The sequence below is a fragment of the Pyxicephalus adspersus genome, chromosome 2 (assembly GCF_032062135.1).
Source record: "Pyxicephalus adspersus chromosome 2, UCB_Pads_2.0, whole genome shotgun sequence".
In the NCBI taxonomy this organism is placed as follows: Eukaryota; Metazoa; Chordata; class Amphibia; order Anura; family Pyxicephalidae; genus Pyxicephalus; species Pyxicephalus adspersus.
Genome location: NC_092859.1, coordinates 71,563,706 through 71,635,794, shown reverse-complemented (window position 1 = coordinate 71,635,794; position 72,089 = coordinate 71,563,706). Strand labels below are relative to the sequence as shown.

General features: G+C 36.7%; 2 protein-coding genes across 3 annotated transcripts; both read right to left on the bottom strand.

Annotated features, from left to right (window-relative positions):
* Positions 1–342: 342 nt before the first annotated feature.
* On the bottom strand, positions 343–6,479 carry LOC140322428 (sulfate transporter-like). The gene is made up of 3 exons (XM_072398993.1): positions 6,420–6,479; positions 4,212–4,805; positions 343–1,938 (listed from the first exon to the last, which is right to left on the bottom strand). The coding sequence occupies exons 1-3, from the start codon at positions 6,477–6,479 to the stop codon at positions 343–345; spliced, it is 2,250 nt and encodes a 749-aa protein (XP_072255094.1).
* Positions 6,480–18,923: 12,444 nt separating this feature from the next.
* On the bottom strand, positions 18,924–47,445 carry SLC26A2 (solute carrier family 26 member 2). 2 transcript variants are annotated; one of them, XM_072400980.1, is made up of 3 exons: positions 47,375–47,445; positions 31,026–31,641; positions 18,924–24,463 (listed from the first exon to the last, which is right to left on the bottom strand). In XM_072400980.1, the coding sequence occupies exons 2-3, from the start codon at positions 31,626–31,628 to the stop codon at positions 22,940–22,942; spliced, it is 2,127 nt and encodes a 708-aa protein (XP_072257081.1). In that variant the 5' UTR covers positions 31,629–31,641; positions 47,375–47,445; the 3' UTR covers positions 18,924–22,939. The 2 variants fall into 2 exon arrangements, with proteins under 2 accessions (XP_072257081.1, XP_072257082.1); XM_072400981.1 differs by lacking the exon at positions 47,375–47,445 and adding an exon at positions 47,042–47,186.
* Positions 47,446–72,089: the final 24,644 nt, after the last annotated feature.

The following is a 72,089-nucleotide window of genomic DNA, read 5'->3' as shown; positions in this document are numbered from 1 at the left end:
AAAAATAATTCTGATTGCCTGTCATGGGTTGCTATACTCACACATTTATATGTATATGTTTTCCTATGGATTTATCAAAATATGTGACTTTAACATCTGATGCTATGCTGCACTTACCACAATTTAAAGGATGACAGTGTAGTATATAAAAATACACATTAACGGGTGAATGAAAATAGGGAATACTTGCCACTGCTGCAAAAATAAAATGTTTAGAACTCATAAAATGAGCACAATTTAACTAATTTTGCATTTTTTTCTAAAAAAAATACATAGAAATAGGAAAAATGTAAAATATACAGATAGAATATGTATAATAATTGCTATGTATAAGTGATCTTTTTAGGTCCTGAGGTCATCACTTATAGCTTGATCTGGAGCAAATGAAAAGGCAGCATCCCTCAACTGTATTTCTTTCTGTTTTTCCTTGAATTTCCTCTCTGCATATGTTACTGCATCATGTACACTGTGGAAGGCAAGCATCTCCAAATCACCACTTGTGTTGCTGAAATACCCTCCATCATGGAGAGAACGGCGCACTGATGGATTGCAGTTAACAAGAAACACACGTACACCTATCTCCTCGTAGTCATTGCGGACTTCTTTCAGAAGGGCAAGTCCTACACTGTCTATAAACTGCATGGCACCACAATCAATAATAAGAGAGTGGATGTCAAGCTGTGGTACAGAAGTTTTGGTTTTTGGCTTTCTCTCAGTTTTAAGTAAGTTAAACCTTGCAATGAACCTATTGGTTGGCTGTGCTGAAGCTGCTTCTTCCTCTTTCTTTCCCTTCCTTTGTAATGCAGCCACTAAAGAGGGATTAATATTGGTTTTGGTATAAAGAGAATTTCTAAAGTAAGTTTTGTTGGCATAGTAGAGAGAGGCATCAAAGCGGAATATTTTAACATAAGGTATGATGTTCAGTTCTTTGTATGTAAACTGATCTTCATAAATCTCTGTCCCACTGACCTTACCTAGGAGTGTGGCCCTTGGTCTCTGAGTACGGAGGATCACACAAAGCATGGAAAAGCAAACAGCCACCAACAATCCAATCTCAGTTGAAATCAAGGAAGAAGATAACATGCTGACCCACCAGACCACTGTGTCAATTTTACTAATGCGCCACATTTTTGGAGTGTCAGCAAATTTTCTCAGTGCTCCTCTAAGGCTGGTTATGGTTATGACACCTAAAATGCAATTTTGCAATGAATAGAACAGAGGGGCAATGGCAAGCAGTACAAGCAATACCACTGCTGAGCTGATTATGCCAGTAAGCTGGGTGTTGGCACCAGTAGACTCTCTTAGAAGACTTTTAGCAAGAGCTGCACTGCTTGAAAAGCAAGAAAAGAAAGATGGGATTAGATTACACATGCCTATAGCTATCATCTCCTGATTGGTGCTGATTGTGTAACCGTGCTTTTTGGCAAATATTTCAGCAAGTGATACTGTCATTGCAAATCCAATAATTGCAATCGGCACTGCATCAGCAGCTATGCTGGGAATCAAGCTCATGTTTGGGGCTTTTGGAACACTGAAACCAGTGGGAATGGTGCCACAGATTGAAGATTTATATTTTGTATTAAAGCTAAAGTAATGGGAAACCAGTGTAGCCACAATAATTACTAATAATTCTATTGGAAAGGGAACCTTCATCTTACTCTTAAAACGCTCATTGATTTCTTTGATAGGAACAATAGCAATTATTGCAAGGATGCTAGTAACTAAATCACATATATTAGTACTTTTTAAATTTGAAAAGATGTCAACCCATGTAAGAACCAAAGCCCCGGCACCATCACGACGTGGGATCTTTAACCCAAGGAGATATTTCATCTGTGAGGTCAGAATGGTCAGTGATGATCCAGTGACAAATCCACTCAGCAGTGGCTCTGACAAATACATGGAGATGAACCCAAGCTGAAAGATTCCCATGAGGATCTGGAAAAATAAGCATAGATACGATTAAAGCTGATTAAAATAAACCTGCTGGTAATTTTTTTTTTTTTCATTTATGAAGGTGAACCTTAGCTCTAGTACAAATGATGCCAGTTAACATGAAGGCCATGGTAGCATTTACACCCCTTAAATGCTACCATGCTGCATGCGATAGAGTTGAGTTATAAAATAATTTAAGTATGGCCTATTGTTCTCCTTGCTACATTGAAAAGCCATCTCTTTATGGAGATGGATCTTCCACACAAAAATGAAGTACTGAAAGACTAAAAAACTTTTAGCTAGTCATTTGTACTCTGCCTGCCTTTTTGGTGGGCAAAGCCTCCACAGTTTGGGTCTTCTTACCTTCAATTTATTCTATATGTGCAACCATTTAATATACTATATTCCTTCTTACCTTCCATCCTAATCTGCATGCACACTTTACGTTGTCATTGTTTAGTAAATATCTTAGTTACAAACATGTTTTTCCTATGTAAAATAAAATTACTAAAATTGTACACAACTATTACAATTACATAAATAGAATTCCAGTGCATACATTTCCTTAAATAGGTAAATCTGTAGTATGATTCTCTGCATTACTAATTTATCGTCCACTGGCATGCAGTGTTCGGGCGCTCTCTTAATATGACAACCCCAGGAGACTAGGTCAATATTTGCATACCTTCCATATTTTGAAGATATGGAAGTGGAACACTTTATAGCTCAGAGGCAAATGACACACCCTTGCTTCCTGGTTAATTTAAAAAGTGCTTGTTTTCAAAACTACATTTTCATTATATTGGCTTTTCAAAATAACAAATAGAATATTTTAGAGGTTGGATAAAAGGTTTAGTGTAAAACAACACTTTTTAATAGGTGTATAATACATTTTAAATTGAGGTGCGTACATCCGCCCAAAAAGAAGGATAACTCCGGAGAAGAGAGGGACAAAGAAAATTTCATCTGAAAGAAGACAGTTTCTCAAAATAAGGAACCACTGGAAGGTAGATATATATTTGATCAGCTGAAGTTTTTTATAGCATGGGTAGCAAGAATAGCATGATAGTAAGAATCTCTATTGTATATATTGCTGACCCCTGTCTGTTCAGATTTCCGCCCAATTCTCTTTGTCATTAGAACATGAAGTAAGCAGAATTTCTCCTAAATTTACAGACAGTAAAATAAATACTTTTTAGGAGAGGAAAAGCTGAAGAACCACAGTCAGGTTTTGTTGTTGTGTTTATATCTTGTTGTTGGGGGGTGCAAACAGCCATACAAACCTGTGAGAATCTGTTGGGTGCCCAACAGGTGGATCGGGATCTACCGGTAGGCAACATGAGTAGATTGCTGAGCCCTGCCTTTAAAAATAAACCCTACCGCGCACAGGAGTATTTAAGTCTAACTTTTAATTGTTGGTAGATCATTTTTACTTGGTCATTTTAAAAGTAGCTCGCAAGCCAAAAAAGTGTAGGCACCTATGCTGTACAACATTTCATAGACCTGGGTAGGCATTGCAAGAGAGGCACTGCACATCCAGATAAGCATAAATGCCAACACCAGGTAAGTTGCAAGTAACAAACTTGTACTCTCATACAATAAAGTTTCTGTTACTTGCAACTTACCCATGTATGTGTTGGTATCTGTTATATAGATGGAAATATAAGATTATGGAAGGTACAAGTGCTGGTAGCTGTGGCTGGTAGAAGGATGCCAGTGAAGAACAGTCCATGTTAAATCCAAAATGTACATGAAAACAGAGAACAGAGATTGCAAACTGTTTTTTTGATTATAACAACATAAAAAAAAACCAACACATTTCAGGGGTTGAAAGGGCCCCTATTTATCTGGGTGTGGAACTGCCATTATGGATTTAGGTGATCTCAAGTTTGATTGGGTTAAAAATTATAAACAACATCTCAGCTAATCTAGCTAGTTAAAAAAAAAAACACCTAAAGGTCCAGTAAAAAGGCTGGATCAACTTGGATTCTTTGTACAAATAGTAGAAATTAAACAAAAAAAGAATAAAAAAGAAAATACCTTATAACTGCTCAACTATGAGGGAGGGGTTACAATTTGTCACAAGCACAAAATATACTGAATGCAGTCCACAGGAAATATGTGTGTTTAACATGTGTATAATGTTTTTTGGTGTTTTAATTGCTACAGTTTTGTAATATATATAGTGTAACTGGGGACTGTTTTAGCTGTTTAATTGTCAAATGTGCTACAGAGTTCATAGTGGTATATTTGTTTGAGTTGGCATGCTGACTTACCTGGTATATACCAACAATGAAGGTCAAAGAAGTTGCCACAGTAATGGCATAGCAGCTTTTATCACATATGGTTCCATTGATCAGTGTTGAGTTGACTACTGCTGTTGTGGCTCCATCTGTTATGTAACCTGCTGCTTTTAATTGTTTGTTTACTGACTCACCAACCATAAGGCAAAGCACACCATATGTACCAACACAATTGTGGCGCGATGTTGCAGTTAAAAAATAGATGATACAGCAAAAGAAGTTGGTATACAGTCCATATATGGGGTCTTGATTGGCTAACAAAGAGTAAGCAATTGACTGTGGAATTGTGACAATACCGACTATAAGGCCAGATGTGATATCGCCAGGCAGGAACTTTCGGATCTTGTAACGTGGAAGCCACATAAGAACTGGAAAGAGGGTTAAAAAGAAGTTGGAAACCACTTTTGGGCCATCTCGACAGATTTCTTTGGCTTTCTCTGTGATAAGCTCCTTGGTACTGAGTTCTGGTTGGACATGTTCTTCAAGCTTTACATGCATATACTGAAATGATTTGGAATCGTGATTTTCAAGCTGTTCATTTGTCCGAAAATCCTCAGAGTCTTCAACCTGAGAAACAAAAGCATGACAGTGATATATGTTTTTAAGAATGAAAAAATGCAATAGGCCTAAATACAAATACAATGAATATATTCTGTACAAAGAAAAAGGCAAGCCATATACAGGCTGCTTTAAATTGAAATTGGCTTATGAGCCTATAGGGGTCAAACACATCTTGTTTGCCATGCAGCTGAGCTTTGATGAATCTGTGCAGCTTTGCCAGTGGAAATGTTGCTGTGCACCCAGCTTAAAGCACATCTGTTAAAAGACAAACTCCACAAACTTACCTTACACAATAAAACTAGGCACCACTAGGTTTCAGTCAGTAAAAATAACTTTATAAGCTAATGCTCCAGGACATCCAATGAATCCCCAAATGTAGGATACCATACATGTCCCCAAACATCCCAACGATGCATATTTGGGCCTTCATATATTACACTGTACAAGTGCATTTGCTTGCCCTGAGTAGTATGCAAGGGATAGAGCCTGGTGAAAGTGGAGTGGCAGGCAACCAGGAAACCCCCAGGATGTACATTTCTGACATGGTTAAAAAATACTCCCCCTGCCGCTCTCTCCGCTCCTCCAATGACCTACTAATGACTTCCTCACTCATAACCTCATCACACGCACGGTTACAAGACTTCTCTAGAGCTGCTCCAACTCTCTGGAATGGTTTTCCTCGTCCTATTCGGCTTGCTCCTACTTTCTGCTCATTTAAAAGAGCGCTCAAAACCCATTTTGTTAAACTTGCCTACCCGTCTTCTTCTGTCAATTGAAACCACCACTACTTCCCACCACTACATATCTCCCATCCTATCGTGTGTGAAATTCCCTCACCTACTAGATTGTAAGCTCTTCGGGGCAGGGTCCTCTCCTCCTGTATCACTGTCTGTATTAGTCGGTCATTTGCAATCCCTATTTATTGTACAGCGCTGCGTAATATGTTGGTGCTATATAAATCCTGTTTATTAATAATAATAATAATAATAATAATAATAATGGACAGAACCAAAGGAGGATACAGCTGCCTGAGATGATGCTAAAGGTCTCGAAAGGCAAGTCTAGGTGACAAGGCCAATAGTCATACACAGAAAGCAAAGATCACAGTTGATAATCCAAGGAGGTCAGAAAGTTCATGGTAGGGAAGGAACAAGCCAGAGACCATGCATGGAAGGTCAGCCAGCCATTCAGTAAATCCAAGGGAGTTGGAGAATTTGTTGTTGGGAGGCCAGACAGAGGCAAATCCACGCAGGGAATGATCAAATATATCAACTTCCCTAATGGAAAATGTGACCATATTTGAGGGCATTTTTTTACAGGCACTGGCCAATCAGGGGATGGAAAGCACAGGGTCAAGTGGGGTCAGGACAATTAAGTTGTAGACCACTGAACATTATCCAGGGTGGGCACAGGTGTAGAAGCACACACCCTCCTAGCCAAGCAGACTAGAGTATGGAAGGGCCACCATACAGAGCAGTGAGTAAGTGCTGGGAGCAGCCACTGTCATATTACCTTTTATACCTATTAAAAGAGAAGTAGGGCTAGACTTTAAAAACATGCAACGAGGCAGGTCCCTTATTGCAGAAGAAAAAGGCAGCTCTTTATTGTAAATAAACTTACCTGCCTGATCACAATTTCTTTAATTCTTCTTTTATTCCAGATTTCCTGAACTTCAACCATCTTTACTGGCAGTATGATGTAATTCCTACATATATGCATGGGAGTTCATTCAGTTCCAGAATCCTGTATGCAACCTAAACTCCAGCTCCATTGCACTGAAAAAGTAAGGCTTCTGAATATGGAAAGCATGGCATGTGACCTTCATCATGTAATAGTCCGCAGGCCTCAGAACCTAATCATCAGGCTCAAACACTGTTACTTGACAAGTAGTGGATAGTGACAACTTTCACCCAAATAAGCTCCAACACTATGACACTAAAGCTTATGCAGGGTGAATACTGCAATGAGAAGTCAATAGGGAAGGTGGATTGGTGAATATACCTTTTGAAGTCTATATTTGTTTTTTACAAAATGCCTTTTAAACCTAAAAAATTTTAAACCCTTGAACAGTTATATGAGAGGTAGATACGTTTTACATATATATACACCTAACATTTCTGCACCTTCCTATTATTAGCACAAGAGGAGTAACCTGTTTCCCTTTAGCAATAAGGTGATGTTTAAAGGAAAAGTCCAAAATAGTTTGATTTTTTGGCCACTTTCAGTATCCTAATTCTGAAAGCATATTTACTGATATCCACATAGCAAAGATCCATCATACATGCCAGGCTTCTTGTGAAGAATACAATCCTATATACATGGCATGGTGATATTTCTAGCGAGAGCCCTTTTTATGTTACAAAATGTAAAAAAAAGATAAATATTGTAGTCTGATGATTTTACAGTGGATTAGCCAAAATTCTTGGTATGATCCTAGTCTGATCACAATCTAGAAACACTATTGCGCTCATCTCTATTTGCATTTGGTAAAAGGCATTGTAAATATGCCACAAACCTGAGAGAGTTGGGCATCCATGTCTAATGATGGCTTTATATGTTCCTAATTATCATTATAACAGAAATGAATGGGAGCAATCCTGTGTGTGCTAGCATGTCAGCACATCAGATATCAGGCTGCATCTTGCATGGTGTTTGTTCCAGTCCTATACTCATGCATTTATAGTTTTAAAAGAGATTTTACTATTATAAAGTTATAGTTATAAAGATTAAGCATTTATAGGTACCTTGACATTCTTACAGCAACCTCAAATATCCAGCTGTTACAATAGAATTTAGACCAAGATAAAGGTGTCAGAGCTTACTGCTCCATGTATTTCCACTGGCCCATTCGCTGATAGGGATATGAAGAATGCAAGCAGGGGAAGACAAGCTTTGTCACTACCAGAAAGTGCTGATTTAGAGCATCCTTGGATTCTGCTGTAACAGAAGGTCTTGGAGACTGCTATATGCATATGCGGGCATCTTTACATGTCTGCACTGCATACATGCAGCTTTTTTATTTATTTAAACTTTTCAGTAGGTTTCTTTCTCACACAATATTAAATTATTTATTCATTGTACGCAGTTCTTCTGTTTTTTATATACGAATCAGTGCTCACGTGGGAATCCTGATAGTTTAGTCCAGTAAAATACACCCTTGTTCTGCAACTTTCTTCTGTTGTCACAACACTTAACTACTTATTGCTTTGTCCTTAAATATTTCATTATAGGGACAGTTTAAGGTACACCTTGCATGATGTTTTTACACAACATTTTTCAATAAACTAAAACAATGTTTAAGTGTTCTGGATAAAAAAACTTGATCGTCTCAGTATTATTCCACTTTAAATCAATGAATTCATATATTTTTTCAAGCAAGGCTTTACGTTTAAGAAAAACTGACTCCAGATATATCAAGTCAAAATGATGCATAAATAATATTTGCAATAGAAACAAAAGCTACAGGACTTTTTTTATTTACATAAACTTTTGAAAGGCGGGATAGTGCAAATTACTTTTTGGTTCTGTACCATAACTACAAAATATATGTAAAAGCGGAAGTACCATTAAAAATCTGTCTCTCAATTCCTAATTGCTCATAAAGTTATCCTATATGCCTTTGTCACAAAGTAATGTGATCTTTGTGAAAAACACAGGCTATCAGTGGTAGGAAAACCATGGCCAGGCTGTCATAACTGGTCCAAAAGAAGAGATACATCCAAAATAAAGCATCTTGGTTTTGCTGTCACTTTAACTGTCACTGACAGTTTTCCTAATTTGTTTAAACTGCATCTTGATTATTTCCAGCGACAACAGAACAAACAAACACTGTACACACAGCGCTGTTCAGTTCTATGGAGAGGGGAAGAAAGAGGACAAGTGGGAGTCATCCCGCTGTGTTCTCCCCCATGAGATATGACAGCGGTCATCCACTCTTCATTGTTTAGTGATCTGCCACGACATCAGGAGACAGCTGTACATATACTAAATTGTTGTCTGAAACCATCACAATCCTTCCTCTTTGGCAACAATCATCAAGCATGTGTACATAGTTTTACAAAGTGAATAGAGACGTATCTTCTCCTCCTGGTACATTAGGGAAACATTTATATCATAGCGAAAGTATTGAAACTATTTACTTCTTTCTAAAAAGATTTTTTCATTTTTAGAAGTAATAATGGTGTGGCAAATTTTGACTAAAGTCAAGTCTGCCCACAAATCATTTGGATCATTTTTCTTGTAATCCCTCAGTTATATTTGTTTATAAAAACTCCTAATACCTACCTGAATACACACAGTCACAGTTACACAGGTATGTAGGTAAGAAAAAGACACAAGGCAATTGAGTTTAACCCCAATGGAAATAAATAAACATACTAGAAAACCCACAAATCCTACATGTAAATGCACAGTTAATTCAAAGGAATACTAGTTCAATTTATTCCTAGTTCAATTTATTCCAATGGGGAAAAAAAACCCTGACTACCTGATTATTTTAATTAGACCCTTTTAAGTAATTTTTTCTGCACTTCAGAGTACAAGAGTCCTTCTTAGGATGGCCACATCAATAGCAAGGCCTCCACAAGCCTGAAAGACATTAGTGACCTAATGAAGAGGGGTAGTATTAGGAATGGTTAGTGTAAGTAACCAGACTGCAGAGATGGATCACTAGCTGTCACTACCTAAAGAGGCGCTGTGAAACACTGGACTAAAAAAAAAAAAATGGTGGTAGCAGAAAAGTTGGTGTTGGTGGAGGGGCTTCAGATCTTGCCCATAGATGGACTTTAATAACAAGACTGTTAGCTATTTCAATTGATTATTTAGGCTGAACCTCAAGCATTTATGCAATTTAACTTAATCTGACATTTTAAAATCATATGTTTCATGGAAGCCTCTGTTACTATTTGAAAACTTGTGTTGAAGTGGCAAGGAAGCATTATATATAGAGGCAGCTGCATTTTCCTAAAACACATTCAGTTTTCCTGTCCCATTCTTTCAGTGTATTTCTATCAGATAATAGAACATCATCTAGTGTTAGAGTTTGAATATTTATGTGGATTTTGTCTACAGAATACAAAGTACAATGTTATGTGGGTGGGATGTTAAACTGTGGGTGCTTCCAAGGGACAAAGTCTATGATGTAAATATAAAAGTTCATTAGGGCAGGGTTTTCATGTATTTTATGTATCCTTCATGTATTTATGTTTCTATAAGTATGTGTTATAGCATGGATGTGTCTTCATTTTACAGTAATGTGCAATAAGCAAACAATAATAATAATAATTATAATAACAGACCTGTTCCATAATGGATCTCTTATTCCAGCCTTGTCTTCAGACAATGAAATGTCATCAGCACACTCTATCTGCGACAGATTTATAGCATCAATTGGCAATGTTACAGGTGAAATCACCAATCAGGCTGCTCCATGTGTAAAACAAAAACAAGACCGCAGGTTCAGGTTTTAGAGTGTTCAGAACGTTTGTATTTAAGAAACAATGAATTCTTTTCAAATAAACATGATGAAATTCCTAGTAAAGCGTCCAAATAAAACATGAATTTGTGATTTACTTGTGAGATACTTTAAATGCTTAGAATAACCAGGTTAAACAAGAATATTGCGGTCTTTACTGTAAAATACTGGTCTGTACTGGATAAGTCAGGTAAAGGTCTTTTTTTTACTTTTCTTTAAAATAGTATAATGAGTTAAATCATACCTGTCTTTCTCTATGTACTGAAATCTTTATAGAGATCTGATTCATCTATAATATTAGATTAAAGTCTGACGGTATTTACTAAACTATCTTTATTTTCCATTTATGACATTTTTAAATCAATTTTTTTATTATTATATTTTATTAATATATTTTTTTTATTGGCTGTTAGTTAGGCGCAGCACACAGGGTTTGCACATTGCATCAGCATCAGACAGAAAGGACACACAACAGCACGCTATACACCAGCAGCTCACAGAGAGAGCACATAGCTAGGGCACACAACATCCAACATAACAGCAGCACACAGCAAGAGCACAAACAAGTGGAACATAGCTGCTGCTTACAGCAATGTACAACAACAGGACACAAAACAACAGCAGAAACACTCAGCATAGACATACAGCATTAGCACACAGTAAGGGTCACCTACTATGCTAATAACAACCCCAGACCTCATTAACCTGACATAACTTTAAAGGGGGGCATGCCATGTATATTCAGCCTTAAAGGGGATACATAAGCATGTAAGCAGGGCTTTGTTAATCCTAATAATATGCTTTAAAACATTTATGGTGCTAGACAAAAATTGTGCTTTGCTGCTCCCTACAACAATTGAAATCTTTGATCTGACTACATTGCACTCCATAAACTACCAAACTATCTTTCATGATCAAATGTAAGAGTGAGACAGGTAGTACTTTGAACCAATGGGCACTCTTGGTATATGGGAACAAATAATAAATGTTCCTTCAGTGTTGTTTTTAATAATCATGTATTAAAATACAAAAAGGAACCAATACACATAAACAATTAGCACTCAGATTCTTTAGTTCTACAAGACACTAACGATGAAGAGAGTACATTTTATGCATTAGTAGAATTTAGTATAGAGGTTCATTTTTTACTAGAATTAAAACTTTGTTAACACGTAGAACTTTATATGAGTGATTATCATTTGGGACACACACAACAATAAAGCTTGGGAAAGCTTTTAGGCCTTTCCTTCAGTATTCAAAAATAGTTTTGATACCTGTCTTTTTTTTTAATTTCTGACATTACTGTTCAGCCTTGCACCCACCTCATAGACTGAACGTATTGAGAAATATTTCATTTTATGAGGGCACAGGTATTAATTACAAAGCACAAAACAACAATAAAATAATTGGCTGGAGTTAGGATTTAACATGTAATCTAGAAGAAATCAAAATGCTGTTTTAGTATAATTACTATGTATCTATAAACAATGACTGTTGACAAAACAAACAATTTAAAAATAAATCTGTCTGATTTTTGCACTGCATTGCTATTAATAGCTCTGCTTTATCATGCTATAATGTAATTTAAGGCATGCTAAGCAATGCTAGGATTTTAAAAAAAAATGCAATGCAGGCAAATTTTGCATTTTTACATGTGCTGTTGCAGTGTGGTGAATAACACACACAGATTTATCCACAGTTTTTAACAATTACATTAGGGTAAAGCCAATGATCCATGCCAACAATCCATTAGGGTAAAGTAAAATGAAATTCTACATTTGCCAACAATGGCTGAAAGTAACTGAAAAGTCCTAATCTGTAAAAAACTTTGTACCCCTGTCATTGTTACTTGAACTTATCTTAATGTGAACCTGTGTCCATAATATGCATATTAAAGTATTTATAAATTCTGAGCAAGCAATAAAAACATAGTAACACTCATTCACCTCGGCATCTATAAGCATTGGGTAGAAATGAGCCTTTAGAATTTACTGAAATCTTTTTTCTATAAAAATGTTATGTAATGTAAATGACTAGCTGATTATAAAGACTTCGCTGTGGTTGTTTAAAGACTGAGAAGGAATAACTTTTAAAATACCAAGTGAGGTCAGGGATGACTCATTAAATGTAAAAGCTATTTTACTCCTTGTTAAAGATCTGTAAACAATGTTAGCATAACAAATATATTACAATGCAATTTATGAAAACTGCAAGTCATCACTGCATGTGTTGTACTGTAGTATAAAAAATTTAATATATGTAGCCAAAAAAAGCTAACACAGTAAAGCCCTATCTGCCCTGAAGAATGATGTATAATATGGTACGGTGGACTACAAACACTAAAGGCTGCCAGTTTTTGAACTAACACATTTCCAGAACTGAAAAAAGGAGTGAAAACGCAGAAGACTTAGGAGCTTAAGTTACTTTTGGCTTATAATTGTTGAAAAAATACTTATTGTATATAATCAAGTATAATGCAATTCAAATATAAACAAAAATGGAGCCATCACAGCTAATGTTTAAAGTAGTATTTAAAAGAAATGGAAATAAAATTATCACGAATAAATACATTCATGGTGTGTTGTTTTTTTTTAACATGTATTTTAAAGGGGAAAGTCTGTAAACCCCCCCCCCCCCCCCACACGCAAGTTTGTAATGCTTCTAACTATTAGTACAGTGTGGATAATGTGTATATCCTGCCTATTCTCAATATTGTTTTATTGCATGCTCTATTTTAAGGTTTGTTATATACTAATAAATATTATCATTGAATTTGTATAAAATCATTTTCCTGTGCCTATAAAAGAAGCCTGCTTTTCTTTCCTCTTTCTGTTCCTATGGTATAGTCCAACTATTGGATGTTAAAGGCTTTGGCACCTTAGCAATTTGATTTGGGGTATTACCTATGTGTACAGGTGGCACGGCTAGCTATACTCTATTAATAATATATATGCGTATGTATATATATATATTTATATATGTATTTGGTACTGATGGGTCATTTGCACTTAAATGATCTTTTGTGCACTACTTTTGAAATGTAAAGTGTAACAAATGCATATCTCATGACTCTGATGGAAAGAGTTTGTTATACACTTTACAAAAGTACACAGTGCCATCCACTGGAGTGACCCAAATATAAACAAATATTATTTTTCCAATGACATGTTGAGGGGGGGATCAGTTTATATTTCAGTATATGCAGTATCTGCATACAGTGGTATCTTTTTAATCTTTAAACGGAATTTAGATTTGCTAGTACACTATACATATTAACTGTCAACTTAGTTGGTCAACACTCTTTCTTTTTTTAGTGGAGGGAGGTTTACTTTATCATTATCTTTTGTTTTTTAAAATTGTTTTATATCATTTGAATGTCCAAACTAAATTCAACAAAATACAAATATATAGTGAATAAAAAATATTAATCCCCTCAGGAGTTTTCTTCTACTTCTTCATACATATACTTCTTCATCTTACTTTCTCACATACTCCAGCCTTGATGTACAAAGAGTGACAAGCTGATATCATGTCATAATCAGGTACTAACACTGTAATAAAATGCATTCATGATTTATTATGGTCACAGAGCTGCATTGCCTTTGTTTTAGTTGTTTGTCCTTTACATCTGCCTGGAGTTCAGCTTTAAAAGGAGGAAACAAGTTGTTAGGCAAGATCAGAAGAAATGACACACATTTTTAGTCTGAGTGAGTAATCTCAAAACTTTTATCGTTATGGAAACAATTTACAAAAGGAATGAGATATGACATGATTTTAATACCTACAAATATAACACATAAAAACTTGGACAAACTCACTGAACTTCTAAACTATGCATAAACTGATAGAAAGTCTTGTGAAATTCTTCATGTTTTCTAAAAACAGAATAATCTTTATGGAAGAATTTTGTCTTGTCATCTTTTTTGTAAAAAGAAAACCTAGAAAAACCGTGTTGGCAAAACATGTGCAAGAGTCATTGAGTTCGTCTCAATTATTTACCCTTTGCAAAATACTTCAGAAGATAATTAAAACACGTGGGCTGATTTACTTAAAGTGGATTCTGGTGCCCATAAAGACTAATCATTGCCCCATCGGTACTCTGAAATGTACAGACCATGCATTGTGGTGCACTTTGTGAACAAATTGCTTTTGCCCATTTTTTTCTGATGCAACACGTTAACGCAAAGTAGATAATGTTGTATGTGTGTTTGTTAACTCGGTACCAATGTGATAAATAACTCAAACTGATTTCTACTGGTAACAGATAACTTTTTTTTTAGATTTATGACAAAGCTTGCCACTAATGCCTGTCCCTGTCTATAAGACTGTACAGAAGGCAAGTAGGGGCAAAAGACTTGAACACAAAACTTCATAACTTCATCAGTTTTCTTTTTTCAGTGTTGGAGTCTCATATAGAAATGGTTCCTACGTAGGCGTAGGTGTTTAAATTTATTATGGTGTTCAGAAAACTTTCCTAAATTAAGTGGTGGAAATTATTATTATGGAACAAGAGAGTATTATGAAAATACAGTGCTAGTCTTATTACATTTACCTAAAACTGTATAAAACTATTTAAAGCATTGGAAATAATGTTCATCTTAAAGGGTTCAGTAAAGGTAAGTGTTCAGCAATCTTAGTAAGAACTCGATGGGTGTCCTTTTCGTTTGTAATGCTCATCAAGTGCAGCAAAATCTGTTTGACTGGAGCAGTACACATAGAGGTTTAGAGGCTGAACTTTGACCAGCTTTGCGTTGTGTTCCATTTCTTTAGACACGGCATGTCCTTTAAGTTACATTTGAACTCTAAACAACACAATCAAAAGAGATCATATATTTTCTTGTGCTTGCTTTTTAAACATATGCCTTTAAATGCCTTGAAAGACCCCATTGTTGATCATAATTTTTGCTCTTATGCTTTGAATAGCAAACACAGTATTTGAAGAGAACAGCTATCAACATGAACCCTTAAAAAGGTGAAAATGTGTTCACTTTAATCACCCAATCACGTGCAAGGAAAGATTGTGTTTTTCTTTGCATGTGATTGGGAAATCAAAATGAACATTTCCCCTTAGGATCAGTGGACATCCATTTTACTAAGTAAACAGTCCTCTTAGTTCTTACTACTAATAAACCAACTGCATTAAGTACTAGATCTAATCTAATGCTAATAAAAAAAAATTGTAAAAAAGAGGTCCATAGGGGCATTACAAGACCTGTGATAAATAATTTATTTTCCATTGCCTTGTTTAATCTGGTAATGCCATCCTTTCTCTGTGTTCTTACCTTCTAGATAATAACTCTCCCCTATGAGGACATTCCACTAGTGATACTTTGTGTGAACATCTAGTCAGCTGGATGGGTCATAATGGCCATAACACAACATTACTTGTCGCCTGTATGTCTAAAGTTCTGCTTGCCTTCTCTGCTCACAAAGCTCCTAACAAAGAAGTAAAGATAAATGGGCTCCAGGTACAAATGTTAAGAGTATCAAAAAGAACCGCAAATTGAACCACAAAAATGAAATCGTCATAAGTAAACACCTGCATCCTCCTGTCCATTAAGCAGAATAATGGTTACTAAAACCAAATACATACTCACTTCTAGCCTAGATGAATAGTCTTAGAAGCAGGTTTCAGTCTGTGAAAGCAAACTACTGTTCTGTACGAAAATGAAAGCAGATAAGAGTCACAGTTGATGGTTATGGACTCAGTGTTCTCTTAATGACCTGAGCCTGTACTAATTCATCTACCATAGTTGTTAAAAGACCTTGGTCATGATTCTATAAAGATCACTTTGTAAAACTTATTACATTTTGACATGATAAATTCCCATTTAAATGTTCCTGTTTACAAATACAGTCACCGGACACCTAATTAGGTACAAATATCTAATTAGCCAGTGTGTGTATATCAAGAGACAAGCTACAAGTTCACAAAGTCAAAAAAAATTAATTATGTAGTAGTAAGTTTACTTGCAAGTCCGTTTTTTTTAAAGTGTATGTGAACCTTTTTTAGTATGTTTTCCATCATTCTTCACTCTATACATTCCTAAGCAAACGCTAAACTATTGCCACTCAGCAGAATTGCTGTAGATCTGCTGTGCAAGCTTTCGCAGTTGGCCATTTATGTAGAACTAAACTCTAAAAATGTAAAAAAAATTGCAACCAGGTGGGTGCTTTATTGCAGAATAGGTAGGCAATGTCTTTCTGCAATGAAAGAAAACTCTACTTGCCCGGACACAGTTTTTAAATACATTCACCTGTCCCTTTTACATTGTGGGCACCACATCTTCTTTTGCTCCTCTTCCTGCTTCAAGATCCATGAATGATGTAACTCTCACGCCAACATGTGGGAGTTCATTATTACAATTCTTTTATCATAAACATTTCTATAGCAATCAGGCAGTTAAGTATGTTTTATTCCAGAAGGGTCATTACCTGGTCCTTTCGGCAATAAAATTGAACTTCATTTCTGCTCTAACCTGCCTACATGATAGGCCTGGAAAGCAGCCCAACAGTCAACTGAAGTAGCTCAAATAGCCTTGTATTAGGTTGGTATTGGTACCAGGTGAGCAGCGAATAAATACCACTTACCTTTTAATTGTGGTTGACCATGTCCATCCTTTTACGACTGCAGTTTACTGATTTAACTTCCAGCAGGATAACTCATCATGTCACAAAGCTCAAATCATCTCAAGCTGTTTTTTTGAAGTTAACAAGGAGTTCATTGTACTGAAATCACCTCCTTAGTCATCAGATTGCAATCCAATAGATCACCTTTATGATGTGGTGGGCCGGAAGATTTGCATCATTGTTGTGCAGCTGACAAATTGGAAGCAAATGCATTATGCTTTCATGTCAATTTAAACCAAAATCCCTGGGGAATATTTAAAGCACCTTGTTAAATTTATGGAATGAATGATTATTGCAGTTCTGAAGGTAAAGGCGGTCAATTCCCAAATGATATAACTTGCATCGGATGATGGAAGTAATATAAAATTGCTGAAATTTGTAAAATAAATACATAATTTACTGTAATGCCAAGATGCAGTTTAATGGTATTGGTTTGTAAGAAGCTGTTTGCCGTCAGGTAGTGTTCTTGTTCAATTTTAATGATGGGGTAGTTTTAGTTTTTTTAGTTGAAAAGTAGGTTTACAGACAGTAGTTCCTGACCTCTAGGACTATGGTGGTCAGTTGCCACAGCCTTAAATGGGTTCAAGGAAATGTAATAGTAGGATTTGATGGCAATTTTACAAATCATTTGGGAGTAAAGAAATGTTTAATAGTACATAAACGTGTGTAAAAACAAATAATAGATATTCATAACATCATATCTAGGCTGATAGTTTAGTGCATATTTCATAGTCATCCTGCCAAGGGGGGTAATCTTGGTTTCTGATGCGTTTTGCTTTTCAGCTTCTGCAGGGAAGGTAAAATTGGTATGCAATGTACACATGGGTTTGGATGATGCAGACTAGTTATAATAAGTGTTCAGCCAAGAAATTAATGTAGAGGCTTTCTAGCAGTTCAAATCTTGATCCAGAGAAGATGGGTTCGGAGGATGACCTCCATTTCAGATGCTGGATAGGGAGCTACAGGAGTTCTGCTGTCTAGTGAGAGGTGACATGTTAGTAGCCTCCAACGGTTAAAAGCCGGAAGGTGTTGGAGGAGTCAGAATGTGGTTCTATCTATCAGAGTTGTAGGGATTAGGCCAACAGTCAGGATTCTTGTGCTGGTGGCATCCAGGGGGTTAAAGTACTCATGAACTCAGTGAGCTCATTAATTTCAATTATCTCATTTTAGACTATCATGAGTGAACTTGGGTGATCGAGCAAACCTGGAATGGATCTGGTCCAGGATTGAAAACATGTGCCAACTACTAGCAATTGGCTTTCAAAAAATCAACTTCAGGTTTGCTGGATCATCCAAGTTCACTTATGTTAGTCTATCTTCTCCAGTCTTGGAGAAATTTTTATAAATCAGGCCCATAGTTAGGTTATGTAACTCTACGGAAGGCATGTCAAAGTAATTTATAAAATCCACATGCTGCTCTAATACTTTATCCCAGGCCCACACTCAGTGATTGAAGGATAAAAAATAAATGTGCTCCCAGCTGTTTTTCAGGTGACTTTGGCTGAAGGTGGTGCAATAACATAAGTATACCTGCCTTCCAGGCGCTGTACACAATGTCTAAAGATTGCAGGTTCCATGGAAGAAGTTGATGAACACCTGACAGCTGCCCATTCTGAACACTCAGCATGCTGCTGGAAGCTGCTTAGTAACAGCTAGGCTGTCACCTGGCCATATATTTCCTTACATCATATTGCAACTAAAATGTTTTATAGCCCTTTTCTCTGGGAATAAATTTTGTGCTTTGCAATAGTTTTCTATATTTTTTAGGTTCCATAATATTTTTGGGAATTGGTAGGAAGTTGGTCCCTAGACATAATGCAGAACACATTAGACAATGCAGCTTCTTGAAGATTTTGTCCTTTCAGTTCAGATTGCTTTATTAGAGTTTTAACTTTATGTCATGTCTTCCTTACAGCATCTACTAAAAACCGAAATTTCAGCTTTGGACTCTAAAATGAATTTTATCTTGTCTTTTTTGATCACAGTAAAAAAAAAGTAACTAAAAAAAACAATACACTAAATTGATAGGAATGTAAAGTTTTTTTATTCCTTTAAAGGCACACATGAAATAAAAATTGTAACACAAAGGAAAAAAAGTATTTGCAGTGCTAAACCTCAAACCAATAAATTCTGTAACATTTATGCTATAAAAAAGCATAATTAAATATAAAAAATTATTAATGAGAATACAGTCTGACAGTCTGAACTAATGCATCTGAATATTGTCTGAAGTTATCTTTGCACAAACTATTATTTGTATTGCTACAGTTTATTATGGCTGAAACACACTCAACATACTCACAGTCACTGATTTAATAATAAATTAAATTTCTGTACAAAATCAGGCGCTTACATAATAGTTTACTCTAAAATAAACTGTTTCAATGATTGTGTTTCTATAAAAATCTATAAATCATAAAATCTTTTTTGTAAAAATATATATATATATTTTAAATATATACACAGAGCGAATATATATATATATATATTTGCTAACCCACATATGCCATGAAAACATTCCAACTTAGGTTTATGCATGTTTTCTTGGAATCAACTACTCAATTTGTTAAAGCCAAAAGAAAGCCAGAAAACTATGTTTTTAAGATAATTCAGTAATAGCTTACCTATATATTTGAATCAAGATAGATCCCAGGAATAGTTTTTGGGAACACAGCAGCAAACCACTATACATGTAAGCTGCCACAGTTTAATGTGCATTCCGGCAACAAAAAATAGTTACACCTAAACATCTGACATGGATATAAAGTTCTGCTATATACACGAGAGATAGATGCCTTCAATGCTTCAGAAATTGTCACGTCACAAATTCCAAAATTGCTGTAAATAATATGAGTGTCAGTTTCACATTACTATAAACTAATGATGATGCAGATTTTTGTTTCTCACTTTTGCTGAGGCAGTGTTGATGGTTTCTTCATTTAAGTAAAAGCTATAATTTCCTTTTCTAATATTGATCTGCAAACATTCAGAAAGATGTGTTTAGAGAATTATTGCATGTTAGTGTTCATATAATCACATTAATGTCAGTCAGCGAGTACCCTAGTGACAATATAAAACAGCTAAAAAGATATTTGTGATTTGAGCAGTTTTCACCTGAGGGGTTCTCCAGGGTTACTCCTGTTCACCTCCAAATTATCTTGAATAGGCATAACAGGAATTCCTCATCTAAACCAGCAACACCAACAGCTTGCTGATGTTTAAATCTCAGATGCCCAAATGGTATGCATACAATGTCAAGGTAAAGTGCTAAGCATTGTACAGACATCCAATGGACATAAGAGAATTGTTGCTGGAAATGATCTTTCATGACTTATGTGTTGAATGTCTAAGTGCAGAAGAATAGGTGGGGAGTTAGAGACACTTGTTAGCTTTAGAGCACCAAGGTGAAGCTCTGCCATTTTAACATCTTTGGCACCAGCAGCCCCAAAAACTAACAGTGACACAATCTAATTTACCAGTCTTAAACTGGACCCTCTATAAAACAAAATGTCAAATTGCTGAGTTCCTTCCCCTTTTTTATATCACTATCCTAGCAAGACTGTTATTATTTTACATTTTTGTCTCTCTAGAGGAAAACTTTGGAGTTTCTTTCTCAGGGATTAAATTGTGCTTCTTCAAGCTAAACAGCCAAGGTATTATTTGCGTATTGGTTCACATCATTTGTAGGGCTGTGAGAAACTAACTTAGATTTTTCTCACAAACATAGATTTTGGAGGTTAATATCACAGGTAATTTATACTTCCATTACAGTATTTCAGAGTGTAGTATTCCATTAACTTGAGCGGAATGGAACTTTAAGTGAATCTGTTTTTTGTCCAAGCAAGGCAAACTGATGGGTTCACTTTTATGTTGGTCCCACAAACTGCTTTTACAATTCGCCCACCATCATTAGGCTATGATGTTAGGACAGAAAATCCCATTATTCTGTGTATGCACAGGAGCACAAAATTCACTCCCCTTCCTGACAGTGCTGGTGCATGTTGGCCACGTAGGCACTGAATGCTGCCATGTTGAAAAGAAAAGACATTCCCCACTGTTGTGTAGGTGGCAATTCCCCATTCAGGACATGTACAGGACTTCTTCTCTGGTGACCAAACAGATTGGCCAGAGACTGAAATGTAGGAAGTATAGGCTGCTGGTAGAGCCAGCAAAGCCAGTGAACACTGAGACTTCGCAGTTGTCTTCTTTTTGAGGATAAACATACTCTTAGCTGCTTATGAGTGGTAAGCAGCACTGATTTCATTTACTGCTGCACATCACATCAATAAAACAAGCTCCCAAGTGCCTGTGCATCATGTAAGTTTATTAGCAATTTCTGTCTTAACTGGAGCTGTTTGAAAAAGGTGCGGTAGATTGGTGATGTTATTAACCACACAATCTGGTTGTTTAGCTTGAGCTCTGAATAGACATTTATGTAAGTTTTTGTTGTACACTAATATACTAATAAAACAGGATAACAGAACCTTAGGTTTTAGAACAGAGTAAAATAATAAATTCTCAGCTCAATCTTAATTGATTTGGAGATTATTGTGCAGAATTTTAGTTGAAACAAGTCATATACAGCTTGTAGCATATGATTTCACATGGGACTTCTGACAAACCTGCTATTTCACTATGTGTGCTGTCTAGTTCTAAATTTACTTACACAGTTGTTCACCATTCCATTATCACCACATTGTCAGAACAATGTACTGTACATTGACCTTTTTTGTGTAATACATAAAATAACTTGAAGAAAAAATAAGGGAAGCTTGTATAAAAAAAAAATAACCTTACCTAACTCTTAAGTAATTTTCACAGCCCTGAGTAAACAGCCAATGGTGATACATTACTAAATATTCCATTGGCAAACTGGCACAATATCATAGCATTTATGGTCCTGAACTAGCCAATTAAGAGATATTGGGCCTGATTAGCTTGCAAATGTTTTTTATCCTGGGCCAGATCTATTTTATGTTTGCTGGACCACCCAGGTTCTCCCAACCATGACTGCCTATCTTTTCCGGTCTTAGAGGTCTTCCATAAAGCATTGTTTTTTAAAGCTATATATCTAAACATTCTGTATGTAAGGCTATGTACACACTTGCAATAAATATCGTTGGAAAGGATCTTTCATGATCCTTTCCAACGACTAACGACTGCACGATGCATAAACGAGCGCTGTACATACAGCACCGTCCTGCTCTATGGGGAGGTGAGGTGAAGAACGACCGAGCGGCACCCTGCTGCGCTCTGTCCCCCTTCACTTCTATTAAGATCGTCCATCGTCCGTGGATCTGCCAGGACGGTCGTTTGGACAATGAACTACAAACACTGTAAACACGCCAGATTCTCGTCCGATATCGGCCCTGAGCGGATTATCGGACGAGAACCATTGCACGTGTGTACTTAGCCTTAGAGTGATTGTAAGATAAATGACAATAAGGCCCAACTCTCTTTAATAATAAAGCTGGAGGCTCAGACAAAGAATTTTGGCACATGGCAAAATATGAGCATTATGTAATTTGGTTTTCAAAGCTGTGCATTTTGTCTAATGGGTGAGTAAAAGTGATGTTCCTAAAGCCATTGGGGGACAATACAATAGCACATATTAAGAACATTCCTACATGGTTACTAAATGTAGTACCATCTATTTATGGTATTCTTTTAAGGGTCTCTGTGTGTCTAAACATTTTTAACAAGAACAGGGGCATTTAGGTACCCATATCATAAGTGGTAAACACAAAGCTTCAGGGTTCAGGTTAATGTGCAATTGTTTTACTTTACCTAGCTGAGATAAAAGTGGAATTCTAACAAATTATCCTTTTCTAGATAATATAAGGTAGACTATAGCCTCTACAGCACATTTATTTTCTATTGGTGTTTTACTTTGATTTACATGCTGTGGCAAATGATAAAAACTAATATATCCAATGAGATGTGAAGGTTTGTGTGACTTTGTGGGAATGTATTTAACGCCCACATTTTTAGTGCATAGTTACCATACAGCACTACCTGTTATAATTTTGGAGTACAATTAAACAGCAGAACCATTTAGACAAGCATCTTCTTGCTCCTGTGCATATAGTGCAAATTGCACAGCCTGATGAATGCTATAAAACATCATGGTACCTTCATCATTTTTGAAATAGTCACCATTTCTAAGAGAATTTTTCACAGACATATTGCAATGTGCAAGTAAAACGCGAACCCCAATATTAGTATAATCTTTTACAACCTCTTTCAGGGTGTTTAGACCTGCAGTGTCTATAAATTGCATTGCACTGCAATCAATAACTACGGAATGTAGAGGCATTTGCTCTTGGTAGAGATGTAAAACAGTTTCCACCTCATCAATGTTGCTTTCCAAAATGTCTTCTTTTTTCTTAAGCTTTTCTTTCTTTTTTGCTGCTTTCTTTTCTGCTGAAGCCACCAAAACTGGGTCCACTCCAACCTGTTTATACAAAGCTGATTTAAAAGAGTGTTTGTTCACATAATACAGTGGGGCTTCGAAACAGAACACCTGGACACCTTTTGTGATGTTGAGATCCTTGTAAACAGTTATAGATTCATACACTTCAGAAGCCTCCACCCTACCTAACAATGATGAGGTTGGTCTTTGAGACCTTACAATCACACAAAGCATAGAAAATGAAATGCCGATCAAAAGTCCAAGCTCAGTGCTAATTACTGCAGATGAAAACATGGTGACCAGCCAAATGACAGTGTCTATTTTATTTACTTTCCACATCTTGGGCAAATCTAAAAATTTTCTGAGGGCACCTCTCAAATTCACTATGGTTATAACCCCCAGGACACATTTCTGGAGCGAATAGAAAAGAGGAGCTATTACCAAGAGGACAAGCAGAATGACCAGAGAGGTCATAATTCCTGAGACCTGAGTTTTGCAGCCAGTGGACTCTTTAACTAATGTTTTTGCAAGTGCAGCACTTGTGGTGAAGCAATAGAAAAACGACGGAATTATATTGCAGAATCCAATAGCGTACATTTCCTGATTGGCCTTCACCTCATAGCCATGTTTCTTGGCAAACATCTCTGAGAGGGAGACTGTGATTGCAAATCCTATTATTGCAATGGACAAAGCCCCCAAGGCAATATTGGGAATTAGGTTCCACTCTGGTGGCTTTGGCATTAGAAATCCAGTAGGGATCTCGCCTGCAATGCTAGAACCATATTTTTCTTTGAGGTGACCAAAGTGAGAGGCAAGAGTTGCCCCAACAACTACAAAGAGTTCAACAGGAATGGGAGCCTTAAGCTTTGACTTGAAGCATTCATTGAGTTCTTTGGTTGGAATCAGAACTAAAAGGCACAAAATGCTGGTAATAAGATCACAAATGTTGGTCTTGTGAATATTCTGGAAGATATAAATCCAAGTATAGATAGAAGAGCCAATGCCATTGGCTCGTGGTATACTTAAACCCAAAAGATATTTTACTTGAGATGTTAGGATTGTGAATGAGGCACCTGTTGCAAATCCACTTAGCAAAGAGTCCGACAAGTACACGGAAACAAAGCCAACTTGCAGTATTCCCATTAGTACCTGAAATGCAAAAAGAGGCACAAAATGTATATTAACAAGAGAAATATAATCCAGAGAATTTGTTAAACAATGTTAATTAAGTATTGTTGATATATATATATCACATAATAAAATTATGTATATACCAATAAACAGGCTTTGTTACTGAATTTTGCATATATATATAAATACTTTAGTAAGTAGGTTGAAAGAGAAAAGTATAGTAGTTTTCACGTCCTAAAATATTTAGTGTGTATGGCAGATTTTTTATTCATGACTTAAAAATTAAAAAAATGTAAAACGTAATAGATGAAACAATGTTGATTTTACATTAATGTTTTGTACTTGGAACCAGCTTGTACTATCAAACATATATATATGTTAGGTTTCTTTCTATTTTATGAATATCAAACTACTTTCAATAAGAATTATTATTTTTTAAAAATTGTAAAACGTAGAAGCAAAAAAAAAAAAAAAAAAGAAAAATTATCAGCTTAAAAAAAAAAACACTATGAATGTGACATTTTGTCTAAAAATACCTTAGAAAGGATTATTGGTACATACAGTTTTCCCACAAGCATTAGAAAATTAAGTTTTTCTTAATACAGAACTGTATCAGAAATGAACAGAAAGAAAATTGGAGAAGAACAGCGGCTCTGCACATAATATATGTAAAAGTTTACAAATACATTACTGTAGGTAATATTGAGCCCAAACAGTTTTGTTTAAAGCATGGCAAATGCAAGTGTCAATTGTAATAAAAACTGTCAGTGTCATAGTTTATACCAACTATGGAAGATCAAAATATTTGGGCCCATAAATAAAGACTGGATAAATGAGAGAGAGTTCACACCTCTAGACTTTAGTGCCACAACTTAACTGCAAGCAACCACCAACCAATCAGTTGGGCAAAACCATCTTAACAGTTACTAGCTTTGATGATGTCAATGTTTTATTACTAAAATGGTCTAACTCTCCTTTGGTGCTTTTGTATTTGCTGCTATAAAATGCAAAAAAAAGGAATTTCTAAATTAGCAATACTGTTTTAGACTACTGTATATTATGTCATTGTTGGAGAATATTTGCATTCGGTCTTTTTGCAAACAATAAAACATTGCCATTCTCCCCCCATTTTTTTATAATACTTAAGATAATATTTTGGGGCAGATGTGATTTTACCTATAGTACTGTGCATACATTTTACAACTGTTTATATATTGATACAATAAAACATGTCCTAAAAATAGTGTTTGAAACTAGAAGGTTTACCATACCCACTTTTGAGGCTTGGCAAGTCAAGTCTTAACCAAAATATGGGAACAAGTACTAGATGTGGGTGCACTGATATGTTTAAAATACAAGTTGTATACTTCTATCCTCTAATCCATTATGTGCTTTTTTCTGTTATCCTTTATGTTATGTTATGCTCATTTTGTTTATTATGTAGCACTGTCTTTATATCTATTCAAAGTGTGGCTTGTCTGGTAATTATTGCTACATGAAATCCCTATTCAAATCCTGCAAAACAGTGTAGGTGGACCATTGGGTTGTTTTGACTAAAATGGTCTAATTAGAAAGTAATTAAAACTAAATATGTTTTCCTAGAATGCGAGACAGAGATAAGAGTTGATGAACCTTTTTTTAACAAAAACCAATTATCTGTAAAAAATGCATTGTTACATTAATTAAGGATGGATACTAACTGATTAGCCAAGCATTTCTTTTTCTCCTCAGTATAATCTTCTTACTGAGGTGGCCTCCTACAATGTCTCATGTTGACAAGAAGTCATTTCCAAATTCTCAATATTATTGGTGCAATAATATACTTTAGATTACTTTTTCATAAAAGCTGTAGGCTGTTTACAATTAAAACATTAATAGAAAAGCAATAAATATGCAAATAATTGAGAAGTTGTACACATAAATATCCTGTATTTTCTGTGCCCAATGGGTTTAAATGGAGTACTCCAAATACAAGTTATCTGTTGTGTAGCTGAGGCCAAAAGCTGCAGTGTTGATTAAATGATTTGCAGGCTATATATAGAATAACAAAGTAACTTAGCCAGATTAAAGTATTAGCTATGCAAAACTGTCCAGTACTTCTGTACTTGATCCCATATGAAATACGACTGTCTTGTCTAAAAGTGATCTTTATAAGCCATAAAATAGACTATAAAAACAAACTCAAAAACTACACAAAATCTATGTGTATATGATGTAAATTTGCTCTAGAAACTCAAAATAACAGCAGAAAGAAATTGTTTAAATTACACCTATCTCACAGTAAAATATTTTTATAGCTCAATATTAGCCAAAACACTGAGATTGATGAATTGGAGGGAGAAGGCAGATATATAAAATATTCAGTGTCATAGTCTGGGCCACACAATTTGTCTTCTTTCCCTTTGAATCGCAGGTTTCTACGTACTTCAAATATCATATAAATGAGAGGCTTGCTTTTCTGGCACCCCCCTGCTAAAAATGACTGACTCTGGGCCCATATGTTGTCATTACTGAGACCTGGAGCTAAGGTTGCAGTGCTGACATCACTCAAACCTCCCTGCACCGAGCCATTTTTTAACATATATTTCACATAATACTTATTTTTTAAAGCAAAGGGGAAAACGGTTCTTCCATTTGCCTGTAGGGTCTACAAAAGCTCTGTGTTTAATGCATGCCAACATAAGGTAAATGCGAAGCACATGTGTCAATCCAACCTTGGGAGGATCAATTAATGAAAGGTGAACATTTTACTTCATTGAAAATGTTTTGATTTTAACCATTCCACCATGTGCATCGAAAACCCCTATTTTCATTTGTTCTGAACATGGATATGACTACAAAATTAACAGATTTAATTGGAACTGAAACATTTTCACCTTCATACAGTGGCCCTGATTTATTAAAGTTCTCCAAGGCTGGAGAGAACACACTTTCAGAAGTGAAGCTGGGTGATACAGCAAACCTGGAATGGATCTGGTCCAGGATTCAAAACATTTGCTAGCAATTAGCAAATGATTTTTAAAAATCCATTTCATGTTTTCTGGATCACCCAGCTTCACTTCTGAAAGTGTATTCTCTCCAGCCTTGGAGAACTTTAATAAATCAGGGCCACTGAGTTAAAAGCATGTGTGCCATCATGCTTTAAGGTGCACTAGGAGGTATAGAAAGCCCATGCATTTTTATTGGGTTGGCACAGGCTTATGTCACACTAGTGTACCTGCTATTGGTAGTAACAAGCCAGAGATAGGGTTCTTCCAATGTTAATTTAATCAGTACTTTAAGAAGTACACACAGGAGCAAGTAAGTGTTTTTTTAGCAATTATAATGCTGGAGCATTGCCTCAAAAAACAGAATTGCTAGTCTGACATGGCACTCCTGATAGCTCCCTTCTATTGTCTTAAACTTTCATGCACTATTTGGATTTATTTAGTGTTTCTAGACTCCAGTACTCAAGGGCTGCCTGTACCACTTTTTTTCAATATGTCTAGTTGTGATCCTATACAAATGCACAGCAAGAATGTTTATAGATGATTTAGCTGTGAGGGGATACTAAAATTAGAACAGATGTAATGTTCCTTGAGCAGTAATTACCTAAAGTTTATATGTATTTCCTGCAGTTGATTTAAACTATCTACATTTAAATTATGTACCAATTTTCTCCGCTGAGTAGAACTGCTATAGTGTATACTAACACCAGGGGGCAGCCAAACCTCAACTAAAAATTACACATAAAGTTTACTTGGGGTCTGAGAAAGTTAAACATTCCAAAGTTGCATCTCAAGACTCTAAACATACTAAATTTACCATCTGCAAAACTCCAAATTGACCTAAACTTTTCTTTGCATTTATTCCCAAAATAGATGTAGGTCAGTGCTGGATAATATATAAATGGTAATTCCAGAAAAGGAATGTTGTATTTTAAAGATGATATATGAAATATGTTGTTCTCCTATATATAAAAAGGAAATGAAAAAAAGAATAAAATGGCATTTGACAAAAAAGCATTACATTTAAAATTGTTGGCAATGTTTATCTGAGGAAAATCTTTGTTAAGAACAAACTTAGCCAAAAGAATATTTGACTCAAGACTTGCTGCAGCCTAAACTTGTAAAGTAAGTTAACTGCATGACTAATGTGTGCCAAGCAAATAGGAGATTGGAAAAATACAGCCAGTGTATGATGTCTTGTTTTTATTTAAAAAAATCAAATAAATAAATTATAAAAAAGTAACATTGAAAATGTCACAAACATAACCACCCACTGTGAAATCAAATGGCAAAATAGTAATTAAAGCAAAACAAAAAACTTGTATATGAAATCCTTCATTTCAATGTTTCAGGCAATCTGGGGACTTGAGATTTTTGTGCTGAACAGTAAGTTTAAAAAAAAAATAGTTGTGATCGCGGCTATATTAGAAGCATGCTTATCATCTATGTCAAGGGTGCCCAACCTACGGCCCGAGCTGCCCAACCTACGAGCTGCCACATCCAGCCCTTTCCTCATTCCCTCTCTGCTCGTTGTCTTGGGGGGGGAAAGGCGCATGCATCTCCTATGTTTCTCTATGAAGATCGTGCTACCAGAAGAGAGTGCTTCTTAAGCATGTTCAGTGTGAGCTCCCTGAATTTTCAGGGTACAAAGGGGACCCTGAGAGTTGTAACTAAAAATTAATTTCTAAACTAAAATTAATTTCAGCCCCCTAAACATAACAAGTTGCGGGATACAGGGTCACAAGCATAAATTTCTAATAACAACCAGGGAAATTGAGTGTGCATGTTGGGGACCCCCTGGGGGCCACTCTTATGGCAATAAAAGTTAGGGTACCGCCAATTTTCTGTGTACTGTGGCCCCCCCCTAAGTTCACAAAACTTCAAGGCCATTTTCTGATTGGCGGTAAGTTTGCAATGTGGTAACCCCTTCCTCATGCTTTGGAACCCTGGCTTAGGGGAGACTGTCAGTACTGCTCACTGCTGCCTGGAGTCAAAGTTGCAAACGCTGCAGTGCAAGGGACTGAGTGGCTGGTGAGCTGCCTGTTACACATAGCTAGACAATTATGATCTGTGAACCACAATTTCTCCAGAACAGAGGGAAAACGGAAATCCCTTGGCCCCTTCCCTATTAAAATTTTATACCCATCATTTTATGTTACCCAATCACACATAGCTATCCCCTTACTCTCTATGAACCCCAATTACTCTTGTCACTAACATCCCCCCTCCCACTACAATTTTATCAATTCTACCATACCATGATGCCCAGTTACATATAAAATTCCACTTATGTTCTTTGAACCCCAATTTCTCCTGAAAAGGGGAGCTGTAGGTATATTTAAATGTAGGGTAAGTGGAGGAAACTGTAGATAATATACCATGGTAACCTGTCACACATAGCTGGCCACTTACCTTCTGTGAACCCTAATTTCTCAGGAAAGGGGGATGTAGGGACCTAAGGATGTAGTAGTATAATCATGTACCCCTTGGCTAACTCTCACGTAAATTGCATTTCTCTGGAAGTATCCATTGCAGTGATTTTAGGGTACAAAGAAGGTTAGTGGCACCTTATAACTGACAGGAAGCATTGTATGGTGTAGTTTCTGCTCTTTGGTACAGGAATGGTAAGCGGGGAGCTATATATGACCAGCCAGCACTGTATGATGCATTTAGTATTGTATCTTTCATTAACAAAATGTTGCATTAATAAAATAAGTATAAAATGGTGAATGGAGAAATTCTTGATTTGTCATTTCTTTCATTTGGTGCATGTACATTACGGTAACTAATTTCAATTTAATTTCATTTTAAGTTAAAACTATCATAGTTTCAAACATACATCTTTAATGTTTGTTTGCATTGTGACCCCCGAGTTTTATCTCAATGTCAACAGTGTCCCCCACATGAAAAAAGGTTGGGCACCACAGATCTATGTGACAAGGTTGGACAGACTGCTCAGAGGCCCCCTGGGAATGGGAGTCCATTTCTGTGTGTGGGGTCTAACACCACTTCTGTTGTAATGTGGACCAGAATACTTCTCACTTCTACAGCACCTATGTATGTTTTTATATAGTTATGATAAAAATATGATGGTACTTCAGCATTATTTGCATTAGGGTTTCAAAAAATGTTCTTAAACAGAAGCCCTGTGGAGGCAAAATCCACCACTGAAAAGCAGCCATAATCCGATGTATACAGAGGACTTTGCAAATGGACCATATCATCAATTGTAGATAACAGTATATGCAGCAGCCAAAAATAGGCAATGGGGCTGATTTATTTAAACTCTCCAAGACTAGAGAAGATACACGTTCATCAGTGAACCTGGGTGATCCAGCAAACCAGGAATGCAATTCTTAAAATCATTTGCTATTATTTTGCAAATGTGTCCAATCCTGGACCAGATGCATTCCAGGTTTACTGTCTTGAAGGGCTTGAAGGAATAAATCAGACCCAATATGTGAGCAATATTAGTCAGCTCACCATATCTGCATTGATATCTGTAAGTTTTATGGGGGTCAGCTTTATTTGAACAACTCCAAAACCAGCTGTTGCTTTCCGGAAATGAAAACATTTTCTTTGCCAAGACTTACCTGATAGACTCCAGCCATAAATGTTACTGTAACTCCTACTCTAATGGCATAGCAGCTTTTATCACATGCCATTGTTAAAGACTGATTAATAGTAAGTGTCTCATTTCCATCTAAAGATGGACTCCCATGAGTTTCCAGTTTGTCGTATCCTGCAGCTTGTAGTTCCCGGTCCACAATTTCACCCACCATCAAACACAGCACTCCAAATATTCCAACGTGAATATGTTTAGAGGTCCCCATAAGGAAATAAATAATGCAGGCAAAGAATGAGGTGTAAAGGCCATAGATGGGCTCCTGATTAGCTAGAAGTGAATAGGCAATAGACTGCGGAACCAGAAGGATGCCCACTATAAGTCCAGACATAGCATCACCCAGCAGGTATTCTTTTAGTTTGTATTTGGGCAGCCATTGGAGCACAGGTAGAAAACCAAAGAGAGAGTCCTTGGCTTTACTGGCTGAGCAGCTACAAGTCTGTTTAATATTTTTGGCTACATGTTTTTTTAAAGAAAATTTTTTCTTCTCCTTTTCTTCCAGAAGTATTGAGCCTGGAGGATGGGGGCTCCTCTGAATGGCCCGGGTGTTGTCATTGGCTTCACTTTTCATCTTGAATTATTTCCTAAAATAAAAAAAATATTATTGTGATTACCTCAGGAAACATAACCTGAATATGTTCAGTAATTGGCATATTGACACTATATATAGTACATACAGCGTATAATGTGCTCTATAATATATCTTAATGAATGCTTCATCACATGCTTTATGTTGTTTATGCCTATTACAGTAATTACTGTCATGCAGTTCTAGGATCCTATTTAATCCACTTCCTTCCTGTATCCAACAAGCTGTAAATGTTATGGATAAAGTCAAATCTTACTAATCTGTAGCCAAAGAAATCTAAATAAATAATCCTACTCTGCCAGATGAGATTTATAATTTATTGCATATAGCGTCCAGCAGATACCATCTATTTAATATGCCATAAAATCAAATCCCCAAATCTAAACATTGGGCCTCAATGCTTGTGATATGACATTATCATATATGAACTGTAGTCCAACACCTTTATCTCTGATAGGAACCTACTATATTATTTCACAACTGTTCATTTTTCTGTTATAAAACACCTTTGTGTAATGATCTCAGTTATTATACTAATAGGCACTATTGAAGTAAAGCTAATAGACACTAGGCAGAGTTTAGGCCTTGAACGTTTAATGTGAAATATATTGAATATTTGGAATTATTTTGCAAATTGCAAAAGATTAGACTGTGGCGTTACACTCTGCAGAGCTTAAACAATGCACTGGGAGTGATTACTGTAAACGTTCTTTTGTTTTGTCACGCATTGATGTCAAGTATTTTTGTGTTCGTTTTTAGCTTATTCAATATTGTTTTTGAACATTGAATGCTTGAAGAGTGTTCAAGGTTTAAAATGTATAGCAACCAAAACTGATAAACACTGGTGTTCAGAATTGCAATGTGAATCACTTGAAATTATTGTTACCAGAAAATATATGTTATAAAGCCAGACTAGAAAAACCTGCCATACTACCTGCAAAGTTCTTTATGAAGGTTTTTGCCCACTTTTTGTTAACACCTTTTAGAAAGAGAGTGCTACACAAGAACTTGAGATATTTCTTTACGTATAAAAAACATAGTGATTTTAAAACTGAATTAAACCAATGATTCATTTTGCAAGAACAAGTTTGCTGCATGGGATCGAGATGGCAACAGCCATATGGTGGTAACTACAATCAAAATTTGGAGGTTTTGCAAGAATTTTGATGTCATGATCAAATTAGATTGATTATGCAATTATACATATATTGTTATCATGCATGTGTTTTATGCCAGAGATCTGATGGTAGCCAAGAGTAGTGAATCTGTGTGTTTGAAGAGTATCGGTATTCAGATAAAGAGTCCCAAGGAATAATACTAAGTGGGGGGATAACATGGGGTCTCTCACACAAGCGGAGAGGAAGGTTTTGAGTGTATACAATCACAGCCCCATGGATTGTGCATCGTATATGCTGGAGTAGAAGGGCCCATCTTCCCCTTACTCCAGCAAACCTGGAATGGATTTCTTTAAAGTAATTTGCTATTAGCTATCAAATGTTTTGAATCAGGGACCAGACCTATTTCAGGTTTGTTGGATCACCCAGCTTCACTGATGAAAGTATATCTTCTCCCGCCTTGGAGAGCTTTAACAAATCAGGCCCCATGCAGCAACCTGGATCCACAAATGAAGGGGGCCATCTGCCATTTCCTATATCTATACTGTATTCTGTAATGTAGGGCTTAGCAGGAGGAAAATAACAATAGTACTCATAATTCCACAGGAGAAAACATACTGGAAGCTAGGCACCAAATATTTTACTACATTTTTTATCACCAGACAAGTATTGTTCCTCTTTTTTCACAAAGTGGCACCCTTTTATTGTTTTTTTATAGTAACAACAGGAAAAGATGTTAAAAAGAAAAAAAATATTGTTTTTTGATGGAATGTTTAAAATGAGCACATTGCTTCATTGGTAATAAATAAAATACAGTGACTGCAATAATACATAGCAGCTTGCAAATTATCCATCATAAACAAAAACATTGGCACACAGCTCTAAATATAACACCATTCCAATTGACCATGAACCAATTATTCCTATGAATCATTGAATTAATATTAATTGTTAAATACAACCTAAAATGTAAATATCCACTTTGGGTAGGTACGTGTGGTTGTAATTATCCATCAGATTCTTATATATCTGGAAAGCTCCAGACACATTCAAAGTATTGGTGTCACCATTGTTTTCCACATGGCAATAATTAAAGTGTCACTCTTTTACAACCAGTATCTCAAATGTGCCTATTCCATAGCAAGGAAAATGTAACAACATTATCACTTTTAGGATGACTGAGAAATATGTCTTACTAATGGAGTCCATGACACTAGAAAAAGAAAACCCATCAAAGAAATCACTGATTTTGAAAAGACCTAAAACAAAATCTATTTTATAAGCTTCAAATTATATTTTACATGAAAAAATATGAATAACCTCCCTGACAAACCACAAATGTGGTTTTATCCAGCAATCTGTATATTACTATAGAATACAACAGGGACATATTGAGGTGGGAACAACAGCAAAGGGCATAAGACCACCTGTCACCTGGAAGTTTGTGAGAAGTTCCATGCCCATATTGTTACCAAAAATAATATGATAAGTGAATAGAAAACATTATAGGGTGCCTGTACATTTTTTTGGCTCTCTGTCCTCCCAGGAGTCCCCAAACTCCAGAAGTATCCAGATATCTAAGTGTAAGTACTTTTAGCAAAACCATAACATTAAAAGTATGAGAACTACATTCTTTGAGGTCCACTCCTGCATTTTTCATTCACATTCCACAACCCAAAACTAGTATTTAAACAGCATAGTGTCTCCATGATGTCTCTAGACATTATTTATATATATACATTATGGTAATGGTCAGTACATCATTATAGAAGCCAGAAAGAGGATAGGCACATTATTTTTGGGTAGTCAAATACACATAAGTATTTTTTTAGAAACTTAACATGAAAAAATGACACAATGGATCTTTCCTTCTGTAAATGCTTCTTAGTTGTTACACTTAACAAAGGTTGTTCTAGACTCATGCTTTACAAAAATCTAAGGGTAGAAACAGATAATATTATGTATGTAAAACCAGGCCTTTCCATTGTTTTTCTGCAAACTAACATGCTTGGATAAATAATATCTTGACATTTTATAATATGACAGTCACAGTAGACCATTGATAATAGTAACTTCTGAATTCCACATTTAAACACAGTTTCCTTGTTCCTTAGTCACACACAGCCAAAGTTATCCTGGACTGAACTCTCACCAAGTGCCAGGAACCTTTAAAAGTAAAAATTCACCAGGATCCTTATTAACATGTGTTAGGTAGGGAAAGGGAATAATCTGTCAATATTTGCAAAATTGATAACCCCAGTTCAAGGTTACATTGTGTCAGAAACATTTACAAACAAAGCACAGGAAAAATACTCTGAAGTTATTAAAATTTAACTTCATTCTTACCTGTGCTTGTTTTTGCTGAATAGTGTGGGTGAGACTTAACGAAAAATTTGTAACAGTGTGTCATCAGTTTTTTGCCATCAGATCTTTTTTTACCGCAAATTTGCCCAATCGATGTTTACCAAAAAAATGGTCCTGCAATGGACCCTGGCAGGTCCTAAAAAGACCTCAAAAAAGAATTAGGAGTAGGAGACCAACTTTTTTTTTTAACAGCTGTACAATAAATTACAGTATTTTGCTTTGCATGGGCACACATATAAAAAGCCAAAACTGCTTTTATCACATAGTTAAGGAAGATTATTTTTCTCAGTAGAGAATTTTCACTTGTAAACTTATACGGTCTTGTAAACGTACCAGGAAATGAGATATCTTTTAAATGAGAGGGATATCCTCTTTTAAAGTGTAGTTACAAGAACAAGTGTCCCCAGTGGAAGATTTATTTATTATTCCTTTTGGTGACTACTCAGCATTTCAGCTTTTTCTTTGGTGCATTTCTGGTGATCGAGAAATCAGAGAAAATAAATCTCCCTAAAATGGACTTGTGCAGCACTAAAGACACTGCAATGGTTCTAATCCCCACCATTCTATCCAAAACCTAAAAAGTTTTATCTTTAGTTATACTTTAAATGTAAATGTTTATGTCCAACTGCAATATTTCATAAAGGTTATAGATATAGACATGCTAAAACACTTGTAAAATAACTGGCTTTAAAATTGGTGAAAATATATTGCAGAAAATTAAAATGCAAGCCTATTTTGTGAAACAGGACTGTAATATGGCTCACATACAATACAGGAAAATATATTTCAATGACAAGCACAACCTCTGGAATGACACATGCATGTGTTAACCTCACGAATGACCCTTACTCTATTTCATCTTTCTCTATGTATTTATCTTCCCATATTTTTTTTTTCTTAACGCTTTTGTCTATTTGACCACTTCCGCCTTCTAATCAGCAACAATGTGGCCTTTCAGGGTTATCTAAAGTCTCTTCTTCCCCTAGGTGTAAAGTGTTTTAAGAATGAAAAAAATGAAAAAAATTGCTGATGTTGAAAAGTTTATAGTTTATGTTCTCCATTTCTTGCAACAGAATTTATGTACGAGGATAAAAGTGTTTCGGGTGACAGTGCCTTCTATTCTTTTCTACAATCGTAGTGTCAGATTCTAGTATTATTTCCTTATAACTGTAATATAAAAAATGTCATGAACAATTACAATATACAGGTAGTCCCCAGGTTAAGGACATCCCACATATGGGCGGACGACTCCTAGATACTCGCTCCTGTGCAGGACAGAGGATTGATGGGAAGAGGAGGGCGGTTTGCATGACTTGCAGAAAAAAATCTTTTGCTAAACACAGCTGAGATTGTGGGAGATCTTAGGGGGTTGAGCTGATCTGTAACATCTTGTAACTCTCTAATGACCAAGACAAAAGCTGCAGTTGTTTCTTTTTGCAAAGCACATTTTTTTTCTTGCTTTGTTTTTTTGCTTTTTGATTAGCTCTCAGTGAGAAATTTATACAGTAACTGACACCATGCTGCCTAATATTATGTTGAGACAAACATCTGTCCTAATTGCTATTAATAAAATAATATACCTGTTCCGACTTACATATAAATTCAACTTAAAGCGTACCTTAACTCAGAAATTTGACTTTACATAAAAGAGTAGACAACCCTTTTATGTTAAGTAAAAATTCTTTTTTTTTAAAAAAAAAAAAAAAGGTGGAGCACCGCCCCCTAATTCTTTAATGAATGGAAGCGCAAAGCCTCCCAGGATACCTACGTCATGCATCCCGTGAGGCTCTTTGGTGTTCCTTCTGCGCATGCCCGAGCATCTCGGGCATGCGCAAAAGGCGCCTTTTATTGAAAAAAGGAAAAATTTGCAGATCTGCAAGTTTTTTTCCATCCTATGTCACCGGATCCCGCGCCTTGTGGGATCGGGTGATGTAGGAAGAAGAACCAGGAAGAAAAGAAGAAGATAACGCCGCCTGGGACGCTGGCTTGGGGACGGATGCCAGGACAACGCGGGACCCAACAGAAGACCACTCCGGATGGATGAGACTGCCCTGCAGGATTGAAGGTAAGTGTATTTTTTTGTTTTAGGCAGTTTTCAGTTTAGTTCCTCTTTAAGAACAAAACTACAGCCCCTATCTCGTATGTAACCCAGGGACTACCTGTATTATATAAAGACAGTTCTCATTCATGGTTGTCACTAATGTTTATGCCTGTGTATTTCTGGCAGCAATTCCTTTGTAGTCAGCCTGTTCTACCAAATCACAAATGGGTGTTTCCTACAGTTTTTGTGCCAGCAAACAAGTTTAGTCGTGTGACAGTGAAACAGTCCAGTCTAACCTTACAATATACAATCAATCTTTATCTTACATCTGACATTTTTTATTCTGAATCCGAAACAACAAGTCCCTGATACTCCCCTGATCTGATCTCCTCCTCTGTTGTAACCCTGTGTAAGCTCAGAGTCAGGCATTGGTAAAACTTACAAAGAGCTGGCGATGTATTCCCTCCTTTTACATTGTCCTGGTGTTTGCCCAATCACCACATAATGAGAGGTGGTTATAGCCCCCACATAGGAAAAAGCACCTGGCATTTCCCAGTCGCTCAGATATAGCATATTTCCAAAAGTCATCAATAGAAGCCAACATGTTTTCTGTTGTCTCATTCATTGTCACTCTCTTATTACAGAAACATGGGAGCTAACATAAGGACAAGTTAGGAAATAAGAGTATCTGCCACCTCCCCAGTTTTCCTAGTTAGTATATTTGTTCTGCTTAGTAATCACAATGTCTGTGATGTTTGTATTTTAAAATCTATGGTCACTGTAGAAGACGTCCTGTGTTTAGGAAGTGATTATTCATAAAAATCTGTACCAACCAATATAGAACCATCCTTCAGATTGGCCACAGACAATCACTTATGTTAATCTGACATCAGTAACATTACATCCAAATCCCAAACTTGTTTTAGTTTTCGACAGAATGTAGAAAGGTTAGGGCTCAAATCAAGTTTTACTATCCAGGGCACAGTTAAAAAAATTCCCCCTGGCTTCCTGTTTTATGAACAACCTTTTACCAGACAGGAAGTAAAGGAAAATTTAAAAAAGAAAAACAGACAACAATCTGACAAAGGTTAAACCATCACCCCACTTAAAAAAAGCATGGGGTGTCTGTAAGTAAGATCTGCCCTTACTTCCTGTTCAGGGAACAATTGTTTTGTCAGATATGGGGAAAACTTTTCAATGGAGAATCCAAAGGATGTCAAAGCTGAACAGTGTGTATACCTTCCATACACCAAAACTAAAAAAGAAAAGCTTTAGTTATAGATGTACTTTAGGTCAGAGAAAAGGCTGTTATCTTCATAAACACCCTTGAGGGTGGAGTGAAATTTCTCAGCATAGCTACAGTGATAAGAAAATTAAGATTCAAACAATATGTAGAGTAATCATGATTAGTGGAATTGCAGTTACCATGAATACTTTATGTAATATGGTACTGTTATTAAAAAAAAAAACAGCTGCAGCTGTATTTTATTGCATGCTGAACTAACTCTACAGACCGGTATTTAAAGAATAAGACCACCCAATGGTGGGGGAATCCTGCTGTTTGCATATTCAAGCCACAAAAGGATCCAGGGGCTAAACCTTTAGTCCTTTAGGCTTCATCTAAGCTAAAATGTAACGGATGGTCTATAGACAGGTGGACTAATAGTTTATTAGAATAAAGCAACAACAGTGAACAGTGGCATCCTTAAATATGCTATGCTCATACATTCACTTAAATGTAGGGTGAGTCAGGGTAGGTTTAAAGATGTGTGAACGTACATATAGATTTCATTTCCTCACCTATGTGAAAGCTATTATGATACCAAGCATCCAAATCTCATTTTTTCTGGTACATATTTTAGTGGCCTTTTTTACTTGTCTTTTTCAGTTACATACTCAGACTTTTTTTATCACAAGTGTTTCTCACACAGAAAATATTGAGTACACTTTTGTCTTCTGTTCAACCTCTATCTATTGCCTCAGACCTCATGGAATGCTGTTCAACATGATTATTTCAAGAGCTCACTAACATGAAAAGGAATGCTATAAATCTCACAGTAGATGCATCACAAAATTCAAAATGTTGCTTAAACTACACACTATACTTCACTTTCATTCCTAAACTAATTAATTGATAAAAAAAATAACTTCAGGCAATGTGCATGTGATGTGTGAATGTTATGAAATTCATATAAGGGATCTTTTTTACCTGCCATTTGTATTTCTGTCTATTGAGGTTTTTGGCAGAAGCAACTTGCAAAGTTTCTGTTGCCAAAAAAAAAACTTTCCCACATCCTGATGACTTTTTTTTGTTCTTTGTTTACTCTGCACAGCAAATGTGCCACGCAGTGTAGAACCCAGCTCTGTTCTTGGCAATGCTGAGAGTAGGCCTGGATCAGGGGTATCAAACTCTGGCCCAGGGCCCTAATCTGGCCCCCAATGGCCTTTGGCCCCCAAAGGAATCCTAAGTATGAACTGCAGCTGGCCCGCCACTGCATTGAAATAGCGCCGCTACTACAATTCCCGGCATCACTCGTGTCTATAGACCAGCGGGTTCTCTGCCTATGGGTGGCCCCGCATTGGACTGTTTTATAGACGCAAATAATACCAGGAATTTTAGTAGTGGCCCTATTTCAATGAAGAGGGAGTTTCAGCGGCTGGCCACTCATAAGATTTAGCTCCGCATTGCCCGCGTCTGGCATTTCCAGCACTCCCCCTCAGCTGTACTTTTCTTTGCTACTCCAAGGCATGGACTTGAATGGTCGGATTTTCATAGAAGAATATTGGTAATATTATTGTTAGCCTGTGCAAAAAGATTACCATTGAAATTTAACACAGAAGGCTACAAATAGAAAAAGGGGCAAAAGATTTTTATAAAAAAATTTTTATGCCTCTTTCTCCAATTAAAGCTTGTTCCAGATTGAATGTGAAGCAAAACCTCTTTGTTTCCATATGAAAAGGGTTTATATCTAATGAGAAGGAAAATGTCCTCAATTTTTTTCAATAAATTTCAGGGTTTTCCCGCGACTTTGTCTAAGTTTTCAATTTCAGTCCTCTGTGTATTTGATTTTGACACCCCTGCCCTAGATGCTGGAGACAATATATCATCATCCACCAATTTTCAAAGACACTAAGGATGGACCTGGAAGAGTCAGCAATAAAGATGGTGACTGTGGGAGGTAATGTGGTAGAAGAATCCTGGACCTGTCATTGCTAAAGGTGCAAAGAAGAAGGTAGTTGTGTGCCATAATTGTAAAGGTTGCACAAGCTCACCCACACTAATGAGTTTTTTTCTGCTTTAAGTTCAGCTTTAATATAATAAATCCTAAAACAAATACACATTTCACCAACCCAACTAAGATTCCAAATATCAGTCATCAGTCAATATCAGTCATAGCCGCTGGAAATGTAGGTGTAGGCCTCCCAACTGTCCCTGATTTGAGAGCACTGCACCTGTCAGTCCCTTTGTCTATAAATATCTCTAATAAAATTATAATTTACACCACACTTTTCATCCAATCTCAAAATGAAATCATTCGTTATTTTAAAAAAGTCAATATAGTCAATATAGTCAAAGTAGTAGAAAAAAATCACTTGTTAATTTACCAATCATGTTTCTGCATTCATTTCTCATTGTTTTAAAATGGTCGTCAATGGCTGACTCATCAACTCATGTATCACTATCACTACCACCACCAACCATTAATACATATGCAGTCACTTTTGAAGGGATTAGGATTTTTTATAATATAAATTAATAATAAAATTCACCCAGTCAAAAACCCCATGCATAAATGCACTCACTGTACTCTAACCCCCTCTGTTCTGCTGCTGGACTTCTTCTTATGTTTTCAAAGAGGGCCAAAAAGAAAAAAAATCAGATGTGTTTTGCTGCTGCCCATAATCCTACTCTTCTTAATAAAGGCCCATATATGCCTTATGGTAGATCCAGTATTGGTGTTTACGTGTTTCAAAGTTATTGGTCTCTACATTTACTTATGGTGGAGCCTACTCTATTAGACCAGTCAAAGGGTATTCCTTAAACCATGTTAAATATGTGTACAAATTGGTTCTGACCCAAAACAATAAAAAATTAAATCTGCAAAGTAAATCCCAGTGAACACTTTCTTATTATAGGGTCACACAGGTGTAAAGCGTGTGGATCTTATTACAGCAATATCATCTCTTTTTTGCCAATAAGAATAACTATGTATTAGCAAACACAAAACATAGAAATTAAATAACTGCTAGCACAATATGAGGACATATGGGATTACAAAGTATTGGCAGCTGTACAGCACGTAAGGAGAACTGTGTAAATTACTCACTAATCCTCTCTTTTACAGTCATAAACAAGTCTGATTGCCATTTGTTTTATGCAGGCACTCTGTGACATCCATACACACTAAAGAAGGCTGTTCAATTTGCAAATTGGATTTTAGCAAAAAATTATTGGATTCTAGTTTAATTTCCAATATCAAACTATGTTCTAGCAATATCCTGATTTTTTTTATCTGATACTGAAAGCTATTTAAAGTGAGAACAACTTGACCTTATTTATTAGAGCTCACTTTTCATAGTCTAATTCTTTAGTAGAATAAGCCAATGCTTTTTATTTTTACAGTTCAGTTCGTGAATCAGAAGTAGGCTAACGTCAGTACCTGCATTCTTTACAGCAACTTCTGCACCTCAACAACTCCAAACCCTAGAGTGCTGGTTCCTTCCATCTTTTACACCTTCCTATAGATTGTTGAAGGCAATATTCAATAGCTAACTTAAAAGTTCAAAAGTACGGTAAGGAAGGTGAATTTGATGCAATATATCCAAAATGGAATCCAAAATTATTCAGAAATTGAGTAGCCACTGAAACATATTGGTGTGTACAGTTTTAGCTAGTTGCTTTGCCAAAGTTGCAGGGACCCTAGTGTAAATATTGGTCCTTGATGGCTTACAAATAGTGACCAATACTTTATGGTTCATACTAAACCACCCAAACAGTGCTGCTCATGGTAATTACTGAAGACTGGCATAGGGTGGCAGAAATATCCCCCTCTCATCTGCTCATATAACAATGCAACTGTCTATAGGATTTTTTCACTGGTGTGCCCTTGTGCTGGTTCCATTACATTACAATGTGGAGCAGTAACATGTATGAGAAATTTGCCTAATTAGAAGGGTGGTAAACCAAGAAACAGTAATGATAAACAGGAAAGCTGCATTGTCAGGTGTGTGGACCAACAACAGTGGATGGCAGAATTACAAATCTTTTGGATGTATAAATGTAAACATATTTATACTTCTACTATTTATGTTTTTGGTTTTTTTTCCTATTGCTAAAGAATTCACAGCCTCTTACAAGATGATCTCAGCTTTTTTGGATGTAGTGAAAAGCTGCTCCCCTGCCATGAGATGTGCTTCCTTCCTTTGGCCCTCATCCCTCTGTTATGACAGATGAGCCATTGGAAAAAGCCTCAGCACAAAGACGGCCAAGTAGGCCGTACACCCAGAAGTGTCAGATACCCAAAGTTGCTGGAGATCTCTAATACAGTAAAGTTGTAAGATACCAGGCCACCAGAAAGTTATATTGTCAGCAGTCAGTAGCTTACCTACAGTTTTGTGCAGCTGCTTCCCTCGACCAAACCAAGATAATCCTTCCACTCTTTTTACTACACCTGGCTCTGCAACTCCGACTTATTCAGTAATCATACAAACAGCACCTGGGCCATGATTGGGTTGTGTTGTGTTAGCTGCTACAGTGTGCATTTTTTCCTGATAATTTGGTGTTCATCTAAATAATGTTTGACCATCCCTCGCTAGCTGCCTGGGCTGATTCTCCGACTCTTTAAAATATCCCCCTTGCAGACTGACCTCCTGTGCTTGACCTCTGGCTTGTTCTCCCCCAGCCAAGAGCTCTTTCATGTCTTGGTTTATCCACTTGGATCTCTGGCTTTCTGTTCATAAACTTTGGCTTACCTGGGACTAAAGCCTGAAACAGACATCCAATTGATTTGAGATCTATTGTGATCGTTCTCAGTAACGGACAAATTATCAAGAGGTGTACAAGAGGGAGGAGAGGGGAGCATATGCAAGTAATGTTACCATGTGCTGTCCTCCAATGAAATTCACTGTGCTCACTACAGATTGGTTGTTCAATAATCTGTTATGGCAGATTGATTAACAACATCAGGGGACCGCTGTACACATGTCAGATTTTCACCCCACACAGGCACGGCCATTCATGTTGGGTGACAATCATCTGACCTGTGTACATATTTTCAGTGGTGGAACAGCGTAACTTACTCACAAGGCTGAGGAGGGACCTAATACAGAGACAGATTGGGCGATAGATGCACTGGCAAAGCATTGACACTTGACCGGGGCCATCATAAGTTTTTTTGAGAGGGATTTTTCATATTGCAGTAGAAGAAGTAAGACAACATTCCTTGCAATCTGCTGTACCAAAGCAGGCGTGTATGTAAAAAGCTAAAAGAGAGCTGAGATATCTAACAAGAAGAGTCACAATTCCAGATTCACCTGGTTAGGTAAAAACCAAGAAGCTGATAGGTGAGCTCCCCTCTGTATAAATATACAGTACAATACATTACAAGAAGTTAGTTTTGTAAAACAATACTTACAGAAAAAAGTGCTAAACCTACAACCAGGTTGTAAGAAGCAAATTCAATTCTCCTTATATGTTCAGACCTCAAATAAACAACTAGGTGTCACTGAACTGAAAAATTGCTGTGTCATTATTACAATGCCCCCACATTCAGAACATGCAATCCTTCAAATTAAACCCTATACAATACATACACAGGAATACATTTCTTCCCAAGAAAAGGTCATGAAAATCCTTTTACAACAATATGTGTTAGAGAGTGAGCAGAAAAGGAGGCCAGGAGTTTGATGAATCAAAGCTTATCCATAACTCTATGATATGCGGGTGTATGTGCTTTTGTCACCAATATAAATAAAAAAACTTTCTTTAGGTTAAAGCTAATGAATTTTTAATTGCACATTTTTGACCTTTTGCAGCTGAAGACCAAATCAGAACAAGAATCCATGCTGCACTGTATTCATTGCTTGGTATTAGTATTGATAATTTGAACGGATGCTGGAATCTACTAATAATAGAAAACTGCAGAACAATTTAATTCAATGCCATTACACTGGAATTTTACTGCTTTCCAAAAAAGCATGAGAAATGTAACCTGTAGCCCTAAATCATGCTAGAGGACACACATGAGGTCTACAAAATCAACTAGGATGCCCAGCAATGCACTGACATACTGACATGATCTATCATAATCAAATTGGATTCAGTTTGACTTATTGATGGATGCACTAGGCAAAGAGTTACTGGGACCGTTAGTCAATTAAAGGTTAGACTACATGACTACATGACAGCAACAGCTTCTTTAGAGCTACAAGCTAGCACCAAATACGCAGTGAACATAATGCATTTGTCGGTTTATAAGGCTGTCTAAGGATTAGTACATTTTTTTCAGACAATGCTAATATTGGCATCATCCTTTCAGACTGCACCGTTAAATTGGTGAATTGACTTTTCTATTCTGCAACTAAGAACCATTTACCTTAGTCCTCCAGTAACTGGATGAGGGTGCTTCAGCACTTTTATCCTGTCCTTTCTTCTCTCCATCTACATTATATTACAGAGGATTACAATGGGCTGATATTAAAACAAATTCAGGTATTTCCCTATAAAACCATATCTAATGATACTTCACTTTGAATCTCCTAACAGCTTATTATATCACATCACTCGTGGTGCACTGGAAGGTCCCTGGGAGACTCCATACTAGAGTTAGATCTTTTCTAACACTGGAAGGACAGCAGCAGAGTAGGACCTTTGGCAACAGGAGGTGAAGGACCCTACAAATTTAGGGGTACAGAGCTGAGGGATCTTGCCAGTGACATGCCCAAGATGTATAAGAAACTCATAGATTATTCAGTTCTCTACCATCCATATCCTTTTATTCTGTCTGGTGGCCACAGTCAGTGGGACGTAAAATAACAATAATAGATAAAAATCTAACAATTTGCAGTTGTAAGCAGAACAGAAGGAAGAGACAATTAGGAAGTATCGGATAGGAGGAACACCTGTTCTGATGACAGTTAAATAGGAACGCTCATTTACTTTAGTGATTTACTTTTAGGGAAATCTAAACAATGGAACGCAGGCAGCAAGAAAACAATTTTCTAATATGGTATATCCTACTTATATATATAAAACATAAAACAAATTGATCATTTTTGAGGATGTTTTCACGTAGTAGCACTGCTGTCTTTGATCCATTAATTTAAAGACATTAACCTACTTGGTAAATGGCTAACAAGTAGTGACTTTTGGTTTGCATACCCATGCCCCATACCGTTATGACTTTGCATTGCAGATATACAGAACATTGTAGCATAGGAGAGGAACCTGTCCTTCACTACATAAAAAAGAACATGGGGGATAAATTGCATTGTGCTGCAGCAAATGTTGTTACAATAAAACGTATGTTTCCCTTCTTATGCTCTTATACCTCTACTAAAGACATTTGCTTTATTTATCTTTTCTATCAGGTTTAAGGTTCCACGTTAAGTCAATAAAAATAAATAAGCGTCTGTAGTAAAGCTTTTTACTCATTTATAAATATCATTAAGTCAATATTGACACAATGACTAAAACCTTCATTATTAAATTGCAGTGCACAACATGGTAATGTGTTTGCCATTTTTTAGACAAGAGAGAGTTGCCTATAAAAAATACATTTGTCAGCCCTGGCTAGTAAGCATGTCATTTTATGGCACTGGAGAAGAGTTTTTAAACAAGAGTCCTGGGTTCCCCCAGATATTGCTAGGGGCTCCTTGAGCAATTTGAGGCTCCCAGGTGAGTTACTACTAAAGCCAGTGACCTTTTTGGCTATCTGTAAGGATCACATTCTTCCTACTGACCCCATGCTAATGGTGGTACTGTGAGCTGTGGGTATAGGAATTATAGGGGGGTCCTGAAATCCTGAAAGATCCCCCATGTTAAAATGGAAACACTGCATATAAGACTAGCCATTGTAGAATCACTCCCTCGTTGGTCCCAAAAGTTGCGGTAAGTCTCAGTCGCCAGTGACGGGAGCAGTGTAGCCAGCTTTGGTAGCAAGCGATTCTGGGGCAGTCTCTTATCAATTTACTTCCAAAGAAGAATTTGTCAGAGCCACACTCGGGGATAAAAGCAGAAATTTTATGTCTTAAAAACCCCCAATACAAATAATAGTTAGTCAACACTCCCTTTTCCGTTTTTTTTTTTAATCATGATTACCTCTGTGCCAACTAATATTGGTGCAGGTAATAAATCCCTAACAGACCAGTTAATATTTCCTATGTCGCTCCTCAGTAATAAGTGCAACTTGCAGCATTAATGACCAGAGAAAGAATGATTTCATTAGGTAAATGTTTCCTTTGCTGGAGATTCTGGTGATGTGTTTTACATAACTATTACAAGCATGACATAATCCATGGGAACTTACTTTCTTCAAAAAACAAATTAAAATCAAATCAATCAAAATTCTGTAACTTTTTTCAATACCCTTTTGTTAGTAAAATAGAACACAACTTTTCAGACTAATAAATAATGGAGTTATATTGAGGTATTAATAGGGTTCTACAGAGGGAAAAAAACTTCAGTGACTGTTCCCTGACTGCCATAATAAGTGATTATACCCCAATGGAAATAACTTAGCAAAAGTCATATTAGAAACAATTATACACTAGTGTGATATAATGTGGCACCATAAACAAGAAGCTGCAAATAATAATCAGACATATAAGACACTATAAAGCTACAAGTCATCAATATGAGAAGAAGAAGTCCAGACCTGAATGATCAGTGGTGAAGCTGCAGTGTACAGTGCTGGTGCAGCTGAGCTGTCATTTGTAAGTGTGTAGCCCCGCCCCCTGCCGGTAGCACAGTGCATGGGACAAGCATGCTGCACAGGGCAGGCTGGCACAAAAGTGGGCACTAAGTTTGTAAAGTTCCTAGGATCGTGTCTGTGCAGTTCTGTAAACAAGTACTGAACTTACAATCATCTGATCTGCTCCAGGAGGAGTTGGGGGAAACTTAGCAATGAAAAGTTCTATACAGGACAGAGCTGTGCTGCATGCCAAGCTCTGATTATGCCCCCCTATGGTGATCAGCCCCTGGTACTCACCGGGCACTGGGGTCAGACAGGGCTGCCAGGGCCCTGGGAAGTAGCTAGCAGCTGTCATGGGGTTGTCCCGCAGGCAGGAGGCGGAGAGTTGCTCCAACAAGTGATGGCTGACTACTCCCACACTGGGAGGGTGGATTGTATGATCTGATGCTGTGCATGTGGACGTGTGCTTATTACAACTCACAACAAGGGCTCTGTGTCTGCTTTAACTACAAATGTCTTACCATTCCTTCTCCAAACACCACTGGCATGGCAGACTTCTAAGTAACTGGGCACACATTGCCAGTCACAGCTGCTCTGTCTTGTACAGATATATTCAGAAAACATTGCAACAAGAAACATTCTACAGAAAAATATTAGGAAAAGAGTTTAATTGCTGCAACTTCAAATGTAATGCTGGCCAGGCATCAGTCAGTAGTTACACATCTAGGTAAATGATCAATATTCTCCAGATATCAATCATTCCACTGTACACCTATCAACCAGTCCTGTTCAATGCTGCCCCTCAACTCTGACCACCAATAATGGGTACCTCCTGCTGAATTACAGGATTCATGTCCAAAGCAGGAGATGTGGCACTGATCAGGCAGCAAACAGATTTATCGATTGAATATTGATCAGGTATGCCTCATTATTTAATATGGCCTTTATAACATGAAATAACTTCCAGGTTTTATAGGGAACCCCTACTATAATTACTATATCCATAAAGACCAACTTTTGGTGATTCACCCACTTGTAGGACTTTTCAGACCAACAATTACCATAGATTTTTTTTTTAAATGTTCTTTATTGAATACCATTAAAATTATTTTTTTTAAAAACAGACAAACTTGATTAAAACCAATGTCACATTAGATACTACTTTTTGGGGTTTACCCTTGGGGGATACACTCGATTCTCTGAAAGATATTCAATAAATTCAAGGACTTTAATAAGACAATTTAATAAACAGTGGGTGATTCAACAAAAGTTGGTGTTTGTATGCTTTAAAGCGATGAGGTCATTAAGAACAGGTTGGATTTGTCAATAGTACTATATCCACAACTCACAGTACATTAGTGTGGTGGTCAGTAGGAAGAATGCTTATCTTATCTTGCTGGCCAGTGGAAAGGATTTCCATTGCTGATTGGGAAACAATGGTCCAATAGATTTATTTTAGGTTCAATGTTTATATGAAATCTATTAGAAATATCAGCCAAGGTATGATTTGATAACACTAAAAGTGAATAATCACTTGAAATTCCTTCTCTAGTTTATAAAAATTGCCCATATGCCCCTATGCTTATGCCTAAATATGAATAGAGTGAATAGAGACTGTATATGGAAGAGAATAAGGAATAGAACACAAGCAGTAAGTGAGGTAAACTCTTTAATGATGACACAGCCAACAGTAAAAAAAAAAAATAATAATAAAGGTATATTCTTTCCATTCTCTACTAATTAAAATGTTTTTTTTTTTTTTTTTTTTTGTTCACGTCCCTCTTAGAAGTTTTCCTTAACTGTCTGTGCTATTTAGGGGTGGACAGAATGGGTTCAAAGTTCAACAAAGTCAATCTTTATGTTGAATCACCTGTCTTTGGAGGTCAAATCCTTCTTTTAAGGTCTGACCATTTTTGTGTCTAAAAAGGCAAACTAGTTTTAATAAAGGACATGGAGAGCCGAATACAGTCATAGAGGAAGGGTACCAATGCAAAACAAAGTGTAAAAAACCATTCAGCAGGGAAAGGGCACAAGAAGTAATTTTAAAAATGAAGATCATTGAAATAACGTGGTTAGAGGAACTTTTCAACCTGTATATGTTGTTCTTTGTTTAATTAGTCCCCAGAAGCTGTAACTGGAACCCTATCTAGGCATGCATTGTGTGGAAAGGCAAAGAGGTGGCAGTGAGCCACTGGTACTGGTACCACACCAGGCCTGATGCCTTCTCTCAACATTGAAGGAGGTTCCAGTATTAAAGGACAAGGCATTTTCTTTATAGGTGGTCCTCAAAAAACTATGTTGATTTTGTTGGAGGAGTTTATGGTGGAATCTGGAATCTTCCTTTAAAGAGGAAAAATTCATACCCACACCCTAGAATGCAGAACCCCTTACCTATTTCTACAGAGTTAAAGTAGATAAGGACAGTACACCATAAAACACAATCACATCATTATAGAATTTTTAAAAATAAATGTTTATGTCCCCAGAAATAGATCCATATCAGTCACATAACCCAATGATGTTTACACACTGCACTCCCATCTCTAAGTGAAAGATCAAACCTAAAGTGTGAGCAATAGGAAATTAAGTAATCCTGTTGTAATAATGTTTACTACTAAGTTCATTATTGAAGGTGCATGAAGTAAAGGCTTCTCTTATCTGTAACTCTGAGGCCCCAAATCTCTGTGCACCTTGAGTAAATTTAGCCACCCAAACACATTGATACCCAGGCTGCCTCCTGGGGTGATGCAGCCAAACTTCCTCATGGATGGACTGCTTGGAGACTGGGGCTTTGGGTAGTCACCCAATCTGCCATATTGTAAACTTCCGCTGGGTGAAATATAATATTAAAGTACTTATATTGTTCATATAATGTGTTGATCTTTTTTTGATAAGACAAATTAAGGTAATTCAGCATCCTAGAACATACAGTTTAATATCTAGGACAATCAAAAATATAAGTAGGTAATAATGTGGACAAATGGAAATTTCAAGTGGTAGTGTTTTAACCCCTTTTTGTGCATTTTTCATTGCTATATATTTTTCTCTACTATATAAATAGACCCCTTAAAACTTTACAGGCTAGAGACAGGAAGGAGTGTCTGTACCTCTTGTGACTTATTCTTTACCTAAGTTTGTTCTAAGCAGGAAACAAAATACATTTTTTACAGCATAGAAAGAAAATATTGCAGAAAACTGGCATTTAGAGCAGTGGACGCCAACTGGTGGTCCGCGAGAACATTTTGGGGGTCCGCAGCTCTGGCCGGCGCACCCCCGAGCAGGGTGAGGAGAAGGACCATGATGGGGTGATGCACCTGCAAGAGCCGGCGACCATGTTTCCCATGCAGTTCCTAGGCTCAGGGAGGTGGGCGGGCTGTATCCCTGGACACAACCCACCCACTCAGATCTGCGATGGGAGAGTGAGAGGGGTTATATTCAGTCAGTCAGTCAGTCTGGGAGAGGTTTCTCCCCCTTTGAGTGACACCCGGCTCCCCACGCATGCGCCCTCAGAAGCCGGTGATTTTAGTGGTCCGCGGAACCGAAAAGGCTGGCGACCACTGATTTGGAGGACTCAAATGCTCTACGTGCTGACAGCATATGATGAAGATTGAATATGCATATATTTTAAATTACTATATATACTAAGGTAAACAGAAAAAACTGCATGGTTTGAAATAATCCTTAGTTATGCGCAATGACAGTATGCATGCAAATTAAAGAATATGTAAACCAGGAATCAGTTTATAGCTGTACTTTCCAACAAATTAGTTTTTCGGTCTATCCTGTGTGGAGATCTACAGCACAGCCATGTGTGATGGGGCAGAATACCTCATTTTCATTGCAGTTAACATTTATGCATTTATACCTTACATCCATTTATTTATACAATACTGTGCCTTTTAAATCTACATGTAGTTCATTTTCAAGAAAACCATATACAGACATATGACAAAAGAATTGAAAATAGAATTTAGAATTTTGTGCAAAAAACATTTACCAGCAGCATTATACATTTGACTTGTATATCCATGTATTTTCTCTTATGTACTATTGGCTCGGCAACCACTCTAGTGGTATTTTCTAACCTTATCACTGCGGGATTGGCTTCACCTTCTGAACTATTCATGTATATAATAGGATATTTTATGCATGTAAATACAGCATGCATGACTTTGTTAAATGCGGTGTTTTCACACGTCAGTGTGAACTGGTTTTCACTCATATGTTTGTCACAGATGGTGACCATGAGAGTGTAAAAGAGGCATGAATGAGGATATGGTCTGAATAACATGGCCGCAAATATTTTGTGACCTATATACAGTGCTGACAATCATTACTGAAACATCTAATTCTTAAAGGTTCTGTGGTTGGTACATTTAGTTAGAGCATTACATGCTTATATCAGCCATATTGTTACAGACATCCTTTCCTGTATGAGTACTAGTATGTATCTAAACCCAGGAGGAAACATGTGATATACTTCATCTTACCAGTCCTTAGGTGTTGTTTTTTTCATTTTAGATTTGTTTTTTTATTGATTATTTTTCATTGAAGACCTGACCAGTAACACACCTCTTAGACTGGCAATGCATCTACCGTATCTATGAAGAAGCAGCGTAGCCACTCCATGACACCAATATTGTAATGAGGTGTGAGGTCCACTTTAATATATACATTTAAAAAAAAATACATAAGTGTTACCTTCATTACATCCAAGGACATAGGCAACTTTCTTCACATAGAAATCTTGACCTTCCCAAGTCTGGGTCTGCACCTTTTTTTCTTCTAAGTTTCACTTAATCTAATACTAAGATGGCTGGCATTGTTGACCCCAAAGAGGGGGGAGATCATGGATATTCCGGATCAGCTGATCATTATGACATGACGTTTTTAACTTTATTTATATACATTGTGTGTATGTTAATATTTAATGATGTTTGGGAAGAAAACTTTTACTTAAAGTAATACTGAAATAGTTGTGTATTACACCTGTTCATGACCTGTGTAATGTAAGCCAAATAACAGAGCATAATATTTATTAAATAAAATCACCCATACCACACAGTGCTGATTAGCCAGGCTGACATGTCCTAACCCAGAATACAATGGCTTTCTGTTTCCCCAGCATTCTCCTGGTGGTTATTCCCATGGTGACCATGATTTAAACAGAGGCATGCTTACTCTGACTCCATGTGCCCAGATAAATGAATTATATTGCTCATTTGATAATCCTGATTTACTATATTATGGCTTTCCTCATACTGAGCATAAAGGATGAGATCTGATTGGCCGTGGGTTGCTGCATAGGACACTGATCATTGCTTGAATAAGTCTTTATCAGCCAGATGAAAAGGCCAATTATCAGTTTTGCTATCATCAGTCTTCATTTTCAATGATAAATCAGAGACCTTTCTATTCTTGTTATATGGAGCGGACACGAATCAGGAATTATTTATCCCAACTTGGTAAGCCACCAACAAGGACTCATTTATGTTCCTAAAACATTTGTTTGCACAGCCAAACCTTCCAGCTATTCAAGATAACTTGGGCTTATGCTCAGCCAACTAGGTATATCTCAAATAGTGGAAGTGAATATTGAAAACACATGGTCATCATAAAGTGGAAAAAATTAAATAAATGGTAAACTTGTTGTACCTGCTGTCAAGGACTCGGCCAGGTGCTGTTGGATTCATCGAGACTTTGGGCCTGATTTAATAAAGCTCTCCAAGACTGGAGAGGATACACTTTCATCAGAGAAGCTGGGTGATCCAGCAAACCTGAAATGGATCTGATCCAGGATTCAAAACATTTGCTAGCAAATAGCAAATTACTTTGAAGAAATCCATTCCAGGTTTTCTGGATCATCCAGCTTTACTGATGAACATGTATTCTCTCCAGTCTTGAAGAGCCTTAATAAATCAGGCCCATTGGATGAACTAGATTGATCCACTTCAACTTTGGATACTTCGAGCCTAACCCTGTATCATTTGCATAGGGCCAATTCTTCGGACTAAAGGTTGTCAGAGATACTGTCTCAAAACTGTCAGGACAAAAAGACTGTGTCTGTAAAAAGGCACCACCTACCTTCCCGAAACCCGCTCACAAGTAATCTGCTGTTTTTTTCCTTTGCAGAAAATTCCTGGTGTTGGCAACCCAAGGGCACGCCATGGGGAGGAGGTCACATGGTTCTCCATACCTGAAATGTCAGGTATTGTGGACGACTTGAAAGAAGAAGAACCATGTAAAAGTCAATAACATCTCATTGCATAGGTGCAGCCAATAGTAAATTGCACTCTGTCCAGAAAAGATGAATACAAGGATTTCCTGAGGTTATTAAGCAGTCTAAGCATCATTTACCTTCATTAGTTTATACTACTCTTTTACTAAACCGGTATCTGGAACAGGTTTTTGTGTCCTGTAACAATGTAATCATACTTTAAAATCATTGTATAAATCTTTTATCCCAGTATATATTCCTTTCTTTTTCTATAAATTCCCTAAAAATATTTTCTACAAAATTTTGCAAACAATTTTATAATATATTATTATATTCTATTTTAACCATTTTTTGTTTAGGAGGTGGGGGATGTAAGAAGAGCTTCCATTTGCATAAGGAAATACAAAATAATAATCCCAATGTTATCCTAATTTACTTCTTGCCTATTCCTAAACTTAAAGGGAACCATAGATATGGTTTTATAAAACAATTTTAGAACGAACAATCCTTCTTTGATGTATGAAGAATAGGCTTGCCAGTTTTCCCCAAATGTTGTCTATTGTCCATTAGGATTCTGCCCTCTCCTTTATATCTCCCCTCCTATTGTGTGTTACTTCCCCCACCTCCTAGATTGTAAGCTCTTCAGGGCAGGTTCCTCTCCTGTGTCACTGTCTGTATCCTTCTGTCATTTGCCACCTCTGTTTAATGTACAGCGCTGCGTAATATGTTGGTGCTTTTACAAAAAAGAATAATTTGTCCTTTGGGTGAGGCAGAATCTCCGGTAAGGTGAGAGAGTGTTTGGTCGGGCTTTCAAGTGATTCTATAAGCTGATTCTCCTCGTGTAGACATGAGGCGAAGGAACCGGATGTCCCAAAAAACATATTTTAATACTGTGATCAAATTTTTTATTGCTGTCTGTCCTTCAGTAAAACAGCAGAGGGAGGCAGAGATGGAGACAAAGCAGCATATTTATTATAACACATATCACACACTCAAATTGCATACAACAAATCTGTGTGCTCTGTCACCTGAAACTGATCTGAATGGCTTCAAAATACAATAATTATTAATGCTTTATAGCAGGAACCCTGTGGGCAAAAAAGGAAATAGTTCTACATTTTTTTTCAGGGAAAAATACTCTAGAATGACCTTGGTGATATGGGAAATAAAGGTCTTTATAATGTAAAGGCCATTTCACACCTACAGTGAACCGCAGCATTCTTGCGCAAGTTCAACCACTGTCTCATCTTCTCCTATTCAAGTGAATAGGTGAGGTTGGGAACCATATTTGAAAGCAGATTCAGCAGATCATGACACAAGTTTATAAAAGAGGCAAGTTAGTTTTGACCAGTTAGTTTAATCTTTGTGTGAAGATTTGCCCTGCAACTGCTGCAAAGTTGTGTGCTGCTGCAAAAAATGTTTGTTTTTTTTTTTTAACCAAGGACGTGAAAGGGTTGTAAGTAATCTTACCAGTGTGTGCATATGTTTAATAAACATGTAAAGTGTTCAATTACATGTGCGCTGTGTGGCAGCTGTATTTGTGCTTTTTATATGCAGGCTTTGCCTTCTTAGATCACTGCAAGATTACAGGAGAGGTTCTCTTTGAATAAAATGGGATGTTTTAACATGAACTACACACAGTGCTCCTGGGGGCTAAAGACAATGTAACACATTGGGCCTGATTTAATAAAGCGCCCCAAGCCTGGAGAAGATCAACTATCATAAGAGAACCTGGGTAATCCAATAAACCTGGAATAGATCTGGTCCAGGACTGAAAACATTTGACAACTAATACTTAATGTTTTTTAGAAAATCCATTCCAGGCTTGCGGGATCATCTGGGTTCTCCCATAATAGTCTATCCTTCCCAGTCTTGGAGATCTTAAAAAATCTGGCCCATTGCGAATGTAATAATAGCTCCACTAAGGCTGAGGCTTAAGTGATATCAGCAGTGTTTCTAATTTTAGGTAAAGGCCAAATCCAGCCTTCTTCATGCACCATACCAGAAATATGATTCTGCATTTCATGATGATGATTCTTGATTCTTCGGGGCTAGTGAACATGGGTAGTGCTATCAAATGTGGACCCCACATTTCCCAAAACTTTAAATGCACATAAATCTGTTTGACTTTCCTGCAATGCATCACAAGGCAGTTTCTATCCTTAGAACTGGCAACTGGGAATCTGCTGACCTATGAATGACTTGCATTTTGAACATGTCAAACATGTAAACATTTACCCTCCTTTCAGGACATAGGGCACCTCCAAGTAGTGAGGCTCAGATTGCCCCCTTACATTGAGTAGAGTCTATACTGCCACTTCATAAACTCTGCAGGAGAAGCTGCCCAGGGAGCCCTCTTCATTCTCCCAGTAATGGAGATGGCTGCTGCTTTTGAGAAGGGAGGAGGTGGCTGGAAGTCAGGGCAGAAGAGGCAGCACGTGGACAGATATTTTGGCAGGGCATGTATTGTAAGATTTGTATTATCTGGATTAGACAAAATAGCCAGAAATGGCTTATGCTTGTCCTTATATTTCATTATAGAAGGGAGGTTACTGTTCAAAGTTACATTGTAGGTTAGGTTGAAAAAAGACATAAGTCCATCAAGTTCAACCACTAGGGAAATAACATATCCCAGATATAAAACCCTATAAGACATAGTTGGTCAAGGGGAAGGCAAAAAAAACCTTGGTACAACTTGTTCCAATGGGAAAAAAAATCCTTCCTGATTCAATGAGGCAATCGGATGTTCCCTAGATCAACAGTCACTAATATATTTACTTTAAATCTTTAAAACCCAGTTATATTCTGTGCTTCTAGAAAAACATCCAGGTTTTTCTTAAAGCATTCTATAGTAGTTGCTGAAACTACTTCCTGAGGGAGCTGATTCCACGTTTTCACATACCTTACAGTGAAGAATCCCTTCCTTATCTGGAGCTTAAACTTCTTTTCTTCCAGATGCAAAGAGTGCCTTCTTGTTCTTTGTAATGATCTCAAAGTGAATAATTGGGAAGAGAGTTCTCTATATGGACCGTTTATATATTTATACATATTATCATATCCCCCTTAAACATTCAAACAAATGTATATTAAAAATGGCTTTCATACAAAGGACACTCACATATTATGGGCCTAATCAGAGTAAGCAATTTCATTATAGGAAAGGGACCTGTACAACTTTGCAAGAGTAAAGTCGGGACTGGATTTCAGAATTAAAGTAAAGCTGCACACGTTTTGATGAAATCTCAGGATATACTGGATTAGAATGACCAGACCTTTTGTTTGTGTCTGTAATGTAAATAAAATAAATATTCAAGTATTCAATATCTCCAGTTTGTTAATGAGCAATATTCTCAGTAAACTCACAAACAGGAGAGCGCTAATTATAGAGAGAAGTCATAAAGAAGATTAAGTGAGTCACCTAATCTGTAGCTCATCATCTTATAGGTATTGTGGTTCTGTGGGATGTGTGAATTGTTTTTGAAAGAACATGTTGTTAAATGTTTTCTGCAGTTACTGGTGATTAAAAGATAACTTTTTTTAAATCACCGCTGTGATAGCTGGGCCTCCTATTGGATATCTGATTTCAGTTGGTTTTCTTCTAAGTACATTTTCTTTTTATCAAGGTCAAAATCATTTTCCGAATTCCTTGTTTTCAATCTGTTGTGCAATACTGAGACACTGAGCTGCGGATTCTAAATCACTATTCATGAAGTACAATCAGGTCTGACATGTCAAGAGCCTTTAATTAAAATCAAGGGAAGGAAAATAATTGTGTGGGCTGAAAAAGTATGAACATTCTGTGCAGTATGATTTCAGAACAGGTAGAATGTTGAACTACTTTGCCAAGAAAACCTAAAATTTTATTCCTTGCAATTGTTGAATTCATGTACAATTATAAAAAAAAAAGGTATATTGTTTTCAACAAGAAAATAGTTTTGGTTTATTGTTACTTAGAGTGAAAAGAACAGTCCACCTCTTCCCCCTCTCTCTGTGCATTGACATTTTTTTAGATCAGAGGCAGAATGCAGCAGCACAAGGGCCATCTGGAAATTAGGGATACATTGGTGGAATGGGCGCTGAGACCCCTCCAATCATTATGTAGACCTTCCATGCACGGTAAATAATAGTTTTTTACTGGGCTAGTAGTTGTAAAGGAACCCTTTGGTGTCTGCCACTGCTTCAAGTAACAACTGGTATATGTACACATTATACATGTACATATAATGTCTCTCTTACTACCATATATAATAAGCCAAACAGTAACATGCAGTAATCCGCAGGAACTACATATAGCATCTTACAACAGTGCTATAAGCTTTGTTGCTCAAACTGTTGCTCTTTAGCCTGCTTGTAAGTGCAACTATTTTTTAGGGAAAGTCCTTTGACAGTACATATAGGGGTAAAATATTAAAATGTGTTTGGTTCAAAGTGGAGCGTAGGCAATCCTTACTCACATAGGGAAAGATGGCAGGAGTGTAATGCGCCTGGGCACACAAACCACAGCCAACTTCAAGAATCCTTTTTATCAAGCTTTATTGTCATCATAAAACAAGACAAGGCTTATTGACAGATGATAAGTCCGATAAGCGTGGTACAGGAGGGTACAGTAAAGGCAGGTCAGGAACAATCCAAAGTCAGGGCAGGTAGCAGGCAAGAATGGTCACAAACAATCCAAGGTCAGGGCAGGCAGAGTTCAGGCAGAATCAGGTATCAGACCAGGTCGCTATTAGTAATGACACTACAGGTTAATATGAGCCAACACAGAGAACGCACCCAAGCACACTGTATTAACAGAGGCTTATAGCGGGCAATGGTGTTCAGGACAGGTTCTCCTTAAATGGCCAGAGTGCCCAATGACCTTGCGCCACCTGGTGCCATTTGATTAGAGGTTAACTGAATCCCCTGCGGCCGATTGGATTCAAATTAACTATGTCCCACCCCGCGGCGAGGCAGCTGAGTGCCACGTCCTCGGGGGTACAAGAGGCACGCATGGTAGCGTGGGCACCTTTTCCCTCAGCACCCCTGGGACGTGCCCTACTTTGCACATCCACTGGACTGCTGAGAACAGGACTTTCAGTAATCACGTCCATAGAGATGCTGGGGATGCTGCCTGGCCGAACAGTAGTTCGGCTAGAACGGATCCCTCCGACTGCAGGGATAGACAGGCTGCGAGCAGGGCAGCAGCCTCAGTCATGCCGCCTGCTGCAGTGGCGTCTCCCTCTGCGGCTGAGATCCCCAGGGATGCCGCGGGCTCGCTGGACAGGTAAGTTCCTTACAATGAGATTAGTAAATTAAATACTATCTGTTTGTAAGGCCCTGGTCAAAGGACAGTGCTAGTTCAATACCACAAGGTAATATGGCATGCTTCCCCTATTGTTAGGCCTCTGCTTAGCCTTGGGAGGCTAGTAGCACAGTCCCGGTACATGGCCGCTATAGGACTGTGTGCTAAGGATGGTGTCTGAGAATAAAGGACTGAGAAAAGTCCAGGTACCCAGGCAGGTAGTAGGTAGTCCAAATCAAAGAGCAAGCCCAGAGACATAGCTAACAGTCATCCACAGATATCAGTTAGCCAAGTAATGTATCCAAGGGTACAGCATACAAAGTCAAGGAGTCAGACAGGAGATGGTCAGGTATAGGTCAGATGGTAACAAAGTCAGCAACAGATTAGCAGTAACAGGTAAGGAATGCAACAATATCAAAGGTGAGGTGGTCTGAACTGGAAGAACTTTTATTTGGCCTCTTGCCAATCAGGGGTTGGAGGGAATGTCCAAAGCAAGGTCATGCAATGGCTCATAGGCCACTGGGTAATGAAGCAGCAAATACTTCAACCTGCAGGCAACCATTAGAGACTTTATTGGGCTCCTGATATGGAGTGTCAGGAGAAGCTTGCAGACACAGCAGACTTCCCAGGCACACTGCTGGATGGCACATTAGAATAGAAGGTAACATATAAGTAACTGGACTTACATTTTCAGTATGCTCCATTTTTCAGGTGGGCAATCAGCTACTGCTTCTATTCATCATTTTATGTTAAAGCTGTGTGGAGTTCTTTAACTACTAAATGTATGCAAACAGTGATAGTATGTGGGTGTTTGGAGTCATTATAACAATGAAATTGTAAGTGAACATCTAAATACACAATTTCACTACATGTATTTTTAAATTTTGACCTAGAGAAAATAAAATAATATATACAAAATAGAAGTGAACGGGGTTGGCTGTCTAACAGTGTTGTGTCAGTGTTTGAATCACTGATTAAATAGAATTACAAATCCTTCAGTAAGTAAAGCAACAAATATGTTCATATATTTCAACATTGTGTTTATGTATTTAGCTACATTTGTGTTCTACTATAGGAAGGAGCTTGACATTTGTGTAAGATAGGGTTAAAAACTCCAACTGCTGTGACCACATTTACACAGACATCTTCACACTCGTAATGCTGCTTGTACCGTCTTTTGACTTTTCTACTGGAGTTTATAGGTGCAATAGAAGATGTCATTTAAGTACTTGGCTTCTTGGCTGGTGGTATGAGAGTGTTTAGAAACAAAATATTATATACCAGTGTCAGCAATTTCAATTTAAATGTAATCAAACAACTCTGTGAGTAATCTTTCTCTGTGCCCGGGGCAGCACATTATCTACAGAACATTGGCACTGTAACGTCCAACTTCTGTGCCCTGAAAAAGGGATGGAGATTACATTTCAAGTTTCCCACACATATCTTTAATTTGGTGACAAATTCCCTTTAAAATATTCAAAATTTTGCCTCTCTGAATAAAGTACACAGATAACTATAGAACAGATACTTGGAATGAACAAGTTTGGCAAAAGCCCAAATGTTATTCTTTATGGGAAAGTAGACAAGTTTTAGAATATTTGCCTATAAAATACAGAATAGATTTTCTGTGTTCCAAGCTTGGAGGTTTTCAAGCTTGGAGTGATTCATACCAGTAATATTTGAGAGGGCTATGTCACACTTGGGAGAAATAAAATCTATATTTTATTGGATAAAAGTAACAGTGTGTAGTCAATCATAAAATTCAGAGGCATACATTTTAAAGCAGTGAATGTGACATATTCAGCCATATGAAAGGAATTTACGTAATTTTATCTGCACCGTATTGAGTTTCTAAATTGAACACAATTTCAATGTGTTAAGTGAACTGCTTAACAACCTTAGAAAATCAGCTGCAAAGTGCTTTTTTCAAACCTAATTCTTTGGACGAAATGAAAACTCAACTTTAAAAAATGTACATCCTCCCCTGCACTGAACTAGGCAACTAGAGGAAAATGTAGCCATCCTGATTGCTATCCAAAAAAGTGATACTTGTTTTTTGCATATATACTTTCATACATTCTGTTCCAGACCCAGGATGATGTCAGAATCACCAAGGTGAAGAAGCCAAGTCCTCTATTGACGTTGCTTCTGCACTGCTATGGGATACTACAGAATTTCATTATCTGGCAGGAGATTAGCTATGGGGAATGTCTTGCTGGTTTGGCCAACGAGGAAGCAACGCTATTAGAGGAGATAAGTATTCCATCAGTAACAGGATCACAAATGACTTTTAGACTGAGAAGACCTCTTCCTACGTAAGAAATATTTTCATACTAACCACTAAAACAAAAGGTCAAATTGAATAATTGTTATCTATACATAAAATAATTTACAAGGAAAGTAGTTTGTTTAGAAAACAATATAATTGCTGTTTTAATGTGTAATTAGAATATGTTGTGAAAACTCAATAAAAGTCTAACTTAAACAATTTTTAATACATATTTACAAACCTACTACTAAAATTAAAAGACCTTGCTATTCCCACGTTGACCTTATCTACTCTTACTCCTCCTTATTGCCTTTAACAACATGCTTTCATGACCTTGCACTTGACATTGAATATGATTATTTATCTTAAAGGAAGTAGTCTATCATGAAAGTTTTAAAGACCATGCTTTAGCTTTTTAATGTTTTAAATCTTGTCTAAGTAAAGCAGATCTCATCTGCTATGATAAATCTGTGTAAGGATGTTCATATAATAAGATGTTGCTTGGACAATCTCTTTATGGATTGACCTTAAAATAGCTATATATCTATGTGTAGCCTATCACATTTACAGAGAGGTGAGCCTTTGGAAAGAAAAGCCCTGAATTGGGCCCACAAAGGAAACTATAGGATGGTCAGGCTATACAAGAGATTCCGTAGACCAGCAGGTGAGGGGTTAAGTAGGAGGCCAAGAGGTAACTATAGGTCAGGTAAGTTAATTAGTTCAAGGTCAGGAGAAAGATGGGAGATTAAGGAATGTGAGGGATGAGGCCATTCTGGGATTTTTGTCTATCAACATCGCCCACCCTCCCTTTTATTTTATAAAAGGGAGGAGGGTAGGGTTTGATGTTGGTTAGAAGTCCTCTAAAGTAGTATTTTTGGAGTATGATTTGGTGCCAGAGACCAACCATAGGTATTGAGCCTCCAAAATGTTGGTAAAGTCCTTGGAGTTGGTGACCTATGAGGTCTAGATTGGTAATGAGGCTGAATGTCACAAAGTGTTATGGTTTTTACAGCATAAGTGTGGGTCAAAGAGCACTGGGAGGAGGCGGTACATCCATTGCATTAAGGTTGAGTGGCCTCCACTAGTTTCCAGTCTTCTAATTATCTACCCAATAAAAACAGGGAGTTAAACAGTTTAAAAATAATTCTTCAACACACTAGAGCCAATCATTGAAGAGGTGACAAAAATCAGGCGCCTCCTCTAACATATCACAAGACTTGCAAACTTTACATCTGAATCCAACACCTAAAGCAGGATTTCATCCTAAAAGTGTTGGTCCTACCATGCACACTAATGGAACGTTAGTTCCCTTATCACACACACAAGGAGCTAGTGCTCCTGAGAATACCCCATTAGGTATCAATACACTTAAAGTAGATACAGCCCAGCACCCGTGAACCAATACACTGTAAAACTGCCAACAAACATCAACAATTGAATGTACTTAATCTTTCTCAATATTACCTTACAGAAACTGAAAGAGAAGTATTGCAATTAGGATTAGGTTTTTTGTTTTACAAATGCCTGTGATAAATTTGAATTTTTTATTTTTTATTAAAGGATATTCATATGTTTGCAAAAAATTGGTTTTATCCAGTACTTTTTGATAGAGAGGCTTCCATGGACACATCTGAGGAATTCAGACTATAGACTATAAAGATTTGGAGCTATAGATTTTAGAGCTCTCAAAGACCTGATGGAGTTATGGCAAGAGAATGAAACTGAAGAAAATGAGGCAACCCTAAGTCAAGGGAATATAGGTGATGCAGTGAATGAAAAAACTTGAGAGGTGAGTTGTTTGCCTTTTAACTCTAAGTCTACCAAATATGTTAGGTCAGAACCCCCACATTTTTGGCTTTGTGCAGAAAGTTATGAATGATTTAAAAATAATGGATAATCATACGTTAGGGAATAGAAATTTAACAAAAGAGCAAAATGGTTTCTTGAATGTCAAAAATCCAAAGATACCAACCTTTTATGCGCTGCCAAAGGTGCATAAGAGCTTGGTAGATCCAACTGGACGTCCAATAATTTCCGTAACAGATAGTGTATCAACCAATGCGAGTCACTATGTGGATAAAATGCTAAAACCCTTTGTATATGGTATACCTTAATTTTTGAAGGATATGCCTGAACTACTTAGGGTCATTGATAAACTTATGATACCTGAAGGGACATTACTAGTAGAAATTGACGAGGCATTATATTCGAGCATTCCCCATGAGAGAGGAATAGAAATTGTTGGACCATTCCCTAAGGAAAAAAGTTATGAGTTAATAAAACATAATACTTATACCATAAGGTTCATCGGACGGATCTTGGGCGAAGCCCCCACAAAAAAATCTTGGAAGAAAGTTAAGCGTCATTACACGTTTCTCTGACCATCATGAGAAACTACGTAAAATATTCAAACTGCATTGGTCGTTACTTACCTCAGATCCTATAGTGAATAAATGTATTGCTCCCTATCCTCTGTTCACATATAGAAAATTTCCTTCGCTATTTATAAATTGGTTAAAAGTCATTTTCAGAATCAAGAAATCAAAGTAGAAAATACAAAAAGCACTTACCCTTGTGGTAAATGTAAGTATTGTGAATGTACGAATGTATTTCATATACCTGATAATATAAAAAAAAAACTAAATGGATTTGTGAATTACGATACTACTTTAATATTATATTTGGCCTTTTGCAGCTGTGGGAGATTCTATATCGGGAAAACAATCAAATCTGGAAAGAATGTTTCATAAGAGAATTTATAAACATTTATATAATATAAAAAGTGGAAAAATTGTAACTCATATGGGAGTAAAGCTCAAGTTTAGTTTGTATAATTTAAGAGTTGTGTTTTGTTGTTGTTCATTTTAATTGATGTTTAAAATTGATGTTTTAGACACAATAAACTAAATTTATTGGTTAGAAATAATTTATGTACAAATAAACACTGTATAGTAAATCCATTGAAATTGAAATTCATGGTGATGTATGATCTCCATGCCCAGTGGCATACAATCCCCCTCCATGTGATGCCTTATGAGGGGTTCCATTTTGTCTCTCTATGGATGTACATGGTGGGGCTTTACCCCCTTGGGGGGATGCAGTTCTGTTATGGGAAGCTGTGTGCGCTCTTCTGTCCACGTGTTCTTTGTTGACAGAAAGTGTCACTTCCGGTCAGGGGGTGGGGCTGCAGCCTGCCACGAGAGACGCCGTTATCTGGATGCAAATCTGGGGTGGATCTCATCCTGCTAACCCATACCAAGCACTAGTGGTAGGAAATTTTAGCTTTTTTTAAGCTTTGAAGACATGTATACAATGAGCACTTACCATTTGATCTGTAAGGTAAGCTAAAGGTTTTTGGTTATTGCCTATATTTGTAAATATTTGGGGGTAATCATGGAAGGAATTGGTGTATTTTATCTACATGGATTATTTATTCTTTGACGCTGGTATTAATCATAAGTAAAAAAAATGAGTGCTTTATTGAACATTACAGACAAATTTGGTCTTTTAAATTGAATACAAAGTTTGTATTGGGGATATTATTACAAAGCACTATAGCTGACCATATGTGGATTTATTTCAACACTGATTCTAGTAGGGAAATGAACAGTGTCAGTATATCTATATATAATGTTTTATTTATTTGGGGGAGATTATGTTTGGTGGCCGGATTGTTCTTTATGGTCATAGGTACACAATTGATAATGTGAGTAGGATTATCAACATGTTTGTTGGGTCTAAAGAGTGGTTAGTGTTGTTCAGAATATATTTTTGATGCGTTACAATATAATATATACATATTTGTCTATATATAGACAGATACTGTATATATTACGTTTATTTCCTATTTCCTGTTTCCTATTAATGAATGGGGAAAAAATCATATGATACCTGAGTGGTGATATATATTTGTATACATGAGTGATACCGTCATACTTTTAGGTGAGTTTATTAATGAATGTGAACTCTTTGTGAGTTATAAACTATCAATATTCTTGTTAGTGAATTTTTGGATTTCTTAGATGGTTGGGTTGGACTGATATCTACCCCATTGCCTTCTGCTTACCTCGATTACCAATGAATTGAGAAGACCATTGCTTAATGGGATGATTATTTATGTAAGTGTATATGTGTTTTAATTACTATTTTTTGTGATATATAATTGTATATGTGATTATCATTGTGAAAATATATTTTTCAGCCCATAGGCTTTCCTCCTGAAGATGTGGACTGGCTCCATGAAACACGCTGAGGATGTAGCATCACATAATATGTGTTATATGAGAATTCTCATTGTATTTTAAAGGATATTTTTAATATTTGTAAAGTGTTGTAAATTTAAGAATGTTAAATATTTATTTATGTTGAAGCTAATGCCTTTAAAGTCCCAATTTAAATCCCAATTTTTGTATAACTAGTAAAATTAAGGTTGAGTGGGGTTAAAGAAGGTGAACTCTGATCTCCTACCAGTCAAGAGTGCTGTTGCTCCCCAAGATAAAGCCTCAACAGCAATGTCTGCTCAGGGCATAAACACGTAGTAGGTTTATTTATTTTGAAAAAGCCCTGGATACATATTGATTTTATGTATTACTGTCAGACTGATTAAACTTGAATCAAAATTCTGTGGTCTAGCAGCTCTGTATGGGGAAAGGATACTGCAATGTGCTCAACACTCTTCCTTCTTAACACTGGTATTAAAATTTGTTACCGCTAGAAACAAAATCCAAAGCAGACTTTTTTAGCCAGGGTTCAATTGAACTCTAGTGTTCCTCCAGAGGTTCCTAAGAGTCCATTGAGCAATGACCAATTTTCCCACTGACTCCAGTTGAACTTTCAGCCATCACATTGGGTTGCCAATGTTAAAAGAATAAATATATTATATATACAGTTGAGGAATAGGACATTCACAGGGATTTCACAAGAGAGGCAAAGAAACTGACGTATTTTGTATTTAGTGGCCTTAAGAAAGGAAGGCTGCAACATCACTAGATAAAAAAATAAAATGTATCAATCTCAATGCTACTCCTGTGTAACTCATGAGAGTGCCCTATTCTTATAGTGCCATTATTTTTTTTCTACAAAGTGTGCATCTGAGACTATTACTGATTGAGAATAATGTTGTCTATTATAATATATATATATATATATATATATATATATACTATTGTTTTTCCTTCCCCAGTTCTGGTTTTCCCAGTGGAAAATTGAGTGTAGCTGGTGAATAAAGGGCAGCCAAACAGCTCCTTTAAAGTGTCCGATGTCCAATCAGCGACATTATGACATATGACCTGTAGAAAATCAATTAACTCACATTGTTCTTTACATGTTATGCACATGATGCTGCATGAACTAGATTACAGTAGAATAAAAAGTGCTGTGTGACAAGCTCAGAAAATGCTTACTTCCTGTGCATCTGGGCAGAAAAAGTAAAGGAGGGTATTTCCTTTATAGACACAATGTAGGTTCTGTTGACACAAATCTCTATGCCAAAGGGTGTATATATATATATATATATATATATATATATATATATATATATATACATATACACAAATCATTTATAAACATAAAGAATAATTTTTTTTAAACGCAGTTTGTTTAAAAGGAGTACACAAGTTCTATAAAATTTAAATAAATAAAATCATAGTATTTAACCACATCTACTTTTTCTAACAATCTTTATTTTGAAGAAAGGAATGGAATTGACAAATACTAAAGTACAAGGTATATAGGAGGAAAATAGAAATAGTTAGAGGCAAAAGACAGTAAGAGAGAAACTGGGTGTCAAATTCTTGAACATTACAAAAAATTTGGTAGAATAAATGTATCAGACCAAATATGCCAAAGGACTGAACACAAAACAAAAATGTCCTGTACTGACAGCAATTTTACAGTCCATTTGTATCTCAAAAGAAGTCTGGTAGAGAGGTCCTCCATTCTCTCCAATACCAACTGAAGGTCATGTGGGCCTTCCGGAGCTGCACAGTAAGACTCAACTCACTATAGGGTGTTGGGAAATAAAACAGCCAGAGGGGGAAGGGGGGGGGGATTAGTATTAGAGAGTTAAAAGGGTTAAAAAAAGAAGAAGAAAAACAAAGAAATACTCTTCCTTGTCACATCTGCTAAAACAGATTAAACCCTGTACAGGGAAATGACTAAGCACACACCAACTAGGAAGACCAACTGTTTCTCTGCCATACCATAATTTCAAAACAGCATGGTCCTCCCAAACAATCTAGATTGGCCATCTAACAGAGCATAAAAACAAAAATCAACATAAATTAGTATAGGTATAAATTAGAGTAAATAATTAGGTGAAAACAGTAAGCAATAAACATGCAATGGATTGTATATAGGTGTCGTTCCTGGAATATTCTATTTTGGTATGTTTTCCTGTATATGTATTTTATATCCAGATTTTTTTTTTTTTGTAGAGACTGCCATGTTTTACTTATGTGCAGAATATCAACCAGGCACTTCACACACCTTAACAAGTATAGCACATTTTAAATGCTTAAGTGTCCAAGTGTGTTGTTAGATGGGATTTAGATTGGAAGTCCAGGGAGGTAACATCCTCAATGGTGTGAACATTCCGGAACTTTTGGTAACAGAAACACCAAGCTTCATGCGGGACTCCACAGATACATACAGGAAACCACTGTAACAACAATGAAGGTGGAGACCATGTGCACTACTATTCTCCATAAGGAAGACATTAAGGTTTATGAATAACTTATCCTAATGTATTAGACAGGGAAACCACTAAAATATACATTTGTTCATTATATATCTTCAGTAGATGAAAATTACTAGTATTTAAATATAATTGTAAATTAAGTTTTTCATGCCTAGATATATAACAGGAGTCAAAGAGAAAATTAATATTTTAGAAAGCAAAAAAGGTGCAACAAATTATTTTATCTTTTCTTTCTTCAGTGTACATTTTTCCTTATCCTTTGTTCTCCTACATATTGTTTTTCCACACTCCCCTTGACACTTTTCATTTGCTTGCCATGTATGTTTTCTTGTGTTTTACATTGTAATTGTGATTTTTCTCACAGCTTCTACACATAGTCCAGAACACTGCTTTTTACTACACGTTGGAAGGTGAGGATGTTAAGTACTCTCATTGTGAAATCAACATACTATTCAAATATTCCATATTTTGTGTGGTTGCCATAAGCTACACAATAAACTTCCATATCATACTTTTTATTAAAATCAATAAAAAGGATACGTGCAAGTCCTAAATACTGAACTATTCAAAATATTTATACATGTAGCCACCTTTTTTGGTTCTGACAGGACATCTGAAGTGGTTGCAAATGATGGGGGACACTAATACATACAGAAATATCAGCATCCAAAAGTCATTAGGAATATCATAAGATCTATTTTGTACTATCTTTTACTGAATGTGGCTGTCATTTTTTCAAAAGTTACCCCACAGTAACAAATGTACTGTACTAAATCTGGTTGTCTGGCTGCTTTAGGCCTCAATGTAAAGAATTACTAAGCTTCATATTTTTTGAAGCAAGTCACTTGGAAAGTACTAAAAACAGTGGAATCGGGCAACTCTGGACCCGGGTGCAGGTAAGTATTCTTATCTGATGAAAAAAACTTTTATAGCATTTAGGGTTTAGCAGCTGATCCAGCGACATAGGTTGTCATGATTCATAGTTTTACTTCCCAGGGCTGGATTTGTACTTTTTTATTTTCGAGGCCAGCTAGCTTGTGCTCAAGGAGCAAATATGTGAGGGCAATCATGGGAAAAGTGGACGGTTATTGGTAAGATCCATGATGGTTGTGGGCAGAACAGCCCTATGCTAAGCACTTTTCTGTATTATAATGGTCAAATTACAGCCACAATAGCACTATAAATGCCACTGCTAGTGACCATGACACAGGTGGTTCTTTTATAAATCCTGTCCTGTTTAAACCTATAAAATACATTGGACTTCTTTACATGACTATTATAATGAATAAACTGGATCTAGATTGCTACCAATTCTTTGTTTTTTCCTTTTTCACTAAACCTTGAAACAATACTAATGGCAAAATATCAAACAGTCAGCCAGTATTTTCAGAAGAAATACACCAATATAAAGAAGCTGTAGAAGACCAAAAAACATATCTCAAAAGGATACATAAAAGCTAAATACATAAATAATTTAAAGATAGGTCTATTATTGTACTTGATGGTGATATAGTTGCGAATAACATGTTCTGGCATTAAAAACAAAAATACAAAAAAGTGCATAGTTAAGTAACTACTAAAGACCTGACAGGAGAACATTCCCACTGCTGAAGAAACACTTTTTCACCTTGTAAAATCTTCCATCACTTCAGTATCTATGAGGATCATGTGAGTCATATAATCCTCTCTGTTACAAGGAGCATTACAATAATAAGGAGTGATAGCTCCAGACCGCTGCTAGTGAATGACCCGTGTTAACAATGCCTTATGAATTATGCACCATACCAGCTCTGCAAAATATAGACACGGGTAACAATTGTGCTACTACTTTAATGCACTCAGGGAAAGGGGAGGAGGCAAAGCCTCATCACTCAGCTTTTGTTCAGTTAAACCCTTTCTAGAAACCCACTTTCTAGAAACCCTTTCAGTTAAACCCTTTCTGTTGCCTTTTACAAGCAATATGACTCTAAGAAGCATTGCTATTTATCATACATAATAAAGGAGAAAGAGAATAATCTACACATCAGCCTACAAAATATTGTTTCAAATAAAGAAATGAAACCATTTATAGATGGCTAGACACACATAACTATCTAATTGCTAATCACTGTACAAATCGTCTAAATTTACATACATACTTAAGATGTTTGTCACCCAAGAAGAGAGGTCTTGTTCTCTGGTGAAAATCTGTGTACAGCTATCCTTCAACTCCATTCATAAATCAATCCTGGCAGACTGATGCATGACTGATGTGCTTTTCTATGGAGGAGAGCACAGCGGGTGCCACTGGCTCATTTTTCTCTCTATATAGAACAGAAAAGTGCTCTTTACAGCGCTATATTCATCTGTCACTGGAAACCATCATGAAAAATCAATTCCAGTGATAGAAATCTGACATCTTATCTGATCTCTACAGCCTCCTTAAACAATAAGGTCAATTTGTATCTAATCAGATGGGCCCTTTCTGTACATAAACTAAAGATGGCTAAAAGTTGATGAACACTAGGCTATTAAACCTATATGAGACTCAGGACATCTCATTCTAAAACTATGAGCAATGACATAAGGCTAAGAAACCCTTCCCCAAACTTTTGTCACACAGTTGGAAGCTTACAATTCTCTTAAATAGATTTTTTTTTAACATTTATAATAATAAAAGCACTTCATTCATTTGGAGGTATGTTCAGGTATTTTGGATTTACAGTATTGGTCTTCACACACTTTTGCCCATATTGTGAAAAAGTTTAATGAGAAGTTCATTCAAATTGTAACTTCTGTGGCCAGCTCAGCACTTCAGTCATGGCAGTGTGAAAACCTGTATAATACTATAATGTAAAATAATAATGTAAAAATATACTGAAAAAATGTCTTACTTGCTGAGAAAAGCATATAAAATGTTTAGGATTAATAAAATATGCAATATTAGAAAAATGCTGAACTTTAAAGAAAATGGTGGATTTAGTGCACGTGGTTATTATTAATAAACACGCCAATTCTTTGTGTAACAGTGACAATAGCACCAACCCTGTGTCAGTAAGTGAGAGCAAGAAGTGAGAATTACTGATAGCTAGCAGTTATCACTGAGCACTAGCAGTTATGAAAAGCTTCAATGGTGACTGTTAAAAATGATATTGATATTACGGCACTGGGGAAGACGCAAGAAGCTAGACAACTAGCCATGGGTGCTGGCAAATAACAAATGAACAAATGTCATCACCATCAGTAAAAAATAATGATGTAAATGATCACAGTGCATGGTAACTCCCCCTTATGATGGCTTTAAAATATCTAGCTTCAGTAAAATGAAATGCTACCAGCTGAGTTCCTGTATCCAATGCTGGTTGTAGGGAAGTAAGGACAGGCTTAAGGGAGGATGGGAGGGTATTGATGACAGCACAGAGAAGGGCAAAATGGTCACCAAGAAAAATACACAGACGCTTAATGAAGTGAGTAATAGGCAAGATCTCAGACCAGAAAATTGTCAAATAGTACTTGTAGCGTGTAATGTGTAAAGCTAGTAAACAATAAATTTTCTTTGATCTAAAATGTCTTCTATTATGTCTTTCAAGTGTGCCATTTTTTCTAATGACCAATGTGAGGAGCTTATAGTGTGCAGTAAAATCAGGGTTTATAATTTCAGTCCAGGAGAGTGCAATATAATTTCCTGGTATGTGTAGAAAAGGATATATTCTCCACAAGCTATATTCATAGGATCCTAGTCCTTTCTTTGCAAACTGGACATATTTCTCCAAAACCCTATGACAACAGGTCTGGCATATCTGGGATGTGATATAGTGTCTACACAATCAGATGCAGTGGGGTCAAAAACTACTATCTTCTTGGCCAGCATGGAATAACCTATATCACTGGATAGATTTTGGGTTCCAGTAAAAATCAGGGAGTTAGTGGTATTGAAAGCATACATTTTTATTACAATATAATGTAATGAACATATCATATATTTTATAAATATATATATATATATATATATACCCACAAAAGATACTATGCTGGACAAACTAATGTTGTTCCCAAACATCGGTTGGTTATATCATCTAAGATGATAAAATTATCAAGCATGAGCATAATATAATGTAAAATAAAAGGTGGAAGGTAGTCAATTACAAATAAACCAAGGTTTATTTGAATATTATCTTCTTAATTTCCGAAAACATAATCATTTTGCAGTGAAAAACAACTTCTTCAGGACCAAGAGATGACAGTGTCTTTTCCAACACTGAGCAGATGTATTCTACCACAACCTTGTTGTCTGAATGGATCAAAGCTCCGGTTCCCACTAGTAATAATATGACTCTGGTATTGAGGAGGTAAAGTCAAGTGCGGCTTTTAAGACAGCTCTAATCTCTAGTACATTGGATACAGTTGGATGTACAAAATTCCCATACTGGCCCGGTGATCTGGATGGCCTGGACCACATTTGTCCAACTCATTTGGGACAGAAAGGAGTTCTAAAAAGATCTAAACATGCCAATGTGCCCACATTGTCATTGGAATCAATAACTTGTAACATTCCTAGTATGCTTGGAC

Coding starts and splice junctions, on each gene's coding strand:
- LOC140322428 (XM_072398993.1), bottom strand. CDS start 6,479: ATGGTTGAAGTTCAGGAAATCTGGAATAAAAGAAGAATTAAAGAAATT. Junction 4,806..6,419: donor AAGAAATTGTGATCAGGCAG/GTAAGTTTATTT, acceptor TTTGTTTCTCAG/GTTGAAGACTCTGAGGATTT. Junction 1,939..4,211: donor TCATTGTTGGTATATACCAG/GTAAGTCAGCAT, acceptor TTATTTTTCCAG/ATCCTCATGGGAATCTTTCA.
- SLC26A2 (XM_072400980.1), bottom strand. CDS start 31,628: ATGAAAAGTGAAGCCAATGACAACACCCGGGCCATTCAGAGGAGCCCC. Junction 24,464..31,025: donor TTATGGCTGGAGTCTATCAG/GTAAGTCTTGGC, acceptor TTTGCATTTCAG/GTACTAATGGGAATACTGCA.